The 68,214-nt window shown below is 48.1% G+C and overlaps 6 protein-coding genes across 10 annotated transcripts; 3 read left to right on the top strand and 3 right to left on the bottom strand.

Annotated features, from left to right (window-relative positions):
* Positions 1 to 16,427: 16,427 nt before the first annotated feature.
* On the bottom strand, positions 16,428 to 25,586 carry LOC146759217 (STAM-binding protein-like). 4 transcript variants are annotated; one of them, XR_014932410.1, is made up of 10 exons: positions 25,555 to 25,586; positions 24,813 to 25,037; positions 21,522 to 21,597; positions 21,280 to 21,375; positions 20,662 to 21,037; positions 19,908 to 20,024; positions 19,540 to 19,677; positions 18,305 to 18,417; positions 18,017 to 18,116; positions 16,428 to 17,728 (listed from the first exon to the last, which is right to left on the bottom strand). XR_014932410.1 is itself a non-coding variant. In XM_085510625.1 (10 exons), exons 2-10 carry the CDS (start codon positions 25,025 to 25,027, stop codon positions 17,672 to 17,674), a joined length of 1,296 nt encoding a protein of 431 aa, XP_085366751.1. In that variant the 5' UTR covers positions 25,028 to 25,037; positions 25,555 to 25,586; the 3' UTR covers positions 16,428 to 17,671. The 4 variants fall into 4 exon arrangements, 3 of the variants coding, with proteins under 3 accessions (XP_085366751.1, XP_085366752.1, XP_085366753.1); XM_085510625.1 differs by having other exon boundaries at positions 19,900 to 20,024; XM_085510626.1 differs by having other exon boundaries at positions 19,900 to 20,024; positions 25,514 to 25,586.
* Positions 25,587 to 26,080: 494 nt separating this feature from the next.
* Positions 26,081 to 30,450, bottom strand: LOC146759218 (RNA/RNP complex-1-interacting phosphatase-like). The gene is made up of 9 exons (XM_085510628.1): positions 30,368 to 30,450; positions 30,216 to 30,291; positions 29,269 to 29,400; positions 28,632 to 28,755; positions 28,038 to 28,098; positions 27,701 to 27,747; positions 27,507 to 27,579; positions 27,128 to 27,256; positions 26,081 to 26,638 (listed from the first exon to the last, which is right to left on the bottom strand). Exons 1-9 carry the CDS (start codon positions 30,400 to 30,402, stop codon positions 26,308 to 26,310), a joined length of 1,008 nt encoding a protein of 335 aa, XP_085366754.1. The 5' UTR covers positions 30,403 to 30,450; the 3' UTR covers positions 26,081 to 26,307.
* Positions 30,451 to 32,101: 1,651 nt separating this feature from the next.
* LOC146759219 (uncharacterized) lies at positions 32,102 to 35,548 on the bottom strand. Of its 2 annotated transcripts, none has more exons than XM_085510180.1 (8): positions 35,256 to 35,548; positions 33,579 to 33,650; positions 33,409 to 33,480; positions 33,217 to 33,288; positions 33,050 to 33,127; positions 32,779 to 32,892; positions 32,517 to 32,658; positions 32,102 to 32,412 (listed from the first exon to the last, which is right to left on the bottom strand). In XM_085510180.1, exons 3-8 carry the CDS (start codon positions 33,410 to 33,412, stop codon positions 32,232 to 32,234), a joined length of 591 nt encoding a protein of 196 aa, XP_085366306.1. In that variant the 5' UTR covers positions 33,413 to 33,480; positions 33,579 to 33,650; positions 35,256 to 35,548; the 3' UTR covers positions 32,102 to 32,231. The 2 variants fall into 2 exon arrangements, with proteins under 2 accessions (XP_085366306.1, XP_085366305.1); XM_085510179.1 differs by lacking the exon at positions 35,256 to 35,548 and adding an exon at positions 33,902 to 34,402.
* On the top strand, positions 34,369 to 36,173 carry LOC146759220 (uncharacterized). The gene is made up of 4 exons (XM_085510171.1): positions 34,369 to 35,284; positions 35,383 to 35,445; positions 35,544 to 35,615; positions 35,715 to 36,173. Exons 1-4 carry the CDS (start codon positions 34,369 to 34,371, stop codon positions 36,044 to 36,046), a joined length of 1,383 nt encoding a protein of 460 aa, XP_085366297.1. The 3' UTR covers positions 36,047 to 36,173.
* A 977-nt stretch (positions 36,174 to 37,150) lies between these two features.
* On the top strand, positions 37,151 to 38,042 carry LOC146759221 (uncharacterized; the record flags this gene model as incomplete). Its single annotated transcript, XM_085510322.1, has 1 exon — positions 37,151 to 38,042. A coding segment is annotated over exon 1 (873 nt), but the record flags the coding sequence as incomplete, so codon positions are not given.
* A 2,690-nt stretch (positions 38,043 to 40,732) lies between these two features.
* LOC146759222 (uncharacterized) lies at positions 40,733 to 41,735 on the top strand. Its single transcript, XM_085510188.1, has 3 exons — positions 40,733 to 40,745; positions 40,844 to 40,915; positions 41,015 to 41,735. The coding sequence occupies exons 1-3, from the start codon at positions 40,736 to 40,738 to the stop codon at positions 41,344 to 41,346; spliced, it is 414 nt and encodes a 137-aa protein (XP_085366314.1). The 5' UTR covers positions 40,733 to 40,735; the 3' UTR covers positions 41,347 to 41,735.
* The last annotated feature ends 26,479 nt before the right edge of the window (positions 41,736 to 68,214 follow it).

Genomic DNA, 68,214 nt, shown 5'->3' on the forward strand with positions numbered 1-68,214 from the left:
AACGGAAGAAAACCAAGAAAAACGGGGTTAGAGCTGAAGAAAACCAAGAAAAGCAAGGTTAGAGCGGTAGGAAACCAAGAAAAACCGGGTTAGAGCTGAAGAAAACCAACAAAAGCAGGGTTAGAGCAGAAGAAAACCAAGAAAAACAGGGTTAGAGCCGAAAAAAAACAAGAAAAACAGTGTTAGAGCCGAAAAAAACCAAGAAAAACAGGGTTAGAACGGAAGAAAACCAAGAAAAGCCGGGTTATAACAGAAGAAAACCAAGAAAAGCCGGGTTAGAATGGAAGAAAACCAAGAAAAACAGGGTTAGAGCGGAAGAAAACCAAAAAAAGCCGGGTTAGAACGGAAGAAAACCAAGAAAAACGGGGTTAGAGCTGAAGAAAACCAAGAAAAGCAAGGTTAGAGCGGTAGGAAACCAAGAAAAACAGGGTTAGAGCCAAAAAAAAACAAGAAAAACAGGGTTAGAGCCGAAATAATCCAAGAAAAACAAGGTTAGAGCGGAAGAAAACCAAGAAAAACAGGGTTAGAGCGGAAAAAAACCAAGAAAAACAGGGTTAGAGCCGAATAAAACCAAGAAAACCAGGGTTAGAACGGAAGAAAACCAAGTAAAGCAGGGTTAGAGCGGAAGAAAACCAAGATAAACAGGGTTAGAGCTGAAAAAAACCAAGAAAAACAGGGTTAGAGCTGAAAAAAACCAAGAAAAACAGGGTTAGAGCAGAAGAAAACCAAGAAAAGCCGGGTTAGAACAAAAGAAAACCAAGAAAAACAGGGTTAGAGCCGAAAAAAACCAAGAAAAGCCGGGTTAGAACAAAAGAAAACCAAGAAAAACAGGGTTAGAGCCGAAAAAAAACAAGAAAAGCCGGGTTAGAATGGAAGAAAACCAAGAAAAACAGGGTTAGACCCGAAAAAAACCAAGAAAAACAGGGTTAGAGCCGAAGAAAACCATGAAAAGCCGGGTTAGAACGGAAGAAAACCAAGAAAAACGGGGTTAGAGCGGAAGAAAACCAAGAAAAGCCGGGTTAGAACGGAAGAAAACCAAGAAAAACGGGGTTAGAGCGGAAGAAAACCAAGAAAAACAGGGTTAGAGCGGAAGAAAACCAAGAAAAACAGGGTTAGAGCCAAAAAAAACCAAGAAATTCCGGGTTAGAACGGAAGAAAACCAAGAAAAACAGGGTTAGAGCGGAAGAAAACCAAGAAAAACAGGGTTAGAGCGAAATAAAACGAAGATAAACAGGGTTAGAGCCAAAAAATACAAAGAAAAACAGGGTTAAAGCTGGAGAAAACCAAGAAAAACAGGGTTAGAGCCGAAAAAAACAAAGAAAAGCAGGGTTAGAGCCGAAAAAAACAAGAAAAACAGGGTTAGAGCAGAAAAAAACCAAGAAAAATAGGGTTAGAGCCGAAAAAATCCAAGAAAAACAGGGTTAGAGCGGAAGAAAACCAAGAAAAGCCGGGTTAGAGCGGAAGAAAACCAAGAAAAACAGGGTTAGAGCCGAAAAAAACCAAGAAAAACAGGGTTAGAGCGGAAGAAAACCAAGAAAAGCAGGGTTAGAGCGGAAGAAAAGCAAGAAAAACAGGGTTAGAGCTGAAAAAAAACAAGAAAAACAGGGTTAGAGCCGAAAAAAACAAAGAAAAACAGGGTTAGAGCAGAAGAAAACCAAGAAAAGCCGGGTTAGAACAATAGAAAACCAAGAAAAACAGGGTTAGAGCCGAAAAAAACCAAGAAAAGCCGGATTGGAACGGAAGAAAATCAAGAAAAACTGGGTTAGAGCCGAAAAAACCTAAGAAAAACAGTGTTATAACAGAAGAAAACCAAGAAAAGCCGGGTTAGACCCGAAAAAAACCAAGAAAACCAGGGTTAGAGCGGAAGAAAACCAAGAAAAACAGGTTTAGAGCCGAAAAAAACCAAGAAAAACAGGGTTAGAACGGAAGAAAACCAAGAAAAGCAGTGTTAGAGCGGAAGAAAACCAAGAAAAACAGGGTTAGAGACGAAAAAAACCAAGAAAAACAGGGTTAGAGCTGAAAAAAAAACAAGAAAAACAGGGTTAGAGCCGAAAAAAACCAAGAAAAGCAGGGTTAGAGCGGAAGAAAACCAAGAAAAACAGGGTTAGAGCGGAAGAAAACAAGAAAAACAGGGTTAGAGCCAAAAAAAAACAAGAAAAGCCAGGTTAGAAAAAAAGAAAACCAAGAAAAACAGGGTTAGAGCGGAAAAAAACCAAGAAAAACAGGTTTAGAGCCGAAAAAAAACAAGAAAAACAGGGTTAGAACGGAAGAAAACCAAGAAAAGCAGTGTTAGAGCGGAAGAAAACCAAGAAAAACAGGGTTAGAGACGAAAAAAACCAAGAAAAACAGGGTTAGAGCTGAAAAAAAAACAAGAAAAACAGGGTTAGAGCCGAAAAAAAACAAGAAAAGCAGGGTTAGAGTGGAAGAAAACCAAGAAAAACAGGGTTAGAGCGGAAGAAATCCAAGAAAAGCCGGGTTAGAACAGAAGAAAACCAAGAAAAACGGGGTTAGAGCTGAAGAAAACCAACAAAAGCAGGGTTAGAGCAAAAGAAAACCAAGAAAAACAGGGTTAGAGCCGAAAAAAAAACAAGAAAAACAGGGTTAGAGCCGAAAAAAACCAAGAAAAACAGGGTTAGAACGGAAGAAAACCAAGAAAAGCCGGGTTATAACAGAAGAAAACCAAGAAAAGCCGGGTTAGAATGGAAGAAAACCAAGAAAAACAGGGTTAGAGCGGAAGAAAACCAAGAAAAGCCGGGTTAGAACGGAAGAAAACTAAGAAAAACGGGGTTAGAGCTGAAGAAAACCAAGAAAAGCAAGGTTAGAGCAGTAGGAAACCAAGAAAAACAGGGTTAGAGCCGAAAAATAACAAGAAAAACAGGGTTAGAGCCGAAATAATCCAAGAAAAACAGGGTTAGAGCGGAAAAAAACCAAGAAAAACAGGGTTAGAGCGGAAAAAAACCAAGAAAAACAGGGTTAGAGCCGAATAAAACCAAGAAAACCAGGGTTAGAACGGAAGAAAACCAAGTAAAGCAGGGTTAGAGCGGAAGAAAACCAAGATAAACAGGGTTAGAGCTGAAAAAAACCAAGAAAAACAGGGTTAGAGCTGAAAAAAAACAAGAAAAACTGGGTTAGAGCAGAAGAAAACCAAGAAAAGCCGGGTTAGAACAAAAGAAAACCAAGAAAAACAGGGTTAGAGCCGAAAAAAACCAAGAAAAGCCGGGTTAGAACAAAAGAAAACCAAGAAAAACAGGGTTAGAGCCGAAAAAAAACAAGAAATGCCGGGTTAGAATGGAAGAAAACCAAGAAAAACAGGGTTAGACCCGAAAAAAAACAAGAAAAACAGGGTTAGAGCCGAAGAAAACCATGAAAAGCCGGGTTAGAACGGCAGAAAACCAAGAAAAACAGGGTTAGAGCGGAAGAAAACCAAGAAAAGCAGGGTTAGAACGGAAGAAAACCAAGAAAAACAGGGTTAGAGCGGAAGAAAACCAAGAAAAACAGGGTTAGAGCGGAAGAAAACCAAGAAAAACAGGGTTAGAGCCAAAAAAAACCAAGAAAAACAGGGTTAGAACAGTAAAAAACCAAGTAAAGCCGGGTTAGAACGGAAGAAAACCAAGAAAAACAGGGTTAGAGCCGAAAAAAACCAAGAAAAACAGGGTTAGAGCCGAAAAAATCCAAGAAAAACAGCGTTAGAGCAGAAGAAAACCAAGAAAAACAGGGTTAGAGCCGAAAAAAAACAAGAAAAGCAATGTTAGAGCGAAAGAAAACCAAGAAAAGCCGGGTTAGAACAAAAGAAAACCAAGAAAAACAGGGTTAGAGCCGAAAGAAACCAAGAAAAGCTGGGTTAGAACGGAAGAAAACCAAGAAAAACAGGGTTAGAGCCGAAAAAAAACAAGAAAAACAGGGTTAGTGCCGAAAAAAAACAAGAAAAGCCGCGTTAGAACGGAAGAAAACCAAGAAAAACAGGGTTAGAGACGAAAAAATCCAAGAAAAACAGGGTTAGAACAGAAGAAAACCAAGAAAAGCCGGATTAGAACGGAAGAAAATCAAGAAAAACTGGGTTAGAGCCGAAAAAACCTAAGAAAAACAGTGTTATAACAGAAGAAAACCAAGAAAAGCCGGGATAGAACGGAAGAAAACCAAGAAAAACAAAGTTAGAGCAGAAGAAAACCAAGAAAAGCAAGGTTAGAGCGGAAGAAAACCAAGAAAAGCAGGGTTAGAGAAGAAAAAAACCAAGAACAGCAAGGTTAGAGTCGAAAAAAACCAAGAAAAACAGGGTTAGAGCCAAAAAAAACCAAGAAATATCGGGTTAGTACAGAAGAAAACCAAGAAAAACAGGGTTAGAGCCGAAGAAAACCAAAAAAAGGCGGGTTAGAACGGAAGAAAACCAAGAAAAACAGGGTTAGAGCAGAAAAAAACCAAGAAAAGCATGGTTAAAACGGAAGAAAACCAAGAAAAACAGGGTTAGACCGGAAGAAAACCAAGAAAAACAGGGTTAGAGCCGAAAAAAAACAAGAAAAACAGGGTTAGAGCCGAAAAAAACCAAGAAAAGCCGGGTTAGAACGGCAGAAAACCAAGAAAAACAGGGTTAGAGCGGAAGCAAACCAAGAAAAGCCGGGTTAGAGCGGAAGAAAACCAAGAAAAGCCGGGTTAGAACGGCAGAAAACCAAGAAAAACAGGGTTAGAGCCGAAAAAAAACAAGAAAAACAGGGTTAGAGCCGAAAAAAACAAGAAAAGCCGGGTTAGAACGGAAGAAAACCAAGAAAAACAGGGTTAGAGCGAAAAAAAACAAGAAAAACAGGGTTAGAGCCGAAAAAAACCAAGAAAAGCCGGGTTAGAACGGCAGAAAACCAAAAAAACGTGGTTAGAGCGGAAGAAAAGCAAGAAAAGCCAGGTTAGAGCGGAAGAAAACCAAGAAAAGCCGGGTTAGAACGGAAGAAATCCAAGAAAAACGGGGTTAGAGCCGAAGAAATCCAAGAAAAGCAGGGTTAGAGCGGAAGAAAACCAAGAAAAACAGGGTTAGAGCCGAAAAAACCAAGAAAAACAGGTTTAGAGCCGAAAAAAACCAAGAAAAACAGGGTTAGAGCCGAAAAAACCAAGAAATATCGGGTTAGTACAGAAGAAAACCAAGAAAAACAGGGTTAGAGCCGAAGAAAACCAAAAAAAGGCGGGTTAGAACGGAAGAAAACCAAGAAAAACAGGGTTAGACCGGAAGAAAACCAAGAAAAACAGGGTTAGAGCCGAAAAAAAACAAGAAAAACAGGGTTAGAGCCGAAAAAAACCAAGAAAAGCCGGGTTAGAACGGCAGAAAACCAAGAAAGACAGGGTTAGAGCGGAAGCAAACCAAGAAAAGCCGGGTTAGAGCGGAAGAAAACCAAGAAAAGCCGGGTTAGAACGGCAGAAAACCAAGAAAAACAGGGTTAGAGCCGAAAAAAAACAAGAAAAACAGGGTTAGAGCCGAAAAAAACAAGAAAAGCCGGGTTAGAACGGAAGAAAACCAAGAAAAACAGGGTTAGAGCGAAAAAAAACAAGAAAAACAGGGTTAGAGCCGAAAAAAACCAAGAAAAGCCGGGTTAGAACGGCAGAAAACCAAAAAAACGTGGTTAGAGCGGAAGAAAAGCAAGAAAAGCCAGGTTAGAGCGGAAGAAAACCAAGAAAAGCCGGGTTAGAACGGAAGAAATCCAAGAAAAACGGGGTTAGAGCCGAAGAAATCCAAGAAAAGCAGGGTTAGAGCGGAAGAAAACCAAGAAAAACAGGGTTAGAGCCGAAAAAACCAAGAAAAACAGGTTTAGAGCCGAAAAAAACCAAGAAAAACAGGGTTAGAGCCGAAAAAATCCAAGAAAAACAGGGTTAGAGCGGAAGAAAACCAAGAAAAACAGGGTTAGAGCGGAAAAAAACCAAGAAAAACAGGTTTAGAGCCGAAAAAAACCAAGAAAAACAGGGTTAGAGCCGAAAAAATCCAAGAAAAACAGGGTTAGAGCGGAAAAAAACCAAGAAAAACAGGGTTAGAGCCGAAAAAAACCAAGAAAAACAGGGTTAGAACAGAAGAAAACCAAGTAAAGCAGGGTTAGAGCGGAAGAAAACCAAGAAAAACAGGGTTAGAGCTGAAAAAAACCAAGAAAAACAGGGTTAGAGCCGAAAAAAACAAGGAAAAACAGGGTTAGAGCAGAAGAAAATCAAGAAAAGCCGGGTTAGAACAATAGAAAACCAAGAAAAACAGGGTTAGAGCCGAAAAAAACCAAGAAATGCCGGGTTAGAACGGAAGAAAACCAAGAAAAACAGGGTTAGAGCGGAAGAAAACCAAGAAAAACAGGGTTAGAAAGGAAGAAAACCAAGAAAAACAGGGTTAGAGCGAAATAAAACGAAGATAAACAGGGTTAGAGCCAAAAAATACAAAGAAAAACAGGGTTAGAGCTGGAGAAAACCAAGAAAAACAGGGTTAGAGCCGAAAAAAAACAAAGAAAAGCAGGGTTAGAGCCAAAAAAACCAAGAAAAACAGGGATAGACCCGAAAAAAACCAAGAAAAACAAGTTTAGAGCCGAAAAAAACCAAAAAAACAGAGTTAGAGCCGAAAAAAACCAAGAAAAATAGGGTTAGAGCCGAAAAAATCCAAGAAAAACAGGGTTAGAGCGGAAGAAAACCAAGAAAAGCCGGGTTAGAGCGGAAGAAAACCAAGAAAAACAGGGTTAGAGCGGAAGAAAACCAAGAAAAGCCGGGTTAGAACGGAAGAAAACCAAGAAAAACGGGGTTAGAGCAGAAGAAAACCAAGAAAAACAGGGTTAGAGCCAAAAAAAACCAAGAAAAACAGGGTTAGAACAGTAAAAAACCAAGTAAAGCCGGGTTAGAACGGAAGAAAACCAAGAAAAACAGGGTTAGAGCCGAAAAAAAACAAGAAAAACAGGGTTAGAGCCGAAAAAATCCAAGAAAAACAGGGTTAGAGCGGAAGAAAACCAAGAAAAACAGGGTTAGAGCCGAAAAAAACCAAGAAAAGCCGGGTTAGAACAAAAGAAAACCAAGAAAAACAGGGTTAGAGCCGAAAAAAAACAAGAAAAACAGGGTTAGAGCCGAAAGAAACCAAGAAAAGCTGGGTTAGAACGGAAGAAAACCAAGAAAAACAGGGTTAGAGCCGAAAAAAAACAAGAAAAACAGGGGTAGTGCCGAAAAAAAACAAGAAAAGCCGCGTTAGAACAGAAGAAAACCAAGAAAAACAGGGTTAGAGACGAAAAAATCCAAGAAAAACAGGGTTAGAACAGAAGAAAACCAAGAAAAGCCGGATTAGAACGGAAGAAAATCAAGAAAAACTGGGTTAGAGCCGAAAAAACCTAAGAAAAACAGTGTTATAACAGAAGAAAACCAAGAAAAGCCGGGTTAGAACGGAAGAAAACCAAGAAAAACAGGGTTAGAGCAGAAGAAAACCAAGAAAAGCAAGGTTAGAGCGGAAGAAAACCAAGAAAAGCAGGGTTAGAGAAGAAAAAAACCAAGAACAGCAAGGTTAGAGCCGAAAAAAACCAAGAAAAACAGGGTTAGAGCCGAAAAAAACCAAGAAATATAGGGTTAGTACAGAAGAAAACCAAGAAAAACAGGGTTAGAGCCGAAGAAAACCAAAAAAAGGCGGGTTAGAACGGAAGAAAACCAAGAAAAACAGGGTTAGAGCAGAAAAAAACCAAGAAAAGCATGGTTAGAACGGAAGAAAACCAAGAAAAACAGGGTTAGACCGGAAGAAAACCAAGAAAAACAGGGTTAGAGCCGAAAAAAAACAAGAAAAACAGGGTTAGAGCCGAAAAAAAACAAGAAAAGCCGGGTTAGAACGGCAGAAAACCAAGAAAAACAGGGTTAGAGCGAAAGCAAACCAAGAAAAGCCGGTTTAGAGCGGAAGAAAACCAAGAAAAGCCGGGTTAGAACGGCAGAAAACCAAGAAAAACAGGGTTAGAGCCGAAAAAAAACAAGAAAAACAGGGTTAGAGCCGAAAAAAAACAAGAAAAGCCGGGTTAGAACGGAAGAAAACCAAGAAAAACAGGGTTAGAGCGAAAAAAAACAAGAAAAACAGGGTTAGAGCAGAAAAAAACCAAGAAAAGCCGGGTTAGAACGGCAGAAAACCAAGAAAAACGTGGTTAGAGCGGAAGAAAAGCAAGAAAAGCCAGGTTAGAGCGGAAGACAACCAAGAAAAGCAGGGTTAGAACGGAAGAAATCCAAGAAAAACGGGGTTAGAGCCGAAGAAATCCAAGAAAAGCAGGGTTAGAGCGGAAGAAAACCAAGAAAAACAGGGTTAGAGCCGAAAAAAACCAAGAAAAACAGGTTTAGAGCCGAAAAAAACCAAGAAAAACAGGGTTAGAGCCGAAAAAATCCAAGAAAAACAGGGTTAGAGCGGAAGAAAACCAAGAAAAACAGGGTTAGAGCGGAAAAAAACCAAGAAAAACAGGTTTAGAGCCGAAAAAAACCAAGAAAAACAGGGTTAGAGCCGAAAAAATCCAAGAAAAACAGGGTAAGAGCGGAAGAAAACCAAGAGAAACAGGGTTAGAGCGGAAAAAAACCAAGAAAAACAGGGTTAGAGCCGAAAAAAAACAAGAAAAACAGGGTTAGAACAGAAGAAAACCAAGTAAAGCAGGGTTAGAGCGGACGAAAACCAAGAAAAACAGGGTTAGAGCTGAAAAAAACCAAGAAAAACAGGGTTAGAGCCGAAAAAAACAAGGAAAAACAGGGTTAGAGCAGAAGAAAACCAAGAAAAGCCGGGTTAGAACAATAGAAAACCAAGAAAAACAGGGTTAGAGCCGAAAAAAACCAAGAAATGCCGGGTTAGAACGGAAGAAAACCAAGAAAAACAGGGTTAGAGCGGAAGAAAACCAAGAAAAACAGGGTTAGAGCCGAAAAAAACCAAGAAAAACAGGGTTAGAGCCGAAATAAAACGAAGATAAACAGGGTTAGAGCCAAAAAATACAAAGAAAAACAGGGTTAGAGCTGGAGAAAAACCAAGAAAAACAGGGTTAGAGCCGAAAAAAACAAAGAAAAGCAGGGTTAGAGCGGAAGAAAACCATGAAAAACAGGGTTAGAGCCGAAAAAAACCAAGAAAAACAAGTTTAGAGCCGAAAAAAACCAAAAAAACAGAGTTAGAGCCGAAAAAAACCAAGAAAAATAGGGTTAGAGCCGAAAAAATCCAAGAAAAACAGGGTTAGAGCGGAAGAAAACCAAGAAAAGCCGGGTTAGAGCGGAAGAAAACCAAGAAAAACAGGGTTAGAGCCGAAAAAAACCAAGAAAAACAGGGTTAGAGCGGAAGAAAACCAAGAAAAGCAGGGTTAGAGCGGAAGAAAACCAAGAAAAACAGGGTTAGAGCCGAAAAAAAACAAGAAAAACAGGGTTAGAGCCGAAAAAAAACAAGAAAAACAGGGTTAGAGCCGAAAAAAAACAAGAAAAGCCGGGTTAGAACGGAACAAAACCAAGAAAAACAGGGTTAGAGCGGAAGAAAAACAAGAAAAACAAGGTTAGAACGGAAGAAAACCAAGAAAACCAAGAAAAGCACGGTTAGAGCGAAATAAAACGAAGATAAACAGGGTTAGAGCCAAAAAAAACAAAGAAAAACAGGGTTAGAACGGAGGTAAACCAAGAAAAACAGGGTTAGACCGGAAGAAAACCAAGAAAAACAGGGTTAGAAAGGAAAAAAAACCAAGAAAAACAGGTTTAGAGCCGAAAAAAACCAAGTAAAACAGGGTTAGAGCGGAAGAAAACCAAGAAAAACAGGGTTAGAGCGGAAAAAAACAAAGAAAAACAGGGTTAGAGCAGAAGAAAACCAAGAAAAGCCGGGTTAGAACAATAGAAAACCAAGAAAAACAGGGTTAGAGCCGAAAGAAACAAGAAAAGCCAGGTTAGAAAGGAAGAAAACCAAGAAAAACAGGGTTAGAGCCGAAAAAAACCAAGGAAATCAGGGTTAGAGCCGAAAGAAACAAGAAAAGCCAGGTTAGAAAGGAAGAAAACCAAGAAAACCAGGGTTAGAGCGGAAGAAAACCAAGAAAAACAGGGAGAGAGTTGAAAAAAACCAAGAAAAACAGGGTTAGAACGGAAGAAAACCAAGAAAAGCAGGGTTAGAGCGGAAGAAAACCAAGAAAAACAGGGTTAGAGACGAAAAAAACCAAGAAAAGCAGGGTTAGAGCCGAAAAAAAACAAGAAAAACAGGGTTAGAGATGAAAAAAAACAAGAAAAACAGGGTTAGAGCCGAAAAAAAACAAGAAAAACAGGGTAAGAGCCAAAAAAAAAAAAGAAAAGCCGGGTTAGAACGGAAGAAAACCGAGATAAACATGTTAGAGCGGAAGATAAACAAGAAAAACAAGGTTAGAACGGAAGAAAACCAAGAAAAGCACGGTTAGAGCGAAATAAAACGAAGATAAACAGGGTTAGAGCCAAAAAAAACAAAGAAAAACAGGGTTAGAGCTGGAGAAAACCAAGAAAAACAGGGTTAGAACGGAAGAAAACCAGGAAAAGCAGGGTTAGAGCCGAAAAAACCCAAGAAAAACAGGGTTAGACCGGAAGAAAACCAAGAAAAACAGGGTTAGAAAGGAAGAAAACCAAGAAAAGCCGGGTTAGAATGGAAGAAAACCAAGAAAAACAGGGTTATAGCGGAAGAAAACCAAGAAAAACAGGGTTAGAGTGGAAAAAAAACAAGAAAAACAGGGTTAGAGCTGGAGAAAACCAAGAAAAACAGGGTTAGAGCCGAAAAAAAACAAGAAAAGCAGGGTTAGAGCCGAAAAAAACCAAGAAAAACAGGGTTAGAACAGAAGAAAACCAAGTAAAGCAGGGTTAGAGCGGAAGAAAACCAAGAAAAACAGGGTTAGAACAATAGAAAACCAAGAAAAGCAGGGTTAGAGCCGAAAAAAACCAAGAAAAACAGGGTTAGAACGGAAGAAAACCAAGAAAAACAGGGTTAGAGCCGAAAAAAACCAAGAAAAACAGGGTTAGAGCCAAAAAAAAACAAGAAAAGCCAGGTTAGAAAGGAAGAAAACCAAGAAAAACAGGGTTAGAGCGGAAAAAAACCAAGAAAAACAGGTTTAGAGCCGAAAAAAACCAAGAAAAACAGGGTTAGAACGGAAGAAAACCAAGAAAAGCAGGGTTAGAGCGGAAGAAAACCAAGAAAAACAGGGTTAGAGACGAAAAAAACCAAGAAAAACAGGGTTAGAGCCGAAAAAAAACAAGAAAAACAGGGTTAGAGCCGAAAAAAAACAAGAAAAGCAGGGTTAGAGCGGAAGAAAACCAAGAAAAACAGGGTTAGAGCAGAAGAAAACCAAGAAAAGCCGGGTTAGAATGTAAGAAAACCAAGAAAAACAGGGTTAGAGCGGAAGAAAACCAAGAAAAGCCGGGTTAGAACGGAAGAAAACCAAGAAAAACGGGGTTAGAGCTGAAGAAAACCAAGAAAAGCAAGGTTAGAGCGGAAGAAAACCAAGAAAAACAGGGTTAGAGCCGAAAAAAACCAAGATAAGCAGGGTTAGAGCGGAAGAAAACCAAGAAAAGCACGGTTAGAACGGATGACAACCAAGAAAAACAGGGTTAGAGCGGAAGAAAACCAAGAAAAACAGGGTTAGAGCGGAAGAAAACCAAGATAAACAGGGTTAGAGCTGAAAAAAACCAAGAAAAACAGGGTTAGAGCTGAAAAAAACCAAGAAAAACAGGGTTAGAGCAGAAGAAAACCAAGAAAAGCCGAGTTAGAATAAAAGAAAACCAAGAAAAACAGGGTTAGAGCCGAAAAAAACCAAGAAAAGCCGGGTTAGAACGGAAGAAAACCAAGAAAAACAGGGTTAGAGCCGAAAAAAAACAAGAAAAGCCGGGTTAGAACAAAAGAAAACCAAGAAAAACAGGGTTAGAGCCGAAAAAAACCAAGAAAAACAGGGTTAGAGCCGAAGAAAACCATGAAAAGCCGGGTTAGAACGGCAGAAAACCAAGAAAAACAGGGTTAGAGCGGAAGAAAACCAAGAAAAGCCGGGTTAGAACGGAAGAAAACCAAGAAAAACAGGGTTAGAGCGGAAGAAAACCAAGAAAAACAGGGTTAGAGCGGAAGAAAACCAAGAAAAACAGGGTTAGAGCCGAAAAAAAACAAGAAAAACAGGGTTAGAGCCGAAAAAATCCAAGAAAAACAGGGTTAGAGCGGAAGAAAACCAAGAAAAACAGGGTTAGAGCGGAAGAAAACCAAGAAAAACAGGGCTAGAGCCGAAAAAAACCAAGAAAAGCAATGTTAGAGCAGAGGAAAACCAAGAAAAGTCGGGTTAGAACAAAAGAAAACCAAGAAAAACAGGGTTAGAGCCGAAAGAAACCAAGAAAAGCAGGGTTAGAACGGAAGAAAACCAAGAAAAACAGGGTTAGAGCCGAAAAAAAACAAGAAAAACAGGGTTAGTGCCGAAAAAAAACAAGAAAAGCCACGTTAGAACGGAAGAAAACCAAGAAAAACAGGGTTAGAGACGAAAAAATCCAAGAAAAACAGGGTTAGAACAGAAGAAAACCAAGAAAAGCCGGATTAGAACGGAAGAAAATCAAGAAAAACTGGGTTAGAGCCGAAAAAACCTAAGAAAAACAGTGTTATAACAGAAGAAAACCAAGAAAAGCCGGGTTAGAACGGAAGAAAACCAAGAAAAACAGGGTTAGAGCAGAAGAAAACCAAGAAAAGCAAGGTTAGAGCGGAAGAAAACCAAGAAAAGCAGGGTTAGAGAAGAAAAAAACCAAGAACAGCAAGGTTAGAGTCGAAAAAAACCAAGAAAAACAGGGTTAGAGCCGAAAAAAACCAAGAAATATCGGGTTAGTACAGAAGAAAACCAAGAAAAACAGGGTTAGAGCCGAAGAAAACCAAAAAAAGGCGGGTTAGAACGGAAGAAAACCAAGAAAAACAGGGTTAGAGCAGAAAAAAACCAAGAAAAGCATGGTTAGAACGGAAGAAAACCAAGAAAAACAGGGTTAGACCGGAAGAAAACCAAGAAAAACAGGGTTAGAGCCGAAAAAAAACAAGAAAAACAGGGTTAGAGCCGAAAAAAACCAAGAAAAGCCGGGTTAGAACGGCAGAAAACCAAGAAAAACAGGGTTAGAGCGGAAGAAAACCAAGAAAAGCCGGGTTAGAGCGGAAGAAAACCAAGAAAAGCCGGGTTAGAACGGCAGAAAACCAAGAAAAACAGGGTTAGAGCCGAAAAAAAACAAGAAAAACAGGGTTAGAGCCGAAAAAAACAAGAAAAGCCGGGTTAGAACGGAAGAAAACCAAGAAAAACAGGGTTAGAGCGAAAAAAAACAAGAAAAACAGGGTTAGAGCCGAAAAAAAACAAGAAAAGCCGGGTTAGAACGGCAGAAAACCAAAAAAACGTGGTTAGAGCGGAAGAAAAGCAAGAAAAGCCAGGTTAGAGCGGAAGAAAACCAAGAAAAGCCGGGTTAGAGCCGAAAAAATCCAAGAAAAACAGGGTTAGAACAGAAGAAAACCAAGAAAAGCCGGATTAGAACGGAAGAAAATCAAGAAAAACTGGGTTAGAGCCGAAAAAACCTAAGAAAAACAGTGTTATAACAGAAGAAAACCAAGAAAAGCCGGGTTAGAACGGAAGAAAACCAAGAAAAACAGGGTTAGAGCAGAAGAAAACCAAGAAAAGCAAGGTTAGAGCGGAAGAAAACCAAGAAAAGCAGGGTTAGAGAAGAAAAAAACCAAGAACAGCAAGGTTAGAGTCGAAAAAAACCAAGAAAAACAGGGTTAGAGCCGAAAAAAACCAAGAAATATCGGGTTAGTACAGAAGAAAACCAAGAAAAACAGGGTTAGAGCCGAAGAAAACCAAAAAAAGGCGGGTTAGAACGGAAGAAAACCAAGAAAAACAGGGTTAGACCGGAAGAAAACCAAGAAAAACAGGGTTAGAGCCGAAAAAAAACAAGAAAAACAGGGTTAGAGCCGAAAAAAACCAAGAAAAGCCGGGTTAGAACGGCAGAAAACCAAGAAAGACAGGGTTAGAGCGGAAGCAAACCAAGAAAAGCCGGGTTAGAGCGGAAGAAAACCAAGAAAAGCCGGGTTAGAACGGCAGAAAACCAAGAAAAACAGGGTTAGAGCCGAAAAAAAACAAGAAAAACAGGGTTAGAGCCGAAAAAAACAAGAAAAGCCGGGTTAGAACGGAAGAAAACCAAGAAAAACAGGGTTAGAGCGAAAAAAAACAAGAAAAACAGGGTTAGAGCCGAAAAAAACCAAGAAAAGCCGGGTTAGAACGGCAGAAAACCAAAAAAACGTGGTTAGAGCGGAAGAAAAGCAAGAAAAGCCAGGTTAGAGCGGAAGAAAACCAAGAAAAGCCGGGTTAGAACGGAAGAAATCCAAGAAAAACGGGGTTAGAGCCGAAGAAATCCAAGAAAAGCAGGGTTAGAGCGGAAGAAAACCAAGAAAAACAGGGTTAGAGCCGAAAAAACCAAGAAAAACAGGTTTAGAGCCGAAAAAAACCAAGAAAAACAGGGTTAGAGCCGAAAAAACCAAGAAATATCGGGTTAGTACAGAAGAAAACCAAGAAAAACAGGGTTAGAGCCGAAGAAAACCAAAAAAAGGCGGGTTAGAACGGAAGAAAACCAAGAAAAACAGGGTTAGACCGGAAGAAAACCAAGAAAAACAGGGTTAGAGCCGAAAAAAAACAAGAAAAACAGGGTTAGAGCCGAAAAAAACCAAGAAAAGCCGGGTTAGAACGGCAGAAAACCAAGAAAGACAGGGTTAGAGCGGAAGCAAACCAAGAAAAGCCGGGTTAGAGCGGAAGAAAACCAAGAAAAGCCGGGTTAGAACGGCAGAAAACCAAGAAAAACAGGGTTAGAGCCGAAAAAAAACAAGAAAAACAGGGTTAGAGCCGAAAAAAACAAGAAAAGCCGGGTTAGAACGGAAGAAAACCAAGAAAAACAGGGTTAGAGCGAAAAAAAACAAGAAAAACAGGGTTAGAGCCGAAAAAAACCAAGAAAAGCCGGGTTAGAACGGCAGAAAACCAAAAAAACGTGGTTAGAGCGGAAGAAAAGCAAGAAAAGCCAGGTTAGAGCGGAAGAAAACCAAGAAAAGCCGGGTTAGAACGGAAGAAATCCAAGAAAAACGGGGTTAGAGCCGAAGAAATCCAAGAAAAGCAGGGTTAGAGCGGAAGAAAACCAAGAAAAACAGGGTTAGAGCCGAAAAAACCAAGAAAAACAGGTTTAGAGCCGAAAAAAACCAAGAAAAACAGGTTTAGAGCCGAAAAAATCCAAGAAAAACAGGGTTAGAGCGGAAGAAAACCAAGAAAAACAGGTTTAGAGCCGAAAAAAACCAAGAAAAACAGGTTTAGAGCCGAAAAAAACCCCACATGGTCCTTCCAAGCCTGGCCCTGCAGCAATGAGGAGCCACGAGCTGCGGGGTCGCTGCCCAAAGGGACACAGTTGGTCCCACACGGCTCAGAGCTGTCACTGTGTCAGTGAGGATGTGGGCACGGTCCCAGCAGTGGCTCTGCCCCAATTCCCCCCATCCCCGGGGGCTGGATGCGTCCCCGGTCCCGGCTGTGAGTTCAGCACTGCCCGCATCGCAGCTCACGCGAGACACCCACAGCTGCTTTCATCCCAACCCGCATTGCCCGGCCCGCTGCCAAACATGAGGTCAGCGAGGCAAAAGGTTGCCATATATGACATGCTGCAAAAAAAAAAAGGAGAAACCCCGACCCAGCAAAGCGGCGAGGAAAAAAGGAAAAGCAAAAGGGAGCGGGATGGAGGCAGCCCGGCCATTGGGATCCACTGTGCCCACGCTGCGGGGGGATTGTGCCCACGCAGAGCTGATGGCACAGCCGTATCTCAGCGATAGAAAAGGGAACTGTGCCCAAAGCAACAGCAGCTCCAGCCATGGGGCCACCAGCCCCCGCTGTGCCCAACCCAGAGCGGTCCCAGCCCTCCCCAGCCCCCCGGTTCTCTGTCCCAGGGTCACAGCAGCCCCTGCCCTGGGGCTGAGCCTCGGCACAGGGAGGCTGGAAGCTGGGACCGCGGTGGCAGAGCCCAGAGCCAGAGCAGATGCAGCCTAAAAAGGAAAGGTTCGGCCACCGCAGCCAATCCAGCTGCCGGAGCATTGGCCGTGCCCGGGCTGCAGGGAGGGCTGCTGGCGGCCCGGGATGCTCGCAGGAACGCCCGGCATCCCACGGCACGCGAGGCCAACCCCAGTGGCACGAGCAGGAGGGGGCTGCAGGCTGAGCTCCCCGCACACCGCCGGACCTCTGCACCTCCCTATATGGGTAATGTCCCTGCAGAGGGCTCCTGGCTGGGAGTTCGGCACGGCTTTGGTTCCGTTCCTTTGTGTGTGAGCCCACCGCTTCCCCCTCCCCTCCTCCCCCGCTGCCAAAATCACGCCGGTAACTGCAGCAGCAGTTTGTCAGATAAACCATAAATAAATGGATTCTGTCCCCATTCTCGGCAGCTCCTTCCAGCCCGAGGAGTTAGAGATAACAAGTGAGAGAAGCAGCCCATAACACAACCTGTCTGTATTAAACCATCCACCAACGAATGCCGTTTGCTGTCTTGTAGGTAGAAGTACAAGGGCACAACACCTTCATGTATGTGTGTCTCCAATCCTCCCCCTGCCTGCATAGATACATGCTGATGATCAGAGCATCCCAATGGAGGACATGGGAGAGGTGATGCATCACACTTTGAGCCTCCCACCTTTCAATGGTGATACAGGTGAGGGTGGAGGCTCAGCGTGGGCAGCTCGGGGATGCAAAGTCACTGCTTAGGTTTCAACAGCAAAGGGTACAGAGAAGGTCCCCAGATGGTTTCCTGCATCACAGCAACACTGTGGGGCACGCGGTTTGGCAAGGACAGGCTTCCTAACACCTTAAGGATTGCAGAGGCAGCTGGGAATGAGAGTGTTTAAGGATTCAAGAAACAGGAGTGTTGGGAAAGCAGCTGAGCTCCACATATGGATCAGAAACAGAGTGCACCAATGCTGGAACTGAGAGGTGGGAGAGCCTCCTCTGTCACCCCACCAGCACCAGACAAACCCAAACCCTCACTGCAGCCAGTGTCCCATCCAGGAAAAGGAAGAAAGCAATCAGATATCCCACTCAGCATCCCTGGAATTAAAGCATCCAGGAATCTTCTCACCCTGAACTCCTGAAATGGGGGTTCCCAAAGGAAGGAGAGAGCACAACAGTTGGGGTCCCTTCTTGTTCCACTGGGCACAAATGTGAGCACCAGGAGGGAGGATGGGCTCTTGTATGGAGTGAGAGATGTTAGGAAGGTTTTGTTTTAAATGGCAACAAGGATTTGTCTGCTCCAACCAGCCACGCTCAAGGCCACAGTTTACCAACCCAGAAAGAGAGGCAAAGCAGAACATGGGTTAATTTGGGCAGGTCCCACTTAGGAAAGCACTTGAAGAGGTTTCACAGCTCAAGGATGCAGCAACTTGCAGGGCCCTCCCCAGCCAAGAAGCTGGTCAAGCTCTAAATTAAATAACGGCTTCAGTGTTAGCTTCCCTCTTTGAATCTCCAGTTAACTTCTCCCCACACCTCGAACCTCAACGCCCTTTCACCAGTCCAACAACAGGCACCGAGTTCATGAGCTGAGGTCAGGGAACAGATTTCACTGTGCTCAGGGAGGAAGGGAAGGGGCACCACACGGTGAAAATCATCTGCTGCAGAAGGAACCCAAACTTTACCTAAGCCTAGAGGGAAGGCAGGTGGTTTTAGAGTAAGGAGTCAAGGCAAGACGCCTATCGTAGATCCATCAGCACCACATCTCTCTCGACTACAGACACATGATTGCAGGTCTGGAAGAGAAAGAAGAAATGGGGTTATTCAGATATTCTCAGGTGTCTCCATCTCCTGATGCAATCTGCATCCATCGGCCTTCTGAGAACCACCCTTTCTTTGCAGTGAAGAAACAAAGACCAATCAAGTCAGAAAGCTTTTGCATCCCAACTCCAGTGAGAAGCAGGTCCCAGTGAGGCTCTCTCCTGTCCTGGGGCACAGATTCACCATAGATCTAATCTGAAGTGAACTGCCCAATCTGCTAACATATGGTACTACAGACCCCAGTGCTCCATGAGACAACTTACAGTGAAGAGAGGAGGGTCTTTGGAGTGTGGGTGGAATCCTTTCTGTCGACAAGAAGAGATCTCCTGCAGGCCGTGTTCTGTCAGCTTGAAAAACCCCGTCCTAGAAAGAAGCACAAAGTGCATAGAGCTCGAGCCTCTGCAAGAAGAAACAGCTGCTTCTGCACTCCAAGAGTGTGATTGAATCTGCTTGTCTCCAAGCAGGAGACCCAGCACGCTCTGCAAGGTGCTTCTCTGCCAGCTCTGTGGCTGCAGAGCTGCTCCCTGCCACGGGTGGGCAACCACACTTACTCCTGGTACTTTGGAGAACACACAATAGCGATGGACTCTGGCAGCATCATCTGGTAGGAGCAGTGTGTGTGCAGGTCGACGCTGGAGAGGAAAGCTGTCTGCGTGGGGTGAGTCTGAAACACAGGGGAAGGAAAGAGAGAACACCAGAGAGGGTTTGGATGGGCTTCCCCCCCCCCCCCCCAACAGGCTGTATCTGCCAAGTGAAGGTTGGAATGGTAAAGAGGCACAGCTCCTCAGATGGCACGGAGGACTTGCTAACATGCAGACAGCAGCTCTGGATTGCCCCAGAACATCTGCTCCTCCTTTGCATTTGGAAAGAAGACAAGAGAAGCTCTGCTTTTCTGGCCACACCCCTTGCAAACTCCTATTTTAATGCAGTGTTTCCCTTGCCTTCAATGCAGGGCAGTCACCTCACATGATTCTGAAGTGTGGCTGCCCCAGGGCACGGCACCACCAGATACACAACACATCACCACGGCACATCAAGAGATCACACCCTGTGAAGATGGCCAAGCTCTTAAAGATCACAGGTGACATCCAAGGTGCTCAGCTCTGGCTGAGAGATCTCATAGCCTCGCTCTGGCAGAAAGGCCTTTCCTTCTTCCCCTGTATGGTTTTTGTTGCCAAGTGTAGGGATTCAATCAAAGGGATTCCTGAGGGTGCCTGGACGTTCCGGGGCCATCACTGAAGAGTTAATACTGTCAGCAGACACCCGCACATATCAGGCACACTCAGCAGGCATTTATTTGTCAAAGCCTGCAAAGCAGCTGCTGCTTTCGAGAGATTACTCAGCAGCACCAAACGTTTTGCTTGGCAAACATCCGACTGCCAAAGGCTCCACGGGGACAGGCAGCAGGGAGCCAGAGGAGGAATCTGGAGCTGGCACATCCTACGGCAGAGCAGCACACAGCTGTCTGCAAAAAGCTGTGCTACTATAGGGACACATCAGTGCAGAGGCCACGGTGCTGACAGCAGGAGCTCCAAACGGAAGGCTGGGATGCCCCAGGTCTGCTTTTAGCCCAGCATCCCGCTGCCAAAAGGGCCAGTGCTCTGGGAAGGGATCTGAACCTCCAACAGACCCAAATTTCTCAAGCAACGTGAGCTGTGACCAAGAAGGCTGCATCACAGAGAGATCCCATGGAAAGGATGCAGATAATGGCAGGACAAGGGGAAATGGTTTCAAGTTGAGGGAGGGAAGATATAGGTTGGATGTCAGGCAGGGATGAGAGGCTCACATGGATCCAGCCGAGCGTAACGAGGCCGTGCTGGTCCTGGATCAGGAAGAGTTCCTCCTCGTTCTCTGTGTTGCAATAATCAGGGCCTCCATACTGCTTGGGAACGATGACGTGGGTTATGGTGAACTCATTCCTCATCTGCAAGGCAGCACAGGGAGGCTGTTACCCTCTAGAAATGCCCCCCCACCAAACAGGAAACGCTGCTGCCGCCCACTGGTATAAAGATAATTTCCTAAGCTTTGCGAATGAAGCATTTCTGTGTTCATCACTCAGGGGCCCAGCAAGGGGAAGAGCAGCTCTAGAAACAAGCCCACGAGTCCTGTCCTGCTTCCAGGGGCTTAATTACTGTTATCACCTTACCAGCTTACCACAGAGGATCCCACAGGTCTCCACACCTCGGGCCGTGTTGGCATCAGCCAGCTGGAGGAATTTATGGCACAGCTCCCTGGGGACAATGACCTGGCGAAGGGCATCCACACCTGCAGCTGCGGGGAGAATTGGGAGCACAATGAGCAGCAACAGCCAGCGCCAATGGAGAGATGTTCCCTCAGTGTGGACCTAAAGGGACCAGACTGAAAGAAAACAGCTTGAAAACGTTAACTGCTATGCAGACTCTAATGTCTGCTCTTCCATGGGCAGTCATGGGGGAATAAAGTCGCAGTGACACTCCATAAAGGACAGTCAATAGAGAAAACAAAAACATGAATGCTCCTAAACTGTCATTTAAAAGTAGGATGTTTCTCTGGTCTAGAATCAGTTGTTTAGAAATGTCTGGGTTGCTACTTTGGATCTGTAATTGTCTAAAGAGGAGAGTTCAGTCAGTCTGGCCCCAATCTCCAAAATGTATTTGGATCTAGGAAGGTCAAAAGCCTCACAGGTTGTAGATTTTAGGTCAGCAGAGAGGGGTTGAGGCTGGATTACTAAGAGGAGACGGTTCTCCCCAGCCCTGCAAACCTTTGCTGGTCATTGAGGAAAGCATCCCCAACAGCCTGGAAGACCAAATCTCCCAGAAGGGATGGAGATCTGACAAGACACTTCTAAGAGCCTCCCAGCCAGCTCAGCTCCTTGGCTGCATTTGGTTCAGCCCCAGAAAGGAAGAAGGATGCCCGGAGCTGTACTAACTGTGTTCTGTGCCCCCCAGCGCACTGGGTTTCAAAGATCTGTCCACAGCAGGAGGGTTGGATGAGACATTCCCCATCGATGGACTCGCAGGGTGATCTGAAGAGACGGGAACCCCTGGGGTTAAATCAGTAGGTGGTTTTTCTATGCCGGGGATGAGGGGTCCATCCAGAGACTCAGGACTTGGCTCTGGCTTTCCAAATTCTTGCACTATCCTCAAACGTTCCTTTTCTAGCTCCTGTTGTCGAATCATCTCCTCGAAGGCAAGAAACTGCTCTTGCTCTGCCTGCTGCTGCTTCATTAAGGCTACACGATTCCTTTCCTCTTCCAATTGCTGCTGCAAAGCCAAGTTGCGGGCATCTTCCTCTTCCTTCTCTTTCTGCAAGAAAGAAATACACCAAAAGACGTCAGCAGACCTGAAAGACATCAGCAAATAACACTCGTTTAGAACTGCAGCTTTCAACCCGCCTGCAGACCCTCAGCAATCACAGACCATCCCCAAAGGGCCTGCAGCAATTAAATGCCCTTGTGTGGGAATACAATTCTTCATTGATTTCTCTCTCTTCTCTCCAAAATGGCACTTTCTTAAAGCAAAACTGACAGCAATCTCCTGTCACTCACCTTCTGCTCAGTGTACTTAGCGTAGTCCTTCATGTACCTCTGCAATAGCTCCTTCTTGAGGTCTTCAGCCCTGGGAAAGGCTACGTCCTTCAGCTTCTGAAGGGAGGAAACACAATCCTTAGAGCAGCAAGCCAAGAAAAGCAGGCCCAGAATGGATGAAAGAATCAATAGGTTCTTGGAGAAAATAAACCCCAAAGGATTTTCAACAGCAGCCACTGAAGACTTGGAACATTGTTACTTACTTTCATCGTCTCCTTCCTTTCAGGTGTGGTGGCAGTTTTGAAATCACGGTGCTTTGGCAGCTTCTCAATGAAGAGCCTATAAATACACAGGAGAGAAACCCCTGTTCCTGAATCCCAGCAGAAGGAAATGGCATTGTGGGAGGTATCTATCATCTGCCTCCAGCTCAGTATCTCTGCTCTGTCAGTTCCCTGGGCCCTGTGCTCCTGCAATCAGGACAGCTGAAGAAACTCTCCACCAAACAGTGCTTTGCAGAGCCCTTAATGGAATACATGCAGAGGGAAGAAGAGTAGAGAGCACAGCCCAAACAAGCTGAGCAGAGCCAAGAGGGAAAGCCACAGCGTGAGCCGAGAGCCTCCCTCGTGCTGTGAAACCACTGCATGCGCACTAAATAAACCCATCTGCTTTAAAACCCAACCCGCTGGGAAAAGGAAGAACTTCTCACAATCCCAGCTCTTGGTTGTGCTCGTGGTTACCATGGAGAGCATGAGGATGCTCTTGCCAGAGACCACAGGATCAGCACAGCCATGGCACAGAGCAGCTGTGAGATCCCTGCTCGGGGCTGGTGGATGCAAAGTAGGTCACTGTGTCGAGGAGACAAAACAAGGCAGCGATCACTGCCAACAGATTGAAGATTAAAATGGAAGGGATTCATTAAGAAGGATTAAGAGCAGATGCTGGCCTGGGGAAGACAGAAGAAGCAGCAGAGGCAGCTGCCTTTTCAGAAGGCACAAAGGGGGAACAGTGAGCAGAAGGGTGCAGGGAGGACTCAGGCAGCCAGAGGAAGACTTTGAGGGAAGACCAGCAGCTGAGGAAGGAGGCAGAGCAGGACTCTGCATTCTCTAATAAGAACGCTTCACACTTCCTACCCACAGCCCAGATGAGGTTTGGCACGGCTTAAACCCTCAGCCCCCATCACCAGAAGCTTTGGATTTGTTCAAACCTCTGACTGCTGCGAGTCCGCTGTGAACGGAGCGGCTGCTTGGCACCGAGCAGCCACATCGTAGGCTATTTTTAAGCACTGCTACAGACCACAAGCCAAAGCAGCGTCTCTCGAGTCCCTTTAACACCCCACACAAACCCTTGGAGCCAATCCAAGCAGCTCAGAGTCACACGGACAAAGCAGGAATCCTCATCTCCCAGGAAATTCATGTCATGTTTCCCTGCTCTGCTCTTCCTTGGCTCTAAAAAGCCCCAGCACCCTCCTGCTTTGAGAACAAATCCGTTCTGAATGGTGCAGAAGCTGCTGCTGAAGGGAAAAACAAGCAGGTGTCTTTCAGCATCATTTCAGCTTCATTTCAGCATGGGAAAGAGAAAGGCTGAAGATGCAGTTGACATCAAGTGGGAGGCTGAGAGCCAGGAATGGAACTGGCTGCTTCAGTGGGAATCTCAGTGCGGATCCACCCCCAGATTCTCCCATATAGATCTATAATCCTCCCCAGACAAATGGCTCTCTCAGGAGCAGGGAAATAAAGGGACCTCCAGCTCCCCAAAGCCACACAGTCAACATAAAGCCAAGGACTCGCTCCTGGGGATGGTGGGCTTGCTCCTAACAAACACACCACGTGCAGAGCTGTAGCCAGGAGCCTCTCAGGGCTGAATAATCAATCAAATCCCATTTCTAGAGATGGGAAAGCTCCACTGGAGGCTCCAATTACAGCACTAAGCTCTTGCTTTCCAGATCACAGCCTCAGGGAAAGACACCTCATATAACGCTCTGCCAAGGCCTCTCGCTTCCACAGGAGCTACAGCATTACTCTTCCATTTAAAGCAACGAGATGATGACATTAACTTTGCATCTTCAGATAATCCAAGCTGGCAGCTCGTACTCATCAGCATGAGAAATCACCCACCAAAAGGGAAAGCTTGTCACCTTTCCTGCAGCCCGAGAGCCAGGCTAATGTAAATGCCACAGGCATCTAAAAGCTGCTGGAAGGCCAGCAGGCAGCATTGCTGTCACGAAAGAGCAAAGGCACGTTTCGTTCACTTGTTTAGTTAAAGAGCTTCTCCTTCAGCCTCAGCTATGAGACCAGCTTGGAAACCTTCCCGATGGTTTTACACTTTGCAGCTCCCTACGCAGCGACAATGACCATAAAAGCTCAGGAAGTGCAGGGCGGGAAGAAAAGCTAAGCAGAGAAAAATGTGGTGGGTTGAAGGAGGCCGGGGAAGGAACCCTGTGCACACAGGCAGGCAAGGAAGGAAAACACCCATAGGAAGGCCAAGCTCATTCTGGATAAGTGGGTAGAGCAGCAGAAAGCAGAGTCAACCCTCTGGTGAGTGAGAAAGGGGGGATTTGGGGCAAAAAGCCTGAGGGAACAGGATAATCAATGCCCTGGGCCATTCCCTGAGCATCTCTGCTTTCAGCCCTTTGAACATGGGGAGGCACAGCAAGGGACACACGTTTGTACCACTCGTACTCTGAGCTGCTCAGGCAGAAGCTCAGCTTTCAGACCCAAGATGGTTTGTTTCCAGCCAGCTCTGGAGGTGACAGCGAGAACATCTCCATGCTTGTCCATACGGACAGCCCCTGTGCTGGAGACCTGGCAGCTGTGATACCAAACAGGGTCTTGGGTGGGTTTATATACAACCTCTGGCTTTTCAGAAGAGCGTTCAGAGCCTGGAGATCTCAAATACTGTCCAAATCAGCAGAATGGAGGCAGGTTGTTCAGACCTGAAATTCTTTTCCCCACGTCCCTCCTCAGAAGGGTCTGGGTGCATACAGACATGCATAGTGTGTGGGGGGAATTATGTTGTTTCTAAGTAGAACTGTTAAGCCTCCAGTGCTCCACAGCTGATTTCTGTGCTGAAAGAGGAACATGGTGACTGCTGTAAAAGGCTGCAGTAACTTAAACAGAAAGAAGGCTTCTCCTCTGAAGGTGATTTATCAGAGAACCACCAACCAGCCCTCATCTCCTTCTGATAGCATGACCTTCGACCATGCCAATGACATCACAATGACCTAACCACCCTGCAGTGATAAAACACCAGGAGGCTCTAAACCAAAGGAGCCGATACCTTCCTCCTGCTGACAGAAGCTGTAATGAGACAGAGCTATATAAGGCCAGCCTGATCTCACAGGGAATACTACTGACGATGCAATGAGCATTGCTTGTACCTTGCACCTTTATCATGTGGTCACCTTCATCAGGTCACCCATATCAGCTCAAAAGGAGCAAAGCTGTGGACAGAACCCAGTTCTTCCAGCTCAACGTCTTGCTGTGTCCATACAAACCCAAAAGAAGCAACTGAAAGCCCACAAGCAAAGTAAGCAGGCAAAGTAAAGCTGCTCTTACGTGATGTACTTGTTGTATAAGATGAAGGCATGCTCAATATTGCCCTCCTCTGAGTAAACAGCCGCCATGCGGAGCATTTCCACGCCAGAGCGATAGTAGCGTCGCAGTGGGACATCCTCATTCACTTCCACAGCGCTCCCGATCTGTGTCAGGCTCCGGACACGCTCCTCGGGTGGGAGGCTGACATCAGCATGGCCGGGCATAACGAGGAGCATCAAAGCAGCTCTGCAGAGGGAGGAAAGCCAAGGGAGTCAGAACAGACATAGGGCAGGTAACGTGGTTGGGTTCCACAAGAGAAATCAGCCCTCCAGCCTGAAAGAGTTTAATACAGAGCTCAGGGGTCCCTGGTTTAATACAAAGCTCAGGGGTCCCTGGTTTAATACAAAGCTCAAGGGTCCCTGGTTTAATACAAAGCTCAGGGGTCCCTGGTTTAATACAAAGCTCAGGGGTCCCTGGTTTAATACAAAGGCTGGGGGTCCTAAGGGGGAAATATGGGTAAATTGAGGCTCCTTTTGGACACGGCCCTTGGATATAAAAGCCTTTATGACCTGAATAGCAGCCATGAACTCCAGCTCATTTCCCTGTATAACCCATTTCAACCCAAGGTCTGAGCGATGTGGCTCCTACCCAACACAGCTCCACCCCCCCCCAGGTCCCGGACCCCTCCAGGCCCAAAGCAGAGCCCCTCCCCCCCTCCCCACCCCGAACGGGACCGGCCTCGTAGGCCCCAACCGGGCCCGACCTGCGCCGGGCGGACAGCGGCAGCTCGCACTCGGCGCTTCCGGGTTGGCGCCGTGACCCCGCCCCTCCGCTCTATTCCAGCACCCAATCACAACGCCTCCTTACATCCGGGGATGTCGAAACCATATCTTACTTCCGCCCGGCTTAGCGGCTGCCATTTTGAGATTGGGCGGAAGTGTGACGTCATCACTAGGCGCCCGAGTCTTAAAGGGGCCGCTCTCAATTCCTGCACACAACCTGCGGGGTTTCTTTCTGCCTCAGAGATGGAGAAACTGACCCAAACTTTCCGTCCATTCAGGATATAAGCAGGGCAGTTCAATCTAAAAAACAGGGGTTTTTTCACTCCCATCACCTTGATTCAGGCCTATTCTATTTCTATCTCTTCACGTGCATTAAGGAAATGCTCAATAAAAGCCCTGTTGTGGAAGGTTATTAAAGAGATGCTGAACAAAAGCCCTGTTGTGGAAGGTTAAAGAGATGCTCAACAAAAGCCCTGCTATGGAAGGTTAAAGATGCTCCCAATGGCGTTTCTTTAGATTGAATCCAGTTCCATTTATTCCCTCCGTCACTTGAGAAACGGAGCCAGGACTGCGGAACAGCACAGAGCGATTCCAACTGAGCCACTTGTTAAAAGTACCCAGAAAAGCATTAAAAAAGGGGGTTGGGGGGAACCTAAAGGGAAAGGAGAGAGCTGTGCTGATGTGAATGATGCCTCCATCCAGTTCCCAGCATCCAGCTCAGCTGCTGCTGGACGTCACAGCTGACTCAGTTTGGAGCCCCTTGTGGAGACGCAGCCCTGACTGGATGCTCTTGTGCCTTTCAGTTCTTCCATCCTTTTCTTACGCCGCCGCCGGCGCTTCCTGGCCATGCACGTCTCCTGTGGTTGCTGGTGGAGGGGATTTGGAGGTAGGAAGGAGGCTTCGTTGCGTTGTTTCTTATTATAAGGCATTGAAACCGAACAGTTCCTCTGACCCAAACTGCAAGGCCACCTTTTCTCAGCCGTGCCAGGTTTGTGCACCAACTCCTGCTGTTGTTCTGGCACTCTGTGATTCCCCTTTTTCTTCTTCTTGGCACAGACAGAGTTCCTGAAAGAAGATCTGAAAGTCAGGACTGGAGAATTCAACCCTCCCCCCCCACCTCCCTCCAGTCTCTCCTGGGTTCTGCTGAGGACTTTTGGATCCTTTCAACCCTGTGGGTTGAAGAACAGCTCCCACTGACACAAACTAAATCCTCTTGTCCCTGAAGTATCACACTGCAGCCCCACCAGGAACTACAGCCTACACTGTAAGGGATGCTACTCCACATCTGCAGACACAAGTGTGTTATCCAGAGGCAAACAGCTTCATGCTGCTGCAGACACAAGGATACTTCAGCACTACGAAGACACAGGGAGGATCCCCTTCCTCCACAACCCCTACAAACAGCAATGGATGCTCTGCTGTACGTAGCAACGTTGCATCTAAACTTGTAAAAACATGAATTTAAGTTGCTTAAAAAGGAAAAGAAAAAAGAGCATTTTTGGTTCTATCTGCTCAGCTGTACAGCAAGCACAGAGGAAAGAGGCAAAAACCCACCTGGACGTTGTTAACAGGAGGTTTTCTGAACGCTGTGGGTGATGCTCTGCCTTCTGCTTTCTACTGTTCCACACAGCATCCACTCTTTGTTTGATCGGGACTGACCCCAAGTTCTTCACTTCACGTCTCCTTAAACAGAACTCTGGGTCATGGCTGGGCTCACGAACCATTCATCAAGTGATCACAACAGCCCTCTCACACTTCAATCAACCCCCTTTCAAACCTCCCAATTAGGGCAGCTGGTCAGGCCATGTGGATCTGTAACCCCACGTGTCACAGCTGCCCACCTTCTTCCTCATCCCACTTCCACCTCAAGCAGCAGCAGTCAGCCAAGCTTAAAGTCTATCTATTACAGCTCTCGTTCTGTGTGTGCACTCACTTTCCAGATCTTCTCTGTAGATCTTCAATGTAGTTCATTCTCTCAATGGGATGCCCTCGAGCTCTGTTGAACACTGGAGAAAGAAAGGTCTGAGTTCTAACAGTGCTCCAATGGAACAAGCACAAGCCCATTTACAACCAGGAGCCCACGGTAAGTATTTTGTATCTTGACAAGAGGAACATACATGTACGTACACTCTATTGCAGCGTTGGGCTCCATGCCTTCAACATCAATCAGGTACCTGAGCAGAGCAACAAGACAGCTCTAATCACACGAGTAACCCCAAAGCCACTTACAAACAATTCAAACATGAATAGGAATTTGTTCGAGCTTCTGTTTACAAGCCAGATTTGAATATCAGCACTTGGCTGCTGCTTATGTCTGATTTCAACACATCCCTGCAAGCAACATCTTTGCTAAGCTTACAAGCTTTGGATCCTTGCAGGCCTTGGATTACATCCAACACTTGATCCCTTTTGCTGGTGAAAGCAGGCAACACCCCCAGCTAATGCACTCCAACAAACAACTCACCTACAGACCAGGTAGCCAGTTCTGTTTAAGCCATGTGTGCAATGCACTCCGATAAGTTTATCTGCAACAAACAGCAACCGAGTCAGAGCAGTGTTGATTTTCCTAAACCAAGTCAGAGCAAAGCAAGCTTAACATTGGTCCTCCAACCCTAACAAGCGTAAATAAACTGCAAGGATCATGCAACAAAGTCCTGTTTGTGGTTGGTTATCACAGCTGCTTTGGCTCACCGGTTCATTTCATCCCATAATTTCATGATCCCAAAGCTCACTGCAGGGAGGATGTTTCTAAATGCTCTGTGAAATGTGCTCTATCCCACATTGCCCAAGCACTGACAGGTTCCCATTCACACCGCTGCTAATCACCCATCATTACTTACATAGATACTAGAGACAACAATAAGGACCCAACCAACACAAGGACCCAATGCTACCTACCAGCCAGCACAAACTCCTCTACCACAACAGCCTGATCTCATTGCTTGGACATTCACACACCAAGAGGAGGAAAGGAAATTCATGCTGTGCATGAAGGTTAACTGAGAACACCCCCCTTCCTATAGGCAACGCATGGTAACAGAAGGGAAATTCACATTACCGTTGTCTTTGTTGTCTCTCAAAAAGCTTTCCACAACACGTTTGAACTGAAAAATAGTCTGGTTGTTGGGTATTTCGTGTCCCATGGTCAGGATCTTTGAGTACCTGAGCGTAGCTGGCAGCTCCTACAAGAAACAAAAGAGGAGAGGATAGAACAGAGAACTGCTGACAAAAAGATGCAAGAAATCAGCATTCCAACTGAAACCAAAAGAGCAGCAATGGTTTGAGGTAAGAAAATGACACCACTTGAACACACTGCCAGTGTTTCAGAATAACCCAGTGGTGTTTTCTCTCCTTCCTCCCCAAGAAAGGCAAAGCGCTGAGCTTGGAATAACTTTTCCTGTACACCATGAGCCAAAATCCATTGTAATCAACTGCTTCAGAACAGCCCACAAAACCACCTTTAGGGTAACCAAAAACATGTAGTGGTTGTAGAAAGAGAAAGGCTGGAGTCCTCAACATCACGCATGATCAAAGACAAAGACCCCAACCCAAATGGCTCTGAGATGCTTCCCCACATTTCCCTGCCAGGAGATTTAAGTGTTTGATGCCCTTTAAAGTTCCCTTCTCACTAAAGTCTTCCCACTCAGCAGCAATATCAGGGCTTGAAGAGACCCTGTGCTGAGCCTGACACTGACCTCAGGTCCGTAGTAGCGCGTTGTGTACGTCAGGTCAATGATGAGGCCCAATTCTTCTTTCTGCTCTTTGATTTTCTCAATGAGGTCGCAAGGTGAAAACCTCTCATCCGGGTGAAGGTTCTGATTAAAGCTCTGAGGGAAAACAACATTAAACACAGCTGCACTGTGACTGGTGAGCTGCCACTGCTCCCAGCAACCATAGAATGGCCTGGATTGCAAAGGACCACAAACATCACGCAGTTCAACCCCCTGCTGTGTGCAGGGTCCCAACCAGCAGCCCAGGCTGCCCAGAGCCACATTCAGCCTGGCCTTGAATCCTGCAGGGATGGGGCATCCACAGCCTCCTTGTTCCATTTAATGCCTGCAGGGATGGGGCACCCACAGCCTCCTTGTTCCATTTAATGCCTGCAGGGATGGGGCATCCACAGCCTCCTTGTTCCATTTAATGCCTGCAGGGATGGGGCATCCACAGCCTCCTTGTTCCATTTAATGCCTGCAGGGATGGGGCATCCACAGCCTCCTTGTTCCATTTAATGCCTGCAGGGATGGGGCATCCACAGCCTCCTTGTTCCATTTAATGCCTGCAGGGATGGGGCATCCACAGCCTCCTTGTTCCATTTAATGCCTGCAGGGATGGGGCATCCACAGCCTCCTTGTTCCATTTAATGCCTGCAGGGATGGGGCACCCACAGCCTCCTTGGGCAACCTGTTCAGTGTGTCACCACCCTCTGGGTGGAAAAACTTCCCCCTCAGATTCAACCTAAACCTGCCCCGTCTCATTTTAAAGCCGTTTCTCCTCGTCCCATCACTGTTTCCCCTGGAGGGGCCTCAACCCCCAGCCCAGCACCGGCCCGTTGGTGCTTTACATTGGGACCAACCGGACACGGGCAGCCCGCAATGAGCAGCAGCCGGGTGGGATCCCGGGGCGGCCCTCGCTCCCCGCTCACCTTCCTCAGGGGCACTTTGAAGGCGATGAAGCGGGTGCCCGGCAGCCTGCGGCCTAACGGGACGTAATCGGTCCACCTGCAAACGGAAGCGGAAGGAGGTTACAGCCGGAGCCACCAAACCTCTCTCAGATTAGAAACCGTGCGGCACTCACCGCTCCGGGACGCGAGAACGGCCACGGCCCGGCATGGTGACGGCGGCGGGGACGCAACCGGTACTTCCGCTTCCGTTACTTCCGCTTCCGTTAATTGCGCTTCCGTTACTTCCGCTTCCGCGAGGCCGCCGTCTGCGTGACGGCATCACGACGGAGCCGGGCCGGCTGCGGTCACAGCGCCCCCTGGCGGAGCGACCCCCCTCGGAGGACCCCAGCAGCCCCTGTGCTGCTGCTCCAGGCCGATGTGTGAAGGGAGGCAACAAACAGGAGGATGTTTGGGGGCTGCCATGCAATGCCAGCATCAAACAGAGCGTCATCAGCCACCTTCATCTGCATTGACTGCAATGGGAGCTGAGTTGGAGGCACCCACAGGGATGGGGCAGCCAGGGCCGCTCTGTGCAGCAGTGCTGGGGCCTCAGCTGCCCCTCTGTGAAGAACCTCCCCTCCTTTCCATTGAACCCATCCCCCTTTCACACAGAATCACAGAATGACCCGGGTTGGAAGGAACCTCAAGGATCATGTAGTTCCAACCCCCTGCCTGGCAGGGCCACCAAACATACACCTTTACTAGATCAGGTTGCCCAGGAGACCCCATAGATCCCCATAGAGACCCCATAGACCCCATAGAGACCCCATAGACCGCACTCATCCCCATCGAGACCCCATAGATCCCCATAGAGGCCCCATAGACCCCATAGATCCCCCACAGATCATGTTGCCCATGGCCCTGTCCAACCTGGCCTTGAACACCTCCAAGGACGGGGCATCCACAACCTCCCTGTGCAGCCTGTTCCAGGGCCTAACCACTCTCCTAGTGAAGAACTTCCCCCTAACATCCAACCTAAATCTTCCCTCTTTTAACTTAAAACCATTTCCCCGTGTCCTGGCTATTGTCAGCCCTTTCCAAGAGTTTAAGGGAAGAGTAAGTTCCCTTCAGGTATTGAAAGGCTGCAGTGAGGTCACCCCGCAACCTTCTCTTCTCCAGGCTGAACAAACCCAACTCCCTCAGCCTGTCCTCATAGGGGAGGTGCTCCAGCCCCCTGATCATCTTCCTGTCCCTCCTCTGGACCCTTTCCAAAATCTCCATGTCTTTTTTGTACTGAGGGCTCCACACCTGGACACAGTATGAGAGATGGGGCCTCACAAGAGCCGAGTAGAGAGGGACAATCACCTCCCTATCCCTGCTGACCACCCCTCTCCTGATGGAGCCCAGGTTCCCATTTGCTTTCCGAGCTGCCAGAGCGCACTGCTGGCTCTGGCTGAGTCTCTCATCCATCAGGACCCCCAGGTCCTTCTCAGCCGAGCTGCTCTCAAGGACCACTCCTCCCAGCCTGTACAGGTGCCTGGGGTTCTTCTGGCCCAAGTGCAAAACCTTGCACTTTGCCGTGTTGAACCTCATTAGGTTCACCCGAGCCCAGCTTTCCAGCCTGTCAAGGTCCCTCTGAATGGCATCCGTTCCCTCCACCGTATCGACAGCACCACTCAGCTTGGTGTCATCAGCAAACTTGCTGAGGGTGCACTCCATTCCCTCATCGATGTCATTAATAAAGATGTTAAAGAGCACCGGTCCCCTTTGTCCCATCATCTCCCCCCATGAAGAGCTCCTTTCCCTCCAGAGCAGAAGCCATTTCCTATGGGCATTTCACACCCTGCACAGATACAGCCAGGCCTCCTCCTCTCTCAACAGGCGACTCTTGGAGGACTCACCCAAAAGTGACACAAACAGCACAGTAATGATGTTTTAATTGATTTATTTGATAATTTGATGTTTGATAATTGCAATAGAAACCCTGACAGTCACAGCTGATGGCAGAAGCTGTTGTCCCAGGAGGGTGATGTTACAGACTGCAGGGAGGAAAGGCCGCTAAAATCCCCTGTAGGATCGAGGTGGGGGTGGTGGTGGGGGTGGCGGCCGGCGGGGTCTTTCTGGTGAGTAGATGGGGCTGGGGGAACGCGGGGGGGGCGGCATCCGGGCGGGACGTCTGTCTGCATATGGTGATCCACCACGGGCAGCAATGCGGGCTTTCGCCATTTCCGTGAGTTGCCTGTAGAGATGGGAGATGCTGAGGGCACGGCTAAATGCCCCGCTCTCCTTCCGCCTGGAGCAGAAGTGGAATAAAGAGCGTGCTGGGAAGGGGGAGCTACTCACTGGTGTCTCTGCCTCCGCCATCGGATATAAATGAAACAGCCGATTATGGCCAGGATCACGGGAACAAATACAGCTATAGCGCCCTTCAAGCAATACATGGGGGCATCTCTCAAAAGGATCCCATTGTTGGCTTCTTTATCAGCTGTAAATGAAGGAACAACTCTGGTCAGTTCTGCACCTCATGCCCAGCAGGCAATCTCAGCAGAGCTCTGCAACAACAGAAGCTCCGACCGTCAGCCATAGAGCTCTGCACGGCCTTCACCTGCAGCGCCAGCTGCTCTCATGTCCTCCGTGTCATCAGGGAAGCTGTAGATGGGCTGCGTGCGGCTGTTGCCCTGCTGAATCACGGGCTTGTCTACAGAATCTCCATTGATCTCTTTAGAAAGAAGGCAGCAGAGTGGGACTGTCAATATCTGCCCTTGTCAGGAGGAGGACATCCTCAGGAGGCATTACGTCTCCAAAGGCATCAGTATTTTGTGTATGTATATGTAGATCAGTTTCCCAGTTCAGGTAACTGACAGAAATAGACCCACCAGGCACTTCATTTTGTCTGGTCATCGTCCTCATCCTTGGTGAAATCCTTCTCAGTTTCCCCATCCGTCTGACAGGGCCTGCACAGAACGAAGCAGGGCACGTTTCAGACACACCAGCCATTGAACTGAGCGCTCTCTGGGGAAGTCCATCCAGACAGACTACTCACCACTGGGATACCAGCGGGGCTCCAGCACGTCATCCAGCTTCGGCTTTGGCACAGACCTCTCTGGAGGCACTTCTACAAGAACCATGAGAGCTTTCCATCATACACTGCAATCCATATCACTGCGGAACGGCACAACTGGTGCAAGGGGATGGTGCAGGGACGGGGCACATGCAGCTCTGTGCTCTCACTTACCCATACCATCCACTCTCGGTTTTGCTACAAGAGGTGGCTGAGATTCTGCATCCCATTCCCCTCCACTCACACCTGTAACCAAACAGAACAGAGCAGCTCGTGTCAAACACGGAAAGGGAATAGAGGAAAAGAAGAGGGGGAGCCCCCCAAGGCTGTGCGCTTGCAATCACCTCTGGGTTCCACCTCAGGAACAGAAGCACCATCCGACCAGGGAACAGCGTTAAATGAACCCGGGTAATTATCTACAATAAGAAACAGACAAGAGAAATTTCCATTAAACGTGTGCAATGCCGTCTTGTTCCACATGGAGCAGCATTACCAACTCGGGCCCTTCATACTGCAGGTCTTTGATGGGCACAAAGGAAGGAGATGCTACAGCGCACAAGGAAAAACCTGCCTGGTTCTTCCCCTGCCCAGCACGTCCCCCATGCAATGGCCACGGGGACACAGTCTGATTTCTTGCCCCCCATTCTGCTCAGCTTTGCTCACCCACCTGGTCCTGGTTCTTGCCATTGAGCAGCAATGACTTTCCAAAACATTGTGGCCAAAAGGAGGATGATGATGAGACGGGCAGAGGCCATGGCTCTCCACACTAATCTCAAGCTGTCACCACCACGATCACAGCCAAAGCAAATGCCGGTGATGGGGCAGGAACCGAGCAGTGCATGTGACACCAGGGGTAACGTCACAGAGGGACATTGTGAGCTCAGAGGAGAGGGGCTGGCCTCAGCGGTGACGGAACCCCCGCTGCCACTTTCGATCTGCCACGGCAGGTAAGGCAGCAGCTCCTCCTGCTCCTCCACTGCGACCCTCCTAGTGATCCCAGTGCCCCAGATCTCACCCCAGTCTCTATTTGGGCATTTCCCCACAGAGAGAATTCCTCAGTTGATGGTGACGGAGATTCCGACACTTGACGCTGGTTTAATTGGATCCTTTTTGACTGCACCGGACACTGCTGTGATGAATTCCAACAACAGCAGAGCAGTGGAGGTGCCACTGCACCTTGTCTCTGTCCCCACTGTCACCTTTGTGGGACCTCAGGCCTCTGCCCAGCCATGGGTAAGAGGTTTCCAGAGACAGGGAGCGCAGCTTCCTCCTGGGGCGCTGCCCCCAAATGTAGTCCAGCTGCCACCTGGGGGGCAGCCCCCAAATGTGGTCCAGCTGCCACATGGGGGGATCCCCCCAAATGTGGTCCAGCTGCCACATGGGGGGATGCCCCTAAATGTGGTCCAGCTCCTACCTGGGGGGCAGCCCCAGACTGTCACCCAGCTGCCACCAGCGGGGATGGCCACTAACGTGGTCCAGCTGCCACGTGGGGGGCAGCCCCTAAATGTGGCCCAGCTGCCACGTGGGGGGCAGCCCCCAAATGTGGCCCAGCTGCCACGTGGGGGGGAGCCCCCAAACGTCCAGCTGCCACCTGGGGTTGTCCCCATGGTTGTGGGTCAGCTCCCAGCTGATGGGCAGGAGTTACCCCTCCTGCTGCTCCTCCCTGGGGGGATGAAGCCGGGCATGCCTCCCCCAAATGCCCCTGCCCAACACCGGCAACATCCCCAGCGGGCAGGGACACTGCAGCCCCAGCAGCCGATGGGGCTGCGGCCTGGGGCCAGGCTGCATGGGAAGCGCCCGCGGTCTGCAGGCAGCTGCCCAATGCAGACCCCCAGCCGCCCTCTGAAGAAGGTCCGCAGAGAACCACCACGGCAGCATCAGGTGATCACCGTGCGCTGCTCCCTGCGCACCCGCCGGGCACAGGAAGGTCAGCCCCTCGGAGATGCTGTGGTGCGCAAAGAGGACCAGGGGAACTCAGCACCCACCAACGTGAGCCCCAAACCCACCACGGCTCCACTCACCTGCAGCACCGCAGCACCGGGATCTGGTGGTGAGTTTGGGGGCTGCAGGGTGGGTTGCAGGCTGTCCGCACCGGGTGGCTGTGGGAAAGCTGGCATTGCCACAATGGGGATGTTCTTGCTTTTCCAGCAGCGACACCAAGCTCAGACATCCCGGAGGACATCAAGGATCTCCTGACATCCATGGACAGCTGTGAGTCTGGGGGCTGTAGAGCTCAAAGGGGGGTGTTGGCACTGAGTGGCTGTGGGAAGGCTGGCATTGACCCACTGGGGATGTTCTTGCTTTTCCAGCAGCAGCATCCAACACTGAGATCCCGGATGACATCTCCGACATGGATGATCTGCTCGCCTGGCTCAACAGAGGTGAGTCTGGAGGCTTCAGAGCTGCTGGGGGGGGGTGTCTGCACCGAGTGGCTGTGGGAAGGCTGTGATCATCATCTGGGGATGTTCTTGGCTTTTCAGAAGTGGCGAGTCTTCAGGAGGTCCCCCAGCAGAACCAGGACCCCGTTAACATCCAAACGGAAGGGACCAAAGATGCTGCTGGCGCGGATGTGATGGCATTCCTTGACAAGCTGCTGTCTGAGCTGGACAGCCAGAGTACGGCAGCTGTCCCCAGCCCAACTGAGCTGCCTGCGCCGACAGCCCTGTGCAATGGCAGCATCCAGGCCACAAAGAGGAAGCTGCCTCAGGGCCAGGATGCTCCAGACCCAAAGCGCCGCGTTTGGAGAAGCTGGAAACAGCCCATGTGCTACCGCAGGAGACACGGCCAGAGACAGCAGTTAAGATCCCTGTAGCCCTGGGCTCCTCGCCAGCTCCTGCAGCAGCAGCGCTCCAGGGGCTCCAACATCAGCCCCAGCCCTACACCTCCAAACCTGGGCTGTCCACCAACAACACCTCGGACTCTATTATGTTATTTTATGATATTTTATTTTGGTTTATATTACGTTAAATTTTGTTTTAAACTATGTTATTTTACGTTTAATTCTGTTATGTTAAACTATGTTACTTTCTGTTCAATTACATTTAATTAAATTAATTAAATTAAATTAAATGCTTCGTATTCACTTTGTTACACCTGCACTCCTTCCTGCAGCACCAAAGCCCCCCCAGTCCCCAACACCCACCAGGTGATGCTGGTTGTGGTTGCATTGAGCCAAGAGCTGCAGCTCCTCACTGATGTCCTGCATCAATTCTGCTGTTTCCAACGCCCCCATCGCCTTGTTTTGTGCCTGGGGAAGGAGATGGTCACACACTGAGTGCTGACCTGGGGCACTGGGAGGTTAAAGATGGACACAGACAGCGCTGGGGGGCACTGATTTTGCACATGGAGGTTGATGCTGATACTGGGAGGCAATGGGAGCAGCAGGGGGCACTGGGGAGCTTTGGGCAGCACTTGTTCTGGGGGGGTTCAGGCAGTACCAGGTTTTAACCTCATTAATGCCCCCCAACATCTGCCCCAAGCAAATGCCGGTGATGGGGAAGGAACCGAGCAGTGCATGTGACACCAGGGGTAACGTCACAGAGGGACATTGTGAGCTCAGAGGAGAGGGGCTGGCCTCAGCGGTGACGGAACCCCCGCTGCCACTTTCGATCTGCCACGGCAGGTAAGGCAGCAGCTCCTCCTGCTCCTCCACTGCGACCCTCCAAGTGATCCCAGTGCCCCAGATCTCACCCCAGTCTCTATTTGGGCATTTCCCCACAGAGAGAATTCCTCAGTTGATGGTGACGGAGATTCCGACACTTGACGCTGGTTTAATTGGATCCTTTTTGACTCCACTGGACATTGCTGTGATGCAGTCCAACATGCCACTGCAACCTGTCTCTGTCCCCACTGTCACCATTGTGGGACCTCAGGCCTCAGTCCATCCATGGGTAAGAGGTGTCCAGAGACAGGGAGCGCAGCTTCCAGCTGGGGCAATGCCCCCAAATGTGGTCCAGCTGCCACCTGGGGGGATGCCCCCAAATGTGGTCCAGCTGCTACCTGGGGGGATGCCCCCAAATGTGATCCAGCTGGTACCTGGGGGGCAGCCCCAAAGTGTGGTCCAGCTCCTACCTGGGGGGCAGCCCCAGACTGTCATCCAGCTGCCACCAGCGGGGATGGCCACTAACGTGGTCCAGCTGCCACCTGGGGGGCTGCTCTTAAATGTGGCCCAGCTGCCACGTGGGGGGCAGCCCCCAAATGTGGCCCAGCTGCCACGTGGGGGGCAGCCCCCAAACGTCCAGCTGCCACCTGGGGTCGTCCCCATGGTTGTGGGTCAGCTCCCAGCTGATGGGCAGGAGTTACCCCTCCTGCTGCTCCTCCCTGGGGGGATGAAGCCGGGCATGCCTCCCCCAAATGCCCCTGCCCAACACCGGCAACATCCCCAGCGGGCAGGGACACTGCAGCCCCAGCAGGCGATGGGGCTGCGGCCTGGGGCCAGGCTGCATGGGAAGCGCCCGCGGTCTGCAGGCAGCTGCCCAATGCAGACCCCCAGCCGCCCTCTGAAGAAGGTCCGCAGAGAACCACCACGGCAGCATCAGGTCATCACCGTGCGCTGCTCCCTGCGCACCCGCCGGGCACAGGAAGGTCAGCCCCTCAGAGATGCTGTGGTGCAAACAAAGGACCAGGGGAACTCAGCACCCACCAACGTGAGCCCCAAACCCACCACGGCTCCACTCACCTGCAGCACCGCAGCACCGGGATCTGGTGGTGAGTTTGGGGGCTGCAGGGTGGGTTGCAGGCTGTCCGCACCGGGTGGCTGTGGGAAAGCTGGCATTGCCACAATGGGGATGTTCTTGCTTTTCCAGCAGCGACTCCAAGCTCTGACATCCCGGAGGACATCAAGGATCTCCTGACATCCATGGACAGCTGTGAGTCTGGGGGCTGTAGAGCTCAAAGGGGGGTGTTGGCACTGAGTGGCTGTGGGAAGGCTGGTGTTGACCCACTGGGGATGTTCTTGCTCTTCCAGCAGCAGCATCCAACTCTGAGATCCCGGATGACATCTCCGACATGGATGATCTGCTCGCGTGGCTCAACAGTGGTGAGTTTGGAGGCTTCAGAGCTGCTGGGGGGGGGTGTCTGCACCGAGTGGCTGTGGGAAGGCTGTGATCATCATCTGGGGATGTTCTTGGCTTTTCAGAAGTGGCGAGTCTTCAGGAGGTCCCCCAGCAGAACCAGGACCCCGTTAACATCCAGACGGAAGGGACCAAAGATGCTGCTGGCGCGGATGTGATTGCATTTCTTGACAAGCTGCTGTCTGAGCTGGACAGCCAGAGTACGGCAGCTGTCCCCAGCCCAACTGAGCTGCCTGCGCCGACCGCCCTGTGCAATGGCAGCATCCAGGCCACAAAGAGGAAGCTGCCTCAGGGCCAGGATGCTCCAGACCCAAAGCGCCGCGTTTGGAGAAGCTGGAAACAGCCCATGTGCTACCGCAGGAGACACGGCCAGAGACAGCAGTTAAGATCCCTGTAGCCCTGGGCTCCTCGCCGGCTCCTGCAGCAGCAGCGCTCCAGGGGCTCCAACATCAGCCCCAGCCCTACACCTCCAAACCTGGGCTGTCCACCAACAACACCTCGGACTCTATTATGTTATTTTATGATATTTTATTTTGGTTTATATTACGTTAAATTTTGTTTTAAACTATGTTATTTTACGTTTAATTCTGTTATGTTAAACTATGTTACTTTCTGTTAAATTACATTTAATTAAATTAATTAAATTAAATTAAATGCTTCGTATTCACTTTGTTACACCTGCACTCCTTCCTGCAGCACCAAAGCCCCCCCAGACCCCAACACCCACCAGGTGATGCTGGTAGTGGTTGCATTGAGCCAAGAGCTGCAGCTCCTCACTGATGTCCTGCATCAATTCTGCTGTTTCCAACGCCCCCATCGCCTTGTTTTGTGCCTGGGGAAGGAGATGGTCACACACTGAGTGCTGACCTGGGGCACTGGGAGGTTAAAGATGGACACAGACAGCGCTGGGGGGCACTGATTTTGCACATGGAGGTTGATGCTGATACTGGGAGGCAATGGGAGCAGCAGGGGGCACTGGGGAGCTTTGGGCAGCACTTGTTGGTGTGGGGGGGGTTCAGGCAGTACCAGGTTTTAACCTCATTAATGCCCCCCAACATCTGCCCCAAGCAAATGCCGGTGATGGGGAAGGAACCGAGCAGTGCATGTGACACCAGGGGTAACGTCACAGAGGGACATTGTGAGCTCAGAGGAGAGGGGCTGGCCTCAGCGGTGACGGAACCCCCGCTGCCACTTTCGATCTGCCACGGCAGGTAAGGCAGCAGCTCCTCCTGCTCCTCCACTGCGACCCTCCTAGTGATCCCAGTGCCCCAGATCTCACCCCAGTCTCTATTTGGGCATTTCCCCACAGAGAGAATTCCTCAGTTGATGGTGACGGAGATTCCGACACTTGACGCTGGTTTAATTGGATCCTTTTTGACTGCACCGGACACTGCTGTGATGAATTCCAACAACAGCAGAGCAGTGGAGGTGCCACTGCACCTTGTCTCTGTCCCCACTGTCACCTTTGTGGGACCTCAGGCCTCTGCCCAGCCATGGGTAAGAGGATTCCAGAGACAGGGAGTGCAGCTTCCTCCTGGGGCGCTGCCCCCAAATGTGGTCCAGCTGGTACCTGGGGGGATGCCCCCAAATGTGGTCCAGCTGGTACCTGGGGGGCAGCCCCAAAGTGTGGTCCAGCTCCTACCTGGGGGGCAGCCCCAGACTGTCATCCAGCTGCCACCTGCGGGGATGGCCACTAACGTGGTCCAGCTTCCACCTGGGGGGCTGCTCTTAAATGTGGCCCAGCTGCCACGTGGGGGGCAGCCCCCAAATGTGGCCCAGCTGCCATGTGGGGGGCAGCCCCCAAACGTCCAGCTGCCACGTGGGGCCGTCCCCATGGTTGTGGGTCAGCTCCCAGCTGATGGGCAGGAGTTACCCCTCCTGCTGCTCCTCCCTGGGGGGATGAAGCCGGGCATGCCTCCCCTAAATGCCCCTGCCCAACACTGGAAACATCCCCAGCGGGCAGGGACACTGCAGCCCCAGCAGCCGATGGGGCTGCGGCCTGGGGCCAGGCTGCATGGGAAGCGCCCGCGGTCTGCAGGCAGCTGCCCAGTGCAGACCCCCAGCTGTCCTCTGAAGAAGGTCCGCAGAGAACCACCACGGCAGCATCAGGTGATCACCGTGCGCTGCTCCCTGCGCACCCGCCGGGCACAGGAAGGTCAGCCCCTCGGAGATGCTGTGGTGCACAAAGAGGACCAGGGGAACTCAGCACCCACCACCGTGAGCCCCAAACCCACCACGGCTCCACTTACCTGCAGCACCGCAGCACCGGGATCTGGGGGTGAGTTTGGGGGCTGCAGGGTGGGTTGCAGGCTGTCCGCACCGGGTGGCTGTGGGAAAGCTGGCATTGCCACAATGGGGATGTTCTTGCTTTTCCAGCAGCGACACCAAGCTCCGACATCCCGGAGGACATCAAGGATCTCCTGACATCCATGGACAGCTGTGAGTCTGGGGGCTGTAGAGCTTGAAGGGGGGTGTTGGCACTGAGTGGCTGTGGGAAGGCTGGCATTGACCCACTGGGGATGTTCTTGCTTTTCCAGCAGCAGCATCCAACACTGAGATCCCGGATGACATCTCCGACATGGATGATCTGCTCGCCTGGCTCAACAGTGGTGAGTTTGGAGGCTTCAGAGCTGCTGGGGGGGGGTGTCTGCACCGAGTGGCTGTGGGAAGGCTGTGATCATCATCTGGGGATGTTCTTGGCTTTTCAGAAGTGGCGAGTCTTCAGGAGGTCCCCCAGCAGAACCAGGACCCCGTTAACATCCAAACGGAAGGGACCAAAGATGCTGCTGGCGCGGATGTGATTGGGTTTCTTGACAAGCTGCTGTCTGAGCTGGACAGCCAGAGTACGGCAGCTGTCCCCAGCCCAACTGAGCTGCACGAGCCGACAGCCCTGTGCAATGGCAGCATCCAGGCCACAAAGAGGAAGCTGCCTCAGGGCCAGGATGCTCCAGACCCAAAGCGCCGCGTCTGGAGAAGCTGGAAACAGCCCATGTGCTACCGCAGGAGACACGGCCAGAGACAGCAGTTAAGATCCCTGTAGCCCTGGGCTCCTCGCCGGCTCCTGCAGCAGCAGCGCTCCAGGGGCTCCAACATCAGCCCCAGCCCTACACCTCCAAACCTGGGCTGTCCACCAACAACACCTCGGACTCTATTATGTTATTTTATGATATTTTATTTTGGTTTATATTACGTTAAATTTTGTTTTAAACTATGTTATTTTACGTTTAATTCTGTTATGTTAAATTATGTTACTTTCTGTTCAATTACATTTAATTAAATTAATTAAATTAAATTAAATGCTTCGTATTCACTTTGTTACACCTGCACTCCTTCCTGCAGCACCAAAGCCCCCCCAGACCCCAACACCCACCAGGTGATGCTGGTAGTGGTTGCATTGAGCCAAGAGCTGCAGCTCCTCACTGATGTCCTGCATCAATTCTGCAGTTTCCAACGCCCCCATCGCCTTGTTTTGTGCCTGGGGAAGGAGATGGTCACACACTGAGTGCTGACCTGGGGCACTGGGAGGTTAAAGATGGACACAGACAGCGCTGGGGGGCACTGATTTTGCACATGGAGGTTGATGCTGATACTGGGAGGCAATGGGAGCAGCAGGGGGCACTGGGGAGCTTTGGGCAGCACTTGTTCTGGGGGGGTTCAGGCAGTACCAGGTTTTAACCTCATTAATGCCCCCCAACATCTGCCCCAAGGCAGCGAACAGCCCATTCTTTCCATGGGGGGAGGCTTCCCCCTTGGGGCTGATGCCCCTCAGTGCTGCTCAGCTCCCCCCTGGGTGTGACACATCCCCACCCCGATGGGGTCCCCTCATTTGTACCCACAAACTCACCGTGGGTGCTTTGAAGGGGTGGGGGGTGGTGGCATCACTCGAGGGGAAACTGAGGCATGTTGCGGGCTGAGAGCTTCAGGGCAGGAGTTTTGGCTGAGCATCACAGCGGGACGGGGATGGTTTTCACTCTGAGTCAAAGCTGAGCGTTCCCTTCCTGGAACCAAAGGGTTAATGTCACCCTCCAAGTCTCCTCATCCATGTCCCCTCCCTCCACTTCTCCTTCTCCTTTCTCCCCCTCTGGCTTTTGGGGGATCTCAGCCCCCCATTTCCTCCCATCCTTCTGCCCCCCCCCTTTTCTTGCCCCTAAATGGGGAGAGGACCAAAGGGTCCCCCATTAACCCCCCCCCCCCTTCCAAGCTTCTGCTTTATTTGCCTTTTGGGCCCCAAATGAGTCACTGGGGGATTTTTGGGGGGGGCAGATAAGGGGGTTCTCTGATGGGATGTCGAGGGGTTGGGCACCCATAGGTGCTGCAGCAGCCCCCCTACCGTCCTGCTGCTGTCCCCTATTTACAGCTGGTTCCAGATGTGGGGGCTCCCAACCAACCTGGGGCAGGGTCCCCATCAGCAGAGCCGTGCTGGGTACCCGGGATGTTCTATAGATCAATGAGAGGGAACTAGTGGCTCTGTTGGTCCCATTAAGTTGCCATGAATGGGACAGAGCTCCAGGGACAAGGCACCAAGCTGGGGATCAATCCTAAGTACAACAAGGGGAAGGGAAGGAGCAGAGACCCATCAGCACCAGGACATGGGGACACGGCGACACAGTGATGTCCCCAAAGCCCCAGGGGCTCCGGAAAACCCGGCCCAGTCATTCAGTGCTGAGCCCCAAAACTCCCTTCGGTTCCGGTAAGGAAAGAGTCAATGGCACACACACGAGAGCAGCCACACACGCCACTTCTCTGAGTTGGAACTACATGATCCTTGAGGTCCCTTCCAACCCGGGTAATTCTGTGATTCTGTGAAGGGAAGCATTACTGGACATGCTGCACAGCAGGGGTTAAGACTGGAGGTGGTCAGGGCTGTAGTGACCATGCCCTCCTAGAGTTCCTCATCTCAAGGAATGCGGGCCTGGCAAAAAGCAAAGTCAGGACCCTGAGCTTCAGGAGAGTCAGCTGCAGGCTGTTCAAAGAATTCTTGGACGAGAGACACTGGAAAACTGTTCTTAGGGGCAAAGGGTTCAAACATCCCTTTGTGTGCACCTGTGTGCAGCCCAACTCCTCAGCACAGCCCTGTGCAAGCACACATTTGTGCCACCGCATCCACGCACTATCTATGTGCTCACACACACTCACACAACCACATCCCTTAGTGCAGCCCTGTGCGCACACACACTCACACATGTGTAACCCCTTCCTTTCACTCCCAAAGTGCACGCACACACCGGTACCACAATGTCCTTGTGCAGCTCCAACACTCTGCACACCCCTGTGCACGTACATATATGTGCATGCTCGTCCTTGCACACATACCCACAGACCTACACACACCTGAGCAACACCACTGGTTTGTACACTCATGGACACAAATGTGTGTACAACACCATCCATGCACAAATACACACACACACACACACGGATCCCCACTGCTTTGCACAATGCTGTGCACACTCACGTGTGTCATGCACTGATTTCCCATCCAGTCCTCGAGGGGTCACTTACTTAGGACAGGAGTGCAGGGGAGCAGCCAGAAGCTGTTTGCATTCCCTGCTGTCTGCTGGGCAGCTTTGCTGGAGATGCTTGAGTTGCTTTGCTTTTCCTTGGGAGGTGGGAAGGAGCTTTGAATTTGAGGCACATCCCGTGCCAGAGCATCCCGATGGCACAAGGGGGATCAGGGCCCCTCTATTGGTTACCCCGGTGGCTTGCAGCAACTGGAACTTTTTGCCTATTGAGAAAGCTAAAAAGTGTGAGTTCCTCCTGACCCATATCAACAAAAATCTCAACCATAAAAAAGAGACGTCTTCGTATTCAAGCAAATGACAACAGTAAGACCATGCATGTTGTTTTGTTGTATTTCCTCTGTAATCATGGGGAGGATATGAAGAAGTGGTATAATTCATCCACTTCTGCACTTCAGGCACAAGTTCCTTAGAATTGGAAGAGACCCTTAAAGGCCATCTAGCCCAGCTCCCCTGCAATAAAAAGGGACATTCACAGCTAGATCAGGTTGCTCACAGCCTGGTCATTAGTCATCCCAGAGGCAAAACACACACTGAATGATCTCTCCTTCAGTCATAAATCCTTGGAGACAACAGCATTGACACTGCATGTTACTGAAGCAGTAAAAGAAATTGCTCCTGTAACTCTCCTTGTGTTAAGTAAAATGATGATAAAAAGCAATGGAATGCTTTGGCAGGACACCAAAACCATCCTCCTTCCTTGATATCTGCTGCAATGGAACCTTCCACTGGAAGAAAGCCTCTGATGGCTTGTCACCCCAGAGAGGTCAGCTTTAGAAGCAGGACTGCTGCACAATAGAATGAACTGGAGCTCCTTAGCATCTCTTACATCCAGGAGGGGTGTGATCAGACCCACCTATCACCTTCAGGTGCGCTTTCTGACACCTTGTCTGACTTCACTGTCACTGTGCCAGCATCCTCAGGCTTAACCTGCTTCATTGTCAGTGTGCAGCAATTGCCAACGTTCTTGATGTCATTGTAATTGTTGGTGTAAAGGAGGTTGCCATTCAGGAACCATTCCACGTCCTCGTCATTATGGGACAGCTCGCAGGAGAAGACAGCAGAGCTCTCTTCTTCAATTTCTACATCCTGCAGGTGCTTCGTTACTTCTACATTGCGGGCTGTGGGGAAACAAGGTGAACTGTTACCACTGTTACTATAAATCATACTGGGATGTGGTAGAATGGTTGGACTAGATGATCTTTGTGTAATCATCTATGTGAAGATAATACATGTATAAAGTTAGCAGGAGAGAACGGCAGAAGTCAACCTCAAGAAGAGAAATCTGAGGTGAAATAGGACATGGAAGAGGCCACCCTCCCTGCTCATACCTTCAGCTGTCAGCGTGGCCTCAGTCTCTGCAATTCCTGCCTTGCACTTGTACACACCAGCATCATCGGGCTTCAGCTTCAGAATTCTGAGCTCTACTGAATGCTTATCCCTCTTGATCTTGTACTTCTCAGAGGGCTCGATGGGTGTGCGGCCCTTGAACCATTTCACAACCTTTGGAGAAGGCCTGAAGTCACAGGACAGGATGACAGAATGACGTTCCAAAGCTGTCTTGTCCTCCAACTTCCTGGTGATTTCTATATGGTAATCTGCAAAGCAGGGGTGGAAGAGAAGAAAGGATGAGGACAATTGGAAGAAGAGGAAAGTCTCTTGCGTGTATTCCATTCCAATTAATGTCAAGTTCACAATGGTTCTTTGAACGACTCTAAAGATAAAACAAACGATTGTCTATAGGGAATGCCATTGACTACATTTCTATGAAGTAATACTGTACAGTATCTACCAAATGCAAGGTCCAGCTCTTGTTCTGTGCTTATTAAATTGCTCCCAATTGTTGAGGCTTTTATTCAAATAAGAGTGAGTTGAAAATATAACAAGTACTTTAGGATGTGAATGGATAATCTTACGCTGGGGACAACAGCAGATAAAAAGCCTGCAAGTTTCTTTCAGATGAAATCAATGACAAACCGCACCAAATTTAGGTGCTACCAAACTTAAACTTGTCTAGTTCAGAAATACAATTAATTTCACCTGATTTGACTTCTTTGCTATAGCCAAGGGCAAAACCTCAGCTCTGTAAATCTGAATAGTAAGCACATCACAGCTATTCAAACACATCTTTTACTGAGATGCAGCTGTCTCATTTAGTGTCCAACGACTTTGAACTGGAAATGGAGCAGACCAAAGCAGAATCTAAACATGGCTTCTACAAGGACTGATCAAATGCAGCCACCGTCAAATTCAAAGTATCTGATACAGAAGGATCACACTCACTGTCAGACAAAACCTCTTTGGAGAGGTGAACTGACTGCCCTGTTCACCCCCACTTTGGAAATAACTGCACTCATTTCCTACCTGCTCCCAGCAGTGTGGGATGGTGGGATAGCATCACACGTCCCACACTAAGCATCCCACCATGTCACTTGTTCCACCTAAACCTCAGTCCCAAAACAAAAGGGGAACTCGCTTCTGAACCCTCTTCACTTCATTTCAGATGTCTTATATGCTTGATCTCCAACCCACCCCCCACTCAGGAGAAAGACCCCCCGCTTACACCCTACCATCTTGTTGCATTCTGATGTTGTCATCAGCCTTCAGCTTGTTGTCCTCTTTGTACCACTGGGTCTGAACCTCATCGTGTGAAATCTCACAGACAAAAGATGCACTCCCATATTCATTCACTTCCACATCTTCCAGTGCTTTAACAATCTTGATATCTCCAGCTGTGAAACAGTAGAGATATATTTGTCAGGGTATTTCCAGAACTGAGTGCAGCATCTTTTCCTTACACATATTTGCATAGAAAATAAGTAGGATTATGTTTTATTCTAAACCATCATCCATTCCTGAGTCATTTCTCTCTTCAACACAGTCAATGCATTATTGCCCTTGAACTTAAAGACAGACCTACTAGCTACAATGGAGCTCCCTGCAAACAGTTTTCATGGAAACCAGAATCTCATTTATTCTAAAACCTTTCAAGCAAAATTAAGGGTAGAAAAACAATAGAACTGACTGAATCTTTAAGGTCATTTAGTTCCAGTCCCCCTGCTATAGGCAGGGACACCCCCCTCCACACCAACTCTTCTCCTCAGGGTCAAGGCTTCTCTCAAATCATTCTCCTCTAAGCCTGTGCCTGTGCTTGGGATTGCCCTGACCCAGGTGCAGGGCCTTGTACTTGGCCACACTCAAGTTCATGAGGCTGCCAAGGGCCCACCTCTCCAGCCTGTCCAGGTCCCTCTGAGTAGCATCCCTTCCCTCTAGCACATCAACAGCACCGCTCAGCTTGGTGTCATCTGCAAACTTGCTGAGGCTGCATTTGATTCCACTCTCCATGTTGCCTACAAAAATGTTAAATAACACTGGTCCCAACACCACCCTCCACCTGGACACTGAGCTATTGACTGCAGCTCTCTGAGTGTGACCATCCAGACAGTTCCCTATCCTGCAACTGGTCCATCCATCAAAATCATTTTTCTCCAGTTTGGTGACCAGGATGTCATGCAGGACGGGATCAAATGCTCTGCACAAGTCCACGTAGATGATTGTCAGTTGCTCTCCCATTATCCACTGATGCTGTTACTCCATCATGAAAGGCCACCAAGTTTGTCAGACATGGCTTGACCTTGATGAAGCCATATTGGTTACCACCAATTACCTCATCTTTATTTTCCAAACTATGCCAAGGAGAACTAGACAGAACTCTACAGTGTTGTGTCACTACAAACCTGTCTGAACCATTGGCTTCTCTGCATGCTCATCACTAGTCTCTCCTTAGCTTGTGTGCCTACAAACAATGTATGGGGAATGTCAGCCACAAATCTTACCTAGGGGACATCTTTGCTTCAAAATCCTTTGAACATCACACAATCCCTTTTAACTCTCCAGGTCTGCATTTAGTTATGTCAGAATCAGGCCATATTTCTGTGCTGCTATATCCCTTTCCTTCTGAAGGGCCTGGATACAACTTGGATTAACCTCAGGAGAAGAGTTCCTGCATAGAATCATAGATTTACCCAGGTTGGAAAAGACATTGAAGATCATCAAGTCCAACCGCAGCCTAACCAGTACCCTAACTCTAAAAACCCTACACTAAATCATATCCCTGAGTACCACATCCAAAAGGCTCTTAAACACAACCAGGGATGGTGATTCAACCACCTTTCTGGGGAGCCTATTCCAGTACCTAAAATCTCTAGTATCTAAATCTCTCTAAAAGAGCACAGGTATTAATCTGACCAGAAAGGTTCCTGTTTGTTCATAAAATGAGCCTTTTCCGCTCCATCTTGCATAGGCCACTGGGCACAGGGTAGCTGGGAGACCACAGAAAAAGTGGTTCTGTGAGCAATAGGGAAACTACTGCCTAATCCAACTCCTCCAATCTCTGCGCTCTGCCAGCATGTCTAAATAGGGTGGCAGATACACACAGGAGATAAATATTTCCACTTCCCTCAGCCAACACTGCTCTGAATTTCTATGGGACACACAGTTAGATGAAAAGGCATTTGACAAAGAAGGAAATGAAAGAGTTTAATCTGCTGTGTCATTCTCTCGGTAGCCAGAATAACTAACCCTCGCCAGTGTTAGTTCAAAGAATAGGCAGATTTTATCTCCTGACATGAGCAGTAATTCAAAGAAGCTGGTATATGATCCAGTATCCTGCATATTCACTGCAGGCAGGCAAAGACATTATGAGATAAGGGAGATCTACACATCACTTGTTATGAACACCTCATAAAGATAAAACCACACACAAGAGGAGAGTTTATGAAGAGGACCACTCTTGGACTACTTTCCAAGAGGCATCAATTAGTAACTCTCTTCGCTCATTTTTCACACTACTCCACAGTGTCCTCCTGAGCCCCCTTACTCCTGTTGCCAACTGCTGATGCAGGGAATCCTGAGGAACCAAGGATTCATAGTTGTTCCATCAGTAGTCCTTGGTCAGCTCTCCCTCCCTGCCCCTTCTGTTTTGATCCCACTAGCCAAATTTTAGTTAGTCTGAAAAGAGGATGGAAACCTCCGCAGCAATTAGTTTCTAAATATCTTGCAATGGGCAGCTTGTAGGAGCCCCATCTCAATGCCCACAGCACAGGAGGCAGGACTGCTTAGCCCATGCACTAGTGCATTTACCAGCACAGATGTAAGCCCAGATCTATGCACACCAAATACAGGCTCTCAGTTTGCACAAGGAGGCATCCATGGAGCTGAAGTATTAGGCAGATATTGTGGTGGGGCAGCAGTTATTGAGACGCCAGACAGAAAGGACACAGATAACGTGGCAACTCAGCTTTACCATTATGACTGATGATGGAACATCTAATTTCACTGCTCAAAAGAGAACTTCCATATAACTGGAAAGAATGAAATTCACAGGGGAAACCACACACAGACACACACAAAAGCAATACAAAGGAGATGAAGGATGGTTCACATACTAGTGATTCACTCTGAGACGCAAGCAAATGAAAGAGTATCCCCAACCATTTGCCTCCTGAAATGCTAAGTATATAAACTCATTGCTGTGATAACTCTGCCAGACGTGAGTCATACACTGTAAAACCTTATGGGGTCAATCAGTTTAACTTCATAAATTCATTACACCAACAAAAACAGACCATCGTGTCCAGGCTGGTTCATTTCAGCTCTTCAAAGCTGTTGGTAAAACTGCCTGAGAGCTGAAATGCTTACCAGCAAAAGCTAAAAACTGTAAATCAAATGTAATAGGCTGGCTTTGTCTACTGTATAGAAATGATGCCTGAAAAAAAGAAAATAAAAAAGAACGTAAACCAGAACAAATGGAATGGCTACATAAAACTCTGTTCCTTTCCAGGACAGAGATTGGAACTGGATGATCCTCCAGGTCCCTTCCAACAAAAGGCATTCTGTGATGCTTCTTGTATGACTCTCATGACTCTTTCGTCCCCTAGCTGCCATTTACTTATGTCTTCAAAACATCAACTTATACAAAACATTCCTGTAGTATTCTCTCCCATGCTAAATGAGCCCTTCCAAGACAAAAACATGTTACATAGAGCACACCCCCTAGTGCTTGACACAAAGCCCCTGTTCTGAAACTTCCTGAGACGCAGCTGCATTGCAGAGTTGTTCTAGTGGTACAGGCACGTGGGAATGGAGAAGTGCAATCAGAACTTTCTTGTCTATGGCCTCATTCCCACAGCAAAAGGAAATTCCTGAAGATTTTAAAAGATGGAGCTGCCTCACAACTGTATTTAGAATAATTTGTTCAATTTCCTCATCAGAAATTAACCACCCCAAAGTTCAGCTCCAAAAATTTTAAGCATAGCAGGGAAAACTTACAAACTAATGACCGTTTTCTAAAACATTCTAGAATGAAAGGCCAAAATGTGTTCTCTCTCACCTGTGACATGAATCTTGAAGGTGAGTTTCTGGCCAGCAGCCTCGCAGCTGTACTCCCCTGCATCTTTCTTCTCTACCTGGATCACCACCAGCCGACACTGTTTGCCCTCTGACTCCACCTTGAACTTCTTGCTCGAGGTGATCAGTTTCCCCTCCTTGTACCACTTCACCTCCATCTTCTCCTGGGCCACCTCGCAGCTCAGCGTGGCATTTTGAGTCAGTGCAGCCTTCACCTCCTTTTGTACCTTGTCCTTGTTTGTAAACACGTCTTCTTTCTCTGCAGGGACATCACAACAGTCACACCATTTTGCTGTAGTCTGCTGCAGAGCTTACTCCAGTTCCCCATTTTCATTATACTTGCCCTTCACAGGGACCATCATGATGCCTCATTAAGACAGGAAAATACTTTCCCCTCTATTTTGCCTTGGGAAATGAATAGGCATATCATTTCATATCATATCATAAATCTAAACATTTCGCAGTCTGATAGCAGATTTGGACATGAGATTTAGAACACCTGCATGCACTGCTGAACCTCCTCCCTTCTCTTTGTTTCTTCTGATGTCTCTCTACATTTCCAGTAAATCAGAAGGGAATGGCCCTCTAGAACAGGTTGCCCAAGGAGACTGTGGATGCTCCATCCCTGCAGGCATTCAAGGCCAGGCTGGATGTGGTTCTGGGCAGCCTGGGCTGCTGGTTGGCAACCCTGCACATAGGAAGAAGGGGGTTGGAACTGGATGAGCACTGTGGGCCTTTGCAACCCAGGCCATTTATGAGTCTGATTAGTGGCATTTTCCACCTCATTGTGTCATTCAAATTTTGTAACCAGATCTCATCAAACACCTCCCCTTTTCTCACTCCTTGCATGCCTGGTGTGCTCTTGCACTGTAACCCTGCAGACACCAGCTGACTACAAGAGCTGCACAAGTTACCCTCCTTGCCTATTGTTTGTTGCAGTAATTCATTCCTGGATGGAAAAGCACATGTAGAAAAGTGTTGCTATGACACTAGATGACAAAGAAAGTCCTATAGCCAAAATGTTTTGCACCAGAGAGGCTGTAAGTTGATCCTCCAAATGCAAGACACACAAAATGAAGTGTTCCTTTATCTCTGGGATTCCAAGCATTTTCTCACCTCTGACTTTCACTTGGAATGTTGCTTTGTCATCTTTTGTTTCACAGCTGTAGCTCCCGTGGTCTTTCAGGGTCACATTTTTGACCATGAGCTTGCGGTGCGTCCCCTGGGAGATGATGGTTGTCCTCTGGTCCTGCTTCACCTCTATTTGATCTTTCTTCTATACGACAGCTCCGCTTGCAGCTGACACCTCACACACCAGCTCCAGGTCTTCAGAAGGACTGACTGATATTTCTGGAGTCGTTTTGGACTTGCTGACAAAATTAATGGCTTCATCTGAAGAAAAAAAGAGAAAGTGGTTTACATCCTGACTCAGGCTTATTCAGCACAGCATGAAGATACAGTTAGAACTGATTGTAATGTCTCTGCTCATTACATCTGGGGGATCAAGTTTCACCTCTGGAGGTACTCACATACAAACGTGTGCTTGATTCTCCTGTGTAAGGAAAGAGTAAGTTCTATGCAGACAGTTCTTATTTCTTCTAAGAAATTCTGTATTCTGCACATGTTCTTCTGAAGCTAAAATGAAGGCAGCTAAGTAACCTGTTTGCAATACATGAACAAACCAATTCAACACCTTGTCTCTAAGCTAACAAGCAGCGTTTGATGAGCACATCAGTATTTCATGCCCTTCATTCCATCCAGACTGTATTGGCAATAACTATGCTGGTATTAACAAGGATAGCAATTACAAGCAAAATGGTAGAAATACAGAAGATATAAGGAAAAGGGAACTCACCAGAGCTGAGGCGATCCTCCCTGGTGAGCGATCTCCTAGAGATGCTGCCTCAGTGAGGGTCAGCCCTTAAATGAGGTCTCAGAGGAGGTGGAGTCGAACTCCACCCCTCCAGGGAGCACAGCTACATAACTTTCACCTGTGCTCCCACAGCTGACCCCACACTTGCCTCAGCTGATCAATCAGTGGTTCACATTGTGATCTCCCATACACTCCACCCCTTCACAACGTGAACCAATGATTAGGTGAGTTCCCCTTATTACAGAGACCCAATCACGACGCTGATACAATCTCCCGTCGCATTAGATGTTGATATTATTCAAATGATGATGATTGGATGGGTGTTTATGATCTTCCATGGTCCAGTGCTTGATAGATTTTACCGGAGACAAATCATCTTGAAGTGCAGGTCCGTCTGCGTTTCATCAGTCCAGAGTAATGGTCCTAGAGGCTTAGAATCAATCTTAAGGGGAGTAATATAGATGTTTCAAGGGTACTAGGAGGGGAAGATCCGCCCTCCAGGGCAAGATACAGGCCGTATTCTTATCTTGGGTCAATACTTCTGCTTGTACTGGATTATGTCCCGGCCTCCGATACCATACCCTCTGGCCAGATATCTGTGGCTGTATAACTATATCTGGCACCAGAGGAGGAGTCTTGATCTGCCATAGGGACATAATAGGTGTTCCTTTAGCAATAAAGGCCGGAGTATTGACCACGATGTCAGTAGGCCATGTACCTATCACCGAGGGGGTGACTGAACCTCCCACCTCCAATAATCTCCCCCAAGGTGCAAGTAGGCCACACCATTTGGGTCCTACCTGCACCTTCCAAGGCCAATTTATCTTATGGATTCCCGGTTCTAAATTCTCAGGGGCAGGGAGCAGAAGATTATTTTCAGTACCAACCTGCGGTTTTACCTTATTATCGGTGCCTGTAATTTGGATCCTAAGAGGGGAGGCCCATATAGTTTGTAACATTTTCAGGGCACTGGGTCTGCCATCCCGAGGTCTTTCATTCAGGTCCCGCACGGTTTCATATAATCTTTTTGTCCACCCCTGCAGGGACTGAGAGTCTGTTTTCAGGGCAGCCTTAAGGATACCATTATAACGTTCAATAAGGCCTGCCCCTGTTGGGTTATATGGCAGGTGGAATCGCCATTCAATGTTGTTTTCTTCTGCCCAGCGCTGTATCATCGCTCCAGTGAAGTGAGTCCCTTGGTCACTCTCGATAACTTGAGGTGTCCCGTATGCAGACATCAGTTTAGTAAGTGCCTTAATTGTGTATGCTTGATTTGCCTTTGGTACAGGATAGGCTTGCAGCAGTCCACTTACAGTGTCAACACAGGTCAGGGCATATCTCGCCCCCTCAGACCGAGGGAGGGGCCCAATGTAGTCGACCTGCCATCTCTGAAGAGGACTATATCCTCTAGCAATGTGCGATGTTGTTTCAGGCAACGGTCTCGGTCTCATCTTTGAGCAAGCATCGCAATCCTGACATGCTTGAACAATATCAGATAGTTGTACAGGCAGCCCCCATGCTTTAGCAGCTGCCCACATTATCTTCTGTCCAGCATGCCGTAGCTTCTGATGTAACCAACGGGCAATATTTTCAGATTGTGAATTCTCAATCCATCGGATTCGGGCCAGTGTGTCAGCTTCATCATTTCCTGGTGACTGCAAGGGTTGATGACCAGAGACATGGTAGACACATACTGTCCTGTGTTTGACCGTATTCCAAATGTCTACCCACATGTCTTTACCCCAAATCGGTCGGGCGTGGATAGTCCATTCCTGGGTAGCCCATTGCGTAATCCACAGAGTGAGCCCCCGGTACACAGCCCAACTATCTGTACAGATGTTCAGGACGCCGTCACCAGGTTCTTTAGTTATAACCATCCACACGGCTCGCAATTCTGCCCATTGGCTGCTTTGACCATCCCCCTCATCAAACCAGATGGTCTCAGTAGAGGGATGGTATGCTATTGCTCGCCACTTGCTCGGGTTGCCTCTGCTGGACCCATCCGTATACCAGGCATCTTCAGGAATAGGATATCTTCCTTCCTGAACGGGACTCTTCTCTGGTGGAGCAACCATCGGTTCTTTTGATGTATCACTGTGATACGTCACTGGGCCTAGGATCTTCTGTAGTTCTTCTTTAAGTGGAGATGAAGACAGACTGCTTCTCTGGCTTAGATAGGCGACCCATCGTGCCACCGTTTGTGCTTGGGCCACCCCCGTCTTAGGAAGGTGAGTCAAATCTCTCACCCACCCCTGGATTGGTAATGAAGTCTTAACTATGACCTCTGCTGTTTGCGTTATCGGCTCTACTGCTTGTAATGCCGAATAGGCAGCCAATAACTGTTTCTCAATCATGCTATATCGTTCTTCTGCTCCGTGCCAAACCTGAGACCAGAATCCAATGCGGGTTCGAACAGAACTCTGGCGTTGCCACAGGCCCCAGCCAAAACCATCTTGAGTAACATGAACATCTAGTTCAGCTGGGAGGGTCGGATCAAATATACCCAACGCCTGAGCTTGTTTAACTGCCAGTTTTGCCTGTTGGAAAGCATCCTGTTCTATCTTTCCCCAATTCCATGATTGACCCTTCTTTGTAAGCTTGTATAATGGCCTTAATAGCTGAGCTAAATGAGGTATAAAGGAGCGCCAATATCCCAATATACCCAAACATTCTTGCAATTGTTTTGATGTTGTAGGGACTGGAAACGCTTGGACTTTATCTACTACCGCACTGGGTAGTACTTTGGTTTTCCCGGACCAAATTACTCCCAGGAATTTTACAGATAGCCCCGGACCTTGCACCTTCTGTGGGTTTATAGCCCACCCTCTTTTCTGCAGGTAAGCTATCAACAAATCTGCTGCTTGTCTCACCGCCTCTAACGAATCGGATGTTACCAGGAGGTCATCAATATAATGATATAAATTGACATTATTTGGCTTTTCCCACTTAGCCAGATCACGTGCCACTAAATTATGACAAAAAGTGGGCGAATGTACGTACCCTTGGGGTAGGACCTGGAAAGTCCATTGCCTCCCTTCCCTTGTAAATGCAAACTGAAATTGCGATTCTTCACTGATTGGAATACTGAAGAATGCATTCGCCAAATCCAAGACACAGTGATATGTTTTGATTTCCCTGCTTAGTGTGTCCATTAGGGAGGCAATATTGGGTACAGCCGCATGAACAGGTGGCATGACCTTATTTAATTCCCTATAGTCTACTGTCATCCTCCATGTTCCATCCGGTTTTCGCACTGGCCATATTGGGGAGTTATATGGGCTATGTGCAGGCCTTATAATACCCACTCTTTCTAATTCCTGCACCGTCTTTGTTATTTCATCCTGCCCACCCGGGAGTCTGTACTGTTTCACATTAGTAATCCGGCGTGGCTTCGGCAAACAAATAGGCTCATGTTTTGCATGGCCTCTCAATATTGTCTGGATTGCCCGGATACTAATGCATCTCTGCCGCAATCGGAACTCTCCCACTGTTGTATGGAGAGCCAGACCCCACAGGATATCAATTCCTAATATATACTCTGGAATTGGGGCAATGGATACCTTGTACTCCCGTGGTGGAAGACGCCCGACCCCCAGTTTTACCCAGGTTTGGGTGACCGGAATGGTTTGTCCCCCAAAACCTCCAATCATCACTCTATTACCTTTAAATTTAGTTGGGTCTCCATATATTATAGATGTCTCTGCCCCGGTATCAACTAGGGCCATAACCTTCTGTATATTCTTTCGGGACCAGTATATCGTCAGTTCCACATAGGGCCTCCGGTCCCGTCTAGAGGCCCTAGGAGGACTGACATCCCTCGTCAAGCCATGAACTGAGCCAGATTCAAGTCTTTTACCTCCGATACCTCCGGTGTCATAACCCGAGGCACCTGAGGTGGCTTCTTTTTCCTATTTGGAACTATAAAATCTTCTAAATTCCATGTTGTTGTTGGTCGCCGCTCTATAAATCTTATCCCTGGCCTTTTGGGTTTATTCTGAAATTTTTGTTCATCCTTCAGTTGCTTCCACAACTGAAGGAGAACCTGATTGGGCTGCCCATCAATTTTTGAAAACTGAACGCCTGCCCGGAGCAGATCATTAAACATTTGTTTCCGGGATACCCTAACAGGTCCTGCCCGAGAAGTTCGCGGGGCCGATCTTCTGGCTCGCACTATTGGAAAAGCCTCGGCATCCTCAATCACCCTGATATTGCGCTTAGCTCGTAAACGCTCAGTTTCTCCGAGGTCTGCTACCAATTGGGCGGCTTGTTGGACTACTGCCTCTGCGGATACTACTGGATTAAGTATGGAAACCAAGGTTCCATACATATGAGAGGGTGCTTACTGTAAAATTAGGTCCCTCATTCCCGCAGAAAATTTAACCATATCAGGGCTATCGAATGTGTCTTCGTAGATAGCCTCTCTCATACCTAATTCGCGTATATAATTTTGAAGGTCTTCCATAGAAGACCACATCCCTGTGTTTACTGGCATGTCAGTTTTATTTGTCCACACCATGCGGCAAGCAGCCATTATCCATTCTACAATTGAATGGTTTTCTTCAGAGAACTGAGTCCCAGCATACAGTCTCTGCCGAAGGGCAGGATGTACTGTTATTGTGGCCAACTTAGATACTTCGGGGCCACTAACCAGTACACTATCTGCCCCTGAATCCCATAACCGTAATAACCAAGCCGGAACACTTTCCCTTGGCCTTTGCCTAAATCGTTGCACTAGGTCCATGAGTTCAGTAGGCGTATATGGACGGGCTGTTACATGTAAAACAGATTCGGCAGGGGGCCATTGATCAGGAGGCACTCCTGCTGGTCGATCTTGAATTTTCTTTGTTTTTTGAGTTATTACTGGACGGACTTCTAGTGAGTCCGTCTCAGATGGTTTTTCTAGATCAGATTTAGTGATCTTATTTTGATTCATTTCTTCAGGATCTTGATCGTCATTAAATGAAATGTATCTAATTTGAGGGTTGGAGGAAGAAAATGACGGTTTTTTTCCTGTCAATAGATTGATCTCACCCTCCAATTTTTCAATACGGGCCTTTAACAATTCATTTTCATGTGCAATGTTGTTTGATTTTATCTCTGCCCGATTTAAAGCATTTAATAATGGCCAGGCTGCCATAGATGCAGCCATTCGCTTTTCTTTTGTAATTAAGATATCTTTTTGTAGTCCTAGAAAGTAATCAGTTAGACAATAGGCGTCCATGTTATTTGGTACTCTTAAAGGGCCCCATTGTTCAATAATTGTTGCTAATTGGTAATATGGGGACGCCTCAAAACCTGGAATTTGTCCAGGAAGGCATGTCCCTAAGGGGGTGGTCTTCTCCCCCTTGTACCAATTAAAGATTTTCCACACAAAGGACATTTTTTTTTTTTCCTTATATTTCTAGATGCCAAGTCAGTGGCTCCTGCCTGGCTTGCCAAATGTATTGGCAATAACTATGCTGGTATTAACAAGGATAGCAATTACAAGTAAAATGGTAGAAATACAGAAGATATAAGGAAAAGGGAACTCACCAGAGCTGAGGCAATCCTCCCTGGTGAGCAATCTCCAAGAGATGCTGCCTCAGTGAGGGTCAGCCCTTAAATGAGGTCTCAGAGGAGGTGGAGTCGAACTCCACCCCTCCAGGGAGCACAGCTACATAACTTTCACCTGTGCTCCCACAGCTGACCCCACACTTGCCTCAGCTGATCAATCAGTGGTTCACATTGTGATCTCCCATACACAGACAGAACCTGCCTGAGGAGCAAGCTGATGGCTGTCAGCTACAGGCAGACCTAGCTTTGTACTGCATTTCTTAGAGCAACAACTGTTGCTTTCAGTCACTGAATATACCAAGGCCAATTACTATGCCAGGAACATTTATGGCATCAGTGAACAAAAAATGCGTTAAAAATTGTAATAGACAGGAGCCATTTATTCTTTTATAACTAGGTGACCAAAGAACAACAGTCCTTCTAGAGTCAAGCTGTTAAGAACTAATAGCATCAATCAATATCACATAGATAGATTACTTCCCTGCCCTAAGACCATCTTGCGACCATTTGGTGCTCCTAATTAAGCCCTCTTGATGGCATTTTGTCTGAGCCATGCGACATTTAGTGATAGGAGTTACTGCTAGTGTTCCCTTAACCCTACACCAAAGTAGGAGGTATCCATTCTCAGGGAATCATGCAGGCTTCCTCTGTATTTGATGCTCAGAGACAGCCCCAGAACTTTTTAAATCTTAGCTTAGCTCTCATCCAATAATGTTCATCAAACAGTGCAACTTGTCCTTTGGGGATGCCTTTGTTCTGCATCAACTAGTTCCAACGGAGTCTTCTTGGCTTGTTTTAGATCAGTTTTTCAACAGATAAAGCCAGGGTCTTTGAATTACAAAGTGAAATTGCAGAATGCATGATTCTCAACCAAACAGAACAGCAGGTGGGATGCAGGGTGAATACCTGAACCAACACCACCTGCAAGCAATCCTTCAATATCTTAGGAATCTCTAGCCACCCCAAATCCAGTGTTGTGCTTGATCTATCATCTCTGCTGAGTTTTTAGCTAAGCTGATGGTGAGCATCACGGTGGTGATGGGTGAGCAGTCAGACTAGAGGGTCTTAATCAACCGTAAGGATCCTGTGATCAGAGGAACGTGAATGTGCTGTTAAAGGTCACAAGCGCTGCACTGCAGCATGAGCATACACAGCGAAAGGCTTTCAGTAGAGCTTCAGTTCATAAATGAGGACTGGGTTATGGAAAATAGGCTCAAGATATAAAACAGAAAACAGATCTTAACGCCAGGTTCTGTGAATGCAACCAGCTGAATTTCACAGATATTGAATTTCAATGACAATTTCTTGTGTTATTTTACCCTCCAGCTCCACCCTGAACAGGAACATGTCAGTGACAAGCATTACTCCTCCAGGCTTGACCTAACAGTGCTTTACTTGCACTATGAGCTAATGGCTGTGCTTACAGCACCTCAGGGAGACACCTCAGAGATCACAATGTCCTTCGGGTACAGCAGGAGACACTCAACTCTCCAAATGTGGAGTTTAATTTGTCCAAAGAGGAGACAGGATTCCCATGCTAATAACTTAGGACCATTTCAGTCATAGGTTTAAAGATGATGTAAGTGCTGAGGCAATGCATGAACTAGATGAATGAAGCCCAGATGTCAGGGCTCAAGTCGTGACTCCAGCCCCAGCTGGAGCTAAGGCTGTCTTGAATTCATCACAACACAGTTACATTATTTGCTCATACTGTGGATTTGCATAGGGACAACAGGAAGGTCAGAATTGCTTCAATAGAGCTATGCAATCTTTGTCCTAAATACTGGAAACCCACAGCGTTGGACAAATAAAATGAATTAAGTCTGAAGTGCTTTACATGGATTGTGATCCTATGTTTGCCTCACAAACTTACCTGAGACTTTCCAATCAAAAATCAGAGTGTCATCTCCAATTGTGTAGATGTATGTTCCCTCGTCTTCTTTCGTTACAGCTGAAGCCACAAGCTTATGCAGTTTCCCTTTATCTTCCATTGTGAATTTCTTACTGGTCTTGATTTCTTTGCCATTTTTGTACCACTTCACCATGACATTGGCTTCAGAGGTCTCAGAAACAAATTCAGCTTGTTTTCCAGCAACGGCCCTGATTACTCCTCCACTTGTCTCTTTGATTACGAAGTTTGCCAGTGCTGAAACAAAATATGAAGACACAAAATACATATGATGGTAAAGAACTGCAGGGACATTGGTGACCATGAGGCATTCATTTATCATAAGATCAAACGTGCACGTTTAATCCTAGTTCTAATTGCTAGATTCTAATTCAGAAGCTGGCAAATTGGCAGCTTTTATAAACCACGTACCAGATTACCTTATCTCCACAAGTTGAAGGACGTACACTGTACAGGGGACAGAGCCAAAGGAAGAAGCCCAAGGCTTCAAGAAAATGTCTAAAATAGGAAAACTGAGGAAAGAATTGGAACAAGCAAACTAGAAGGAAATCAATGGAGGGGGTATCTATTACTGCACTGTAACCCCCTGGCAAACAAATCAAGCCTAAAAGATAGAGATATCACTTAGGACTGAAAAGAAAAAAGAGAAAAAAGAATTCCTTTATGGAAATTAATTGGAGTGCAAAAGTTAGATGATAAAACTGGCCCTTATTAACACACAGTGGAATAATTGACTTCAAAGATTCAAAATCTCACCACTGTCTTAGCCAAAAGTTCAAGCCTAAGTCCACGGTCCTATTTTACTGAGGGTAATTGAGCTTGTTTTCCAACTTCTTGTTAACATATCATTTCAAAACAGCGCACACAACTGAGTTGGGTCTGTTGAGACAGCGCAGTCAGAGCTGCTAAAATCAAAGTCTGGATTATGCATGCATTTGTTCTGCAGTTCCAAGAACACGCATGTGTAATACAAATTCAACAACGTTCTACAGAATGCCTGTATTTAGGAGCTCGAGAGCCAGCTGATGGACACTGGGATGACTGAGATCCTGTCAATACATTTAACTCCATCCTATCATACAGTCAAATTTCATTCATTTTTTCAGGAACTGTCTCTTATCATTGTAGTCCCGTCACCACTGCTGGATGTGAGCCCAACCACACAAAAGCAGCTGCTGGTTTTCACTGCAGATACTGCAGTAAGGAGAAACAGCCTCCAGACTGGACCAGCTGAGCGTGGCCCTACCAGGATTTGCTCCAAAGGTCTTATTACCAGTAGTGCTTCCCGATGAAATACATGGGGGTCCTCCTTTGATTCCAACCCCAACCCACCCCACCATGCCCCCTGATAACATCCATCAGGGCCACATCTCGACAGCTCCTGAACACCTCCAGGGATCCCACCACCTACCTGGGCAGCCTGTGCCAGTTAATTCTATGGGCAGACCTGCCAGTATGAAATATTATGCTAACATGACAAAGAGAGAGAAGAAAAGCAAAATTAAGACTAGCTGACAAGCCTTGGCAGGAAGTTCTGCTCTCCATCAATTTAGTCCCTGTGACTCTTCACAGGTGTTTTCTACATTTGGGATCACTGCTACAAAAAGAGATGTTGACATCATCTCTTGTGGCCACCCTGACAGAAGAGCAGGAAGGCTGGGATGCTCTTTTTCCTGTCTTTCCCTTGATTTCCTCTATATCTTAGGGACGAATCACAGGACAGAACACAGAAATCAAATGGCTCTACAAAGCAGATTGGCCAGTTCAAGTCAAAACAGCCACTGAAAACACCCCAGATGCTGTCTGACAACAGCTGGACTGTCGGGGAGTCAGGTGAATGCAGTCTGCTGGCCCTGGGCAGGAAGAGCACAGCCCAGACTGTCACATACCTTTCACTGAAAGCTGATAGAGCATTTTATCCCCCTCACAGATGCACTGATAACTTGCAGCATCATCCATTGAGTCGTTGTGAATTTTCAGGGTGTGTTTCTTCCCCACAATTTGCAGTTCATAATTTTCACTGGCCTTGAGCTCCTTCCCATCCTTCATCCACTCCACAGTAGCGCCTGTGTCTGAAAGCTCAGCCTGCAGTTTGGCTTCCTCACGCAGCCAAGCGCAGATCTTTTCTACATCTTTGCTCTTCTTGGTAAATCTCACTGCAGCACCTGTCAGGAGCAAAGGCCTCGTTATTTCAATTTATATCAGGCTAACGTGGTCAATGTTTGCTGCAACATCTCTGAAAAAGTATCACCTTCTGTTCCTGCACTCATCATTGTGTCAGTGCTGAGCAATTCACGATATTTCATTTGGTCTTCTTGCTGGATTTACTAAGTAAAAATCAACCAAACATCTCCTTCTACTGATTAATAATGCTCTAAACATGCTTCTGCAGAGGTTTCCACCCAATGACAAACAGGTCCTCCCATCATGAATGTTTATTTGTTCTACTTTGTCATGCAAAGCTGATTGATAGAGATATTATTGGAATGATTGCTCCCCTACTTCTAAACTATTCCAGTGCAATCAGAAAGGCTGTCTGAACCTGCAGCTGAAAGTACTGCTCTATGGTCATGCAGTGGTAAACCTGGTGACTGAATGCACTGGCCAATAGCTGTGAACTGCAGACATTCATCAGCTGGCATGCTTGCACGTTGTTGTAAGGTCAATAGTAAACATGGCATCCCCTCCAGGTACAGCTTCACCAGTTGTTAGGGGGGATTTCACAGCCAGGACTGGGTCTGAGGAAGAACATGTATGTCTTAATGCTCTTTAGATGCAAGTCTGGTATCTCATTTAGAGATGGAAGATTAAATCATAGGTACATTTCTACTTCTCCCTTTGCATGAGTGCTAGAAGAAGCACTTCTGTGCTTAAGATCTGTTACAGAAAGTTCTGCCTCTTGCACATGTGAGATATCAAAAGATAAGGATATTCATGTCTCTGTCACAGAAACAACTCGTATCACTTTAGTGGTAGCTGGAGGTTGATAGGAGATAGGAGAACTAGGAATAAAGGAAAGCCTTTGGTGTGTTAATGCACTGCTAACCTTAAAGTCAAAGGAAGCATCTTTAGGGAACCAACACAGCTGCTCAGCACACACTGACCCGTTTCCATTGGGGTTTTTGTGCTTACCAAGGTGCACGCTCCCTGGGAATTCCAGAGACGGGCTCTGTCCATGCGCATTGACTGCAGACACTCGGAACTGATCATCAGCCTCTTCAGACAGATTGCTCACCGTGAACTCTGGGACGGGGACATGAAACTCGTGGCACCTCACCCAGGTGAAGCCAGTTAGTTTCTTGCATTCCACAATGTAGCCATCGACTGGAATGGGGCGGTGCATCTTCGGAGGGGACCATGCCAGCGTCACTGAGGTTTCTGTTTTATTTTTCACCACGGGGTCAGTTGGGGGCTGGGTGGGAGGTTTTCTGGGAGCTGAACAGAAATAAATTTCAGAAATATTAGCATAAGGTCATGTAGGCTGGAAAAGACCTTCAAAAGACCTTCAAAATCAGCAGACTCAACTTTCAGCATGACCTACTGAGTCCCACCATTAACTACTGTGGTACCTGAGGACATACATGACAAGCTTATTCCTGCAGGTATTTACATAGTGAATATATTCACCCTCTGGTTGCTTTGGAACATTTTAGAGGTTAAAATCCCATCAGACTTTTTCACTGTGTGCAGCCACTGATACAGGCAGGAGGCTGGGAATTACCTGATGGGCTCTAGTTACAGACTACTGACACAGTAAAAGATTGATTTCATTTAATTTTGGCCATCAGAAAGTTTGGTGTCTGGTTTCAGTCACCCATCTGGACTCCAATTATAATCATATGGAGAACAGCACATTCAGGAGAACTCATCTCAATAAACCTGAATGAAATCACAGAATCATAGGATCATGGGAGGGCTTGGGTTGGAAGAAACCTTCAAGATCATTAAGTGCTAGATGCCAAAGGTCCCACTAACACAGTATTAAGCCAAAAGCTAGATGCTGGAATCAGATCTCCTGACCTTACCATCAGAAACTGAGATGTCATATTTTGCTCAGAGGTGCCTGCTTGTAGGAGGGACAGCTTCCGAGCTTTTTCTGCTCCAGGAACCAGCTCGAGCTTCAGAATTTAAACAGCAGTCAGAAATTAAACTGAGCTTTGTCACCTCCATCAAATAGAAGGAGTGGTTGGGTGGTACAGCTTTCCAAATCGCTTAGAAACTGTCACAACAATCAGATGCCTACCTTTTCTTTTTTAACTTGTTAATACATAGAGCTTAATAGCATCAGAATGCCCCAAGCACTTCAGACAACAGGACAGCTGTAAACCCTTCTTTAAGGATTCCTTTGTTTAACCACTGAGTAACTGTAATTCAGTGGTGCTGGTAGGAGAAGGGAAGTCCTAATCTTCCCAGATGGTGAACAGAGTTGATGTTCACATGCAGACTGGTGCTGCAGCAGAGCCAGAAACCACTCATTTGGGAAACACAGCACCAAGAAAATAATGGGAATAGCTTCATAAAATCAGGAGCTTCACTCAAATTTCATGTCAGATCTATAATTCTTCCTATTTTCAGGAAGAAATGATTTCCCTTTTTCTTGTAGTTTTATTTTCTTTTCCTTTCCAGCAAGCAGCTTTGTAGCTTACAAATTGTTTTCTAATCACCTCCTGGTGTGGACAAATCACACAGGTCTGACTCCATGTTTTACATAGTTAGCATATTATATTTGTTCCACTATGGAACTGTACAGTCATAGAATGGCCTGGGTTGAAAAGGATCCCAAAAATCATCCAGTTCCAACCCCCTGCTATGTGCAGGGACGCCATCCACCAGACCAGGCTGCCCAGAGCCACATCCAGCCTGGCCTTGAATGCCTGCAGGGATGGGGCATCCACAGCCTCCTTGGGCAACCTGTTCCAGTGCGTCACCACCCTCTGAGTGAAAAACATCTTCCTAAGATCCAACCTGATCCACAACCCCTACACACCCTCAGAGCCCCCTAGAGCCCCTAGTCCTCCTATTGCCCACCACAGCCCCATATGCCCACTAGAGTCCCCCTCAACTCTCTTTACAGGCCCTGCACAGCTCTATATAACAGTCTTATAGAACTACCTCTAGTAGAAGCAATCTCCACACAGAGATCCTTTCCCAGCACACTGCGCCACGGGGGGAGCAAAACAGGGGGGGGGCACATACACACACAGCGCCGGGGGGGCCCGTAACCGACCCCCACCCATCCTTTAAAGGGGTGGGGGGTCCGTTTTAATGGGGGGGGGGGCGAGATCACCTTCACCCCCCACCCCCCCATCCCCACCCCATCCTTTAAAAGGGGGGTGTCCATTTTGGTGTTGGGGGGCAGTGACAATCCGCCCCCCCACCCCATCGTTTAAAGGAGGGGGGGTCCGAGACCACCCCCCCCACCCCATCTTTTAAGGGGGGGGGTCAGGGGCTCATGGGGGGCAGCACATCGTGCACAACATTGTGGGGGGGGGGGCTTTAAAAGGGGGGGGGTTACAAAAAGCATAGCTCTCAACTATAGATGGGATTGGGGGGGGCTCAATCGATGGCGGGGGGCCCTTCATGCAGGGGGGGCACAGCGTAAGTCAGCGGCTTTGAGGGGGGGTGTTGGGGCTGTTTGGCCTTTGGGGGGGTTATTGTGTGCCCCACCCCCACCACCCCCACACACAATGGGGTGTTAATGTGGGGGGGGGGGGCTTAGATTAGTTGCGTTCCCTATAGCACTGCCCCCCCCCTTCATTAACCCCCCCGCTTTATCCTTACGGCTGAGCCCCCCCCCGACAGCGCCCCATTCATCTTGATGGGGTGGGGGGTTTGTCACACGACCCCGGTGCGGCTTACGGCACATCATCGACCCCACCCCACCCCCCATAACCCCACCCGGGGGGGGAGGGGGCGATGTGGTGAGTGGGGGGGGGGTTCCGGAGGTGGGGGTGAGCAAAGCGCAATATGGGGGGGGGGGTCCTATAACTGGAGGGCAGCGGCTGCACAAAGAGCCCGTGGGGGTCGGAGAGCAGCACTTTGGCTGGGGGGGGTCCACGGGGTCCGGGGGTAATGCTGCCCCACCCCCTCCCCCACCCCCCACTGCCGACCCCCCTCCCGCGTTGCCCCCCCGCCCCAACGTCAGCTCCTGCGGCAGCTCCTCGTCGCTCTCCTCCTCCTCTTCCTCGTCTGGGGGGTCAATATGTGGGGGGGGGGGTCCCATCGGGCAGCGGCAGCTCCGCCGGCTCCGATTGGCTGAGCCGCAGTGCACGGGAGCGGCTGTTGTGTGCCGGTCGGTGGAGGGGAGGCTCTTCATGGAGCTGCCCCGCAGCCAACAACAGCCTGAATGAGATCCTGGAGTCCCAGACGCTGGAGGATGAGCTGGGAAAGAGCAGAGGCTCCCCACAGAAGGGCAAATCACGTCTGATAACGTGAGTGTGGAGCACAGCCAGCCCCTTCCTCACATGTGTGGGGCTTCCATGTTCCTCTGTGCCCATTGCAATGTGCCACCCCAATCCTGCTGCCCAGCCAGGAGTGGATGGGATGAGCAGGTTGGGATGCACAGAGCAGTGCTCAGACATTGCTGGGACATTTGTGCACTGCTGTTGAGCTTCCCTTTGTGCAGCAGGGGAGAGGATGGAGGTTTACAGGTGGATGGTTGTTATTTCTATGGCATTGCACAGGTGGTAGAACCATGTCCATTCCCAAACTTATTCCAGGGCATGCGGGAATTTGTGCAGTTGTAGTTCCTGAATTGTGCTATTTAAAACCCTCCTGTAAATGGGGATGTTTTGTAATGCCTGCTGGGGCTGCAGGCAGCATTGCCTTCCTCCTTAGGGGGCAGGTTTAATCACAAGCCTCCCTATTTCCTATCACAAACGTCCTACAAACCATGTCTGGGCATTGCTGTCTCGGCCTGGATCTCAGCTCCTGAGACTGTCAGATGTGAAGCAGCAGCAGCTGGGACAGGGCTGGCTCTGTGTGCCCTCTCTGGGTCTGTGGGCACAGAGTGGGGCAGAGGGATGAGGGAGAGGGAGGAATTGCCCAGCCACAAGAAAGAGGAAATCAGCTGAAAAGGGGAGATTTGAGAAGCACTGAGGCTGTGGCTGCTTTGACAGTAAGAAGAAACCAAGCTGTCACTGTGCAGATGGGAACTCCAGTAGGAGAGCTGTGGTGGCTTTACAGATGGCAGACAGCAGCTGGAGTGTAGAGCCAAGGGTAGGGGGGGGATCTTCCTCTTAGCAATGCCATGCAAAGAATGATGCAGACTCCTGCAGGGTCGGCTTTGCTGTGTGACCCTGGGTGGAAGCAGCTGGAAGGTCTCAGCCCTTCTGCATTATCCCAGGAGCTGGGGCAGTGCTCGGTCTCATCCCACCTCTGCTAATAGCAAATGCAGAATCCCTTATCTGAGTGCCCTTTTCTCTCATGTAGAGTCACCAACCCTGGGAAGTTCACAAAAAGTTTGGGTGTTGTGTTGAGGGATGTGATTTAACTGGGAAGTATTGGTGATGGTTGGACTGGATGATCATAAGATCATCCAGATCATAAGATCTGAGATCATAAGATCATAAGATCATCCAGGTCTTTTCCAACCTTGAAAATTCTATGGAGTTGTAGCAGATTGTGGGGGTGTAGGTGTGGTATATATATGTACACAGATGGGAATATCCGTATGGAAAAGATAGATCCATGTGTGTTCTGGGCTGCACTGAAAAAGGGGTGGCCAGCAGGAGAGGGAGGTGATTGTCCACTCCTGCTCAGCTCTTGTGAGGCCATATTTGCAGCACTGTGTCCAGGCCTGGGAAGGATGTGGAGCTGTTGGGGGGGGTCCAGAGGAGGGCCACTGTGATGATCAGAGGGCTGGAGCAGCTCTCCTATGAGGAAAGGTGGAGGGATCTGGGCTTGTTTAGCCTGGAGAATGGAAGGCTGTGGGGAGACCTCATTGTGGCCTTTGAGTACTTGAAGGGAGCGTATAAACAGGAGGGGGAATGGCTGTTTATGAGGGTGGATAATGATAGGACAAGGGGGAATGGTTTAAAACTGAGACTGGGGAGGTATAGGTTGGATCTTAGGTAGATGTTTTTTGCTCAGAGGGTGGTGACACACTGGAACAGGTTGCCCAAGGAGGCTGTGGATGCCCCATTCAAGGCCTGCAGGCATTCAAGGCCAGGTTGGATGGGCTCTGTCCATGAGCATTGACTGCAGACACTTGGAACTGATCATCACCCTCTGCAGACAGATTTACAGCCCCTGCACAGCTCTATATAACAGTCTTATAGAACTACCTCTAGTAGAAGCAATCTCCACACAGAGATCTTTTCCCAGCGCCCCTTTGTGACATCATAATGCCCCTTTGTGACATCATAACACCCTTTGTGACATCATAATGCACCTTTCTGATGCCATAATGCCCCTTTCTGACGTCATAATGACCCATTGTGATGTCTTAATGCCCCTTTGTGACGTCATAATGCCCTTTGTGATGTCATAATGCCATTTGAGACGTCATAAGGCTCCTTTGTTTTCATAATGCCTCTTTGTGACGTGATAATGCCTCTTTGTGACGTCATAATGCCCTTTGTGACGTCTTAATTCCCCTTTGTGATGTCTTAATGCTCTTTTGTGATGTCACAATACCCCTTTGTG

Source organism: Coturnix japonica, chromosome 10 (assembly GCF_054131305.1).
Source record: "Coturnix japonica strain WE chromosome 10, WE-NBRP24, whole genome shotgun sequence".
NCBI lineage: Eukaryota > Metazoa > Chordata > Aves > Galliformes > Phasianidae > Coturnix > Coturnix japonica.

Excerpts from the sequence above, each read along its gene's own strand:
- LOC146759217 (XM_085510625.1), bottom strand. The coding sequence starts at position 25,027 with ATGCTCCTCGTTATGCCCGGCCATGCTGATGTCAGCCTCCCACCCGAG. Across the intron at positions 20,025-20,661 it reads GCTGGGGGGCACAGAACACA|CTGCAGGTGTGGATGCCCTT; the intron begins GTTAGTACAGCT and ends TTCTCCCCGCAG. Across the intron at positions 17,729-18,016 it reads AAGACCCTCCTCTCTTCACT|ACCTGCAATCATGTGTCTGT; the intron begins GTAAGTTGTCTC and ends TTTCTCTTCCAG.
- LOC146759218 (XM_085510628.1), bottom strand. The coding sequence starts at position 30,402 with ATGCCGGGCCGTGGCCGTTCTCGCGTCCCGGAGCG. Across the intron at positions 28,099-28,631 it reads GAGAGACAACAAAGACAACG|ATAAACTTATCGGAGTGCAT; the intron begins GTAATGTGAATT and ends TGTTTGTTGCAG. Across the intron at positions 26,639-27,127 it reads CTCCTGTTAACAACGTCCAG|GAACTCTGTCTGTGCCAAGA; the intron begins GTGGGTTTTTGC and ends ATCTTCTTTCAG.
- LOC146759219 (XM_085510179.1), bottom strand. The coding sequence starts at position 33,989 with ATGGCCTCTGCCCGTCTCATCATCATCCTCCTTTTGGCCACAATGTTT. Across the intron at positions 33,481-33,578 it reads TCCTGAGGTGGAACCCAGAG|GTGTGAGTGGAGGGGAATGG; the intron begins GTGATTGCAAGC and ends GTTTGGTTACAG. Across the intron at positions 33,289-33,408 it reads ACCGAGAGTGGATGGTATGG|AAGTGCCTCCAGAGAGGTCT; the intron begins GTAAGTGAGAGC and ends TGGTTCTTGTAG.
- LOC146759220 (XM_085510171.1), top strand. The coding sequence starts at position 34,369 with ATGAATTCCAACAACAGCAGAGCAGTGGAGGTGCCACTGCACCTTGTC. Across the intron at positions 35,446-35,543 it reads CCTGACATCCATGGACAGCT|CAGCAGCATCCAACACTGAG; the intron begins GTGAGTCTGGGG and ends TTGCTTTTCCAG. Across the intron at positions 35,616-35,714 it reads GCTCGCCTGGCTCAACAGAG|AAGTGGCGAGTCTTCAGGAG; the intron begins GTGAGTCTGGAG and ends TTGGCTTTTCAG.
- LOC146759222 (XM_085510188.1), top strand. Across the intron at positions 40,916-41,014 it reads GCTCGCCTGGCTCAACAGTG|AAGTGGCGAGTCTTCAGGAG; the intron begins GTGAGTTTGGAG and ends TTGGCTTTTCAG.